Source organism: Haliotis rubra, unplaced genomic scaffold (assembly GCF_003918875.1).
Source record: "Haliotis rubra isolate DU_JTF1 unplaced genomic scaffold, ASM391887v1 Scf38, whole genome shotgun sequence".
In the NCBI taxonomy this organism is placed as follows: domain Eukaryota; kingdom Metazoa; phylum Mollusca; class Gastropoda; order Lepetellida; family Haliotidae; genus Haliotis; species Haliotis rubra.
Window position 1 is genome coordinate 2,443,756 of NW_025767057.1, and position 63,029 is coordinate 2,506,784.

At 39.5% G+C, this 63,029-nt stretch overlaps 1 protein-coding gene across 1 annotated transcript; it reads left to right on the top strand.

Annotated features, from left to right (window-relative positions):
• The first annotated feature begins 18,890 nt into the window (after positions 1–18,890).
• LOC124286253 (MFS-type transporter SLC18B1-like) lies at positions 18,891–51,602 on the top strand. Its single transcript, XM_046722598.1, has 14 exons — positions 18,891–19,020; positions 27,624–27,945; positions 31,572–31,667; positions 33,135–33,208; positions 34,799–34,946; positions 35,879–35,947; positions 37,089–37,179; positions 38,599–38,735; positions 39,093–39,191; positions 40,465–40,553; positions 41,763–41,858; positions 47,216–47,290; positions 47,523–47,616; positions 49,736–51,602. The coding sequence occupies exons 2-14, from the start codon at positions 27,709–27,711 to the stop codon at positions 49,871–49,873; spliced, it is 1,443 nt and encodes a 480-aa protein (XP_046578554.1). The 5' UTR covers positions 18,891–19,020; positions 27,624–27,708; the 3' UTR covers positions 49,874–51,602.
• Positions 51,603–63,029: the final 11,427 nt, after the last annotated feature.

The following is a 63,029-nucleotide window of genomic DNA, read 5'->3' on the forward strand; positions in this document are numbered from 1 at the left end:
AACACATGAAAGTACAAGTGTTCTTTTATTCCCTTCCAGGTTTCTTCACAAGGCATACATTGCACTGTTGGTGAAATTCTATAAATAAATAAAGGAACACTTGTACTTTCATGTGTTCCCTTATTCGTTTCCAAGAGTATATTGTAGCTGGACTGCCTGGTTTGTATGCGGTTACTAACGTACACTTGATCGTCTCCCGCAAATGTCGGTTTCCTGGATTCTATCAGACCGGAATCCCAGTGTCACGAAGTACGAGTATGAAAATTAAGATGTGTTTCCTGTATATCCTGATTATGGCTGGCTATCTCAATTACATGCCACATGCCACATGCCACAAACCCCACCTGTAACACACAGCCCTGTGTGAAATATATACACATGGAAACCTGTAACACACAGCCCTGTGTGAAATATATACACATGGAAACCTGTAACACACAGCCCTGTGTGAAATATATACACATGGAAACCTGTAACACACAGCCCTGTGTGAAATATATACACATGGAAACCTGTAACACACAGCCCACAGTTGTTTCCATCGTGGTCACCACGAGAAGTTTTATGTACGTGTTGAAAAATAATCATTGAATGTGCTTAATTAAATTCTTTGTGCATATATAATTTTGATAGCAGCAATGACCTCCATTTCATTTAATTGTGTGGGACTAAATATTGATGCTGCCAAGCTCCATTTCGTACGTCGGATGCCGAGCCACGTTCCTAGTGTTCCGGTTGTTGGATGCCATTAAGAATTTAGCTTGAAGGCGGATGAGAAAGTATCAAGGATGAATATATTCCGTATTTTTTTCCAGCACAGAGTGATGAATAAATGAACAAAATGTTTAGGTCTTATGGTCATGTGAAATGTAAGTCTAGTATACTCATGTCAGGTATGTACATAGACATGACCCCTGTGTTCCTAGTTACATGCCAAGATGAATTTGGTGGGCCTCCGGATGCCAACTGGAGCTGGTACCTCAGTGTTCGATGTTGGAGACAGTCAAGCGAGTTTGTATTAACTCTGCTTTGTGACGTCTATACCACAGCGTGTCGACTTAATACTTTAGGATATGTTAGATACAAGTGTATATATAATCAGATGTTGATATGAAACCAATCTAATCAAAATCAGATCTACCGCTGTACAAGGACTTTGGAAATCACTATTCAACTCACGTCAGAAACACGTTCGAAGACTTTGACCGGCTAATGAAACGAAACACAGCTTTCTCAAATTTACACGACCCTGGTTTCTGAATGAAAACTTAAATTTCAGGCAATGTTTCGAAAGAATATTTTGACAAAGTTCACAGTTCACAATTTGAAACGTTAACGGAACATTCTGGAATGTTGGTTAATGGTCCAAAATGTATGGCTGAAGTAATTAGAAGTCTCTCCCGTTTCAAACGTTTATTGCATATGCAATATCAGAAAACACATTCCGACTTTCATCTTCCCGAACTGGAAAGCGACGCTCTGATTGGTGCCCCGATCTTTGTTCAGCAGTAACGAGATCTAAGCTCGGTTTTTAGAACACGTTGGTCGGGTTGTTTTGTCTGGTTTGCAGTGTAAGATGAGAATAAATGTCTGTGATTTCAATGAGTGAGTGAATATGGCTTTTTCTGACCTTTTCGCGAAAGTGCGATTTGATCCGTGCTCACTATCTCGGAACAATATTTTCCTCTGAACGCAATGATTAAACGGTTTTTCCTTCCCCAATCTCATCCATATATTATTGATGAAATGGAATTTGAACTAACCACTGAAAAAGCGATCAAAGCAGGTATCTTTATAGCCGTTAGATGGGGATTTATATTTCAGTCTGTTCAGAAAAGATCACCTTTGAAATTAAGGAAAATATTCCATCAGTTTCAAATGACCACAGATGACTGATCTCGCGTAATATTAACTAACCACTCTCGGGTTAGTTTGTTGCATGGGATCTTCTGTTTCTAAACTGAAAAGATAAAATGCTGCAAATCCTACATACTTAAAATGACATGTAATCCTCACTCAAAGATGTATTTTTTGCATCTAAACTGAGAGAACGGTCAACCCGAGAACCCGGTCGACCTGTGAAAATACCAACACTCGTATGGTCAAAGGGAGATAACTCTATATATCTTAACAGTTTCGCGTCAGTCTTGCAAATCACTGTAGACAATAAGTTTGTCTATAACAAGCATACTTGTACTTTGTCTTGATTAATAACCTATTTCCGAAACAGATATGTCAACACATATTAAAAGTCATGAAAAGAACATTTGATTTTATGTAAGCTTTGGGGGAATAATTATGAAGTCAAAGGTATTTTTCTACAAACACTACAAAAGCTATAATCAGAGACCATACAATATTATATTGTCTCTGCTATAATGTAGAATTTTGACTGCACGCTAGTAACACGGAAACAGAAAGTACGCGGTGTTGGAGTGGTTGCCTTGGCTACACGACTACTGGAGACCATATTGTAGGTAGTCTGTCATACAGACCCTGAAGCAAATACATTCAAGAAAACCCACGCAAGTCTAGAAAATGTGGCAGGTCTAGATTTCCACAGCTTCTGAAAATGAAAAGGCGATCAAGCATAGCACTTGGTATATATGTACGATAATGTGTACATACAGTTACACAAACCCCTGTCTTGTATATTTGTACGATAGTGTGTACATACAGTTAAACAAACCCCTGTCTTGTATATTTGTACGATAATGTGTACATACAGTTAAACAAACCCCTGTCTTGTATATTAGTACGATAGTGTGTACATACAGTTAAACAAACCCCTGTCTTGTATATTTGTACGATAGTGTGTACATACAGTTAAACAAACCCCTGTCTTGTATATTTGTACGATAGTGTGTACATACAGTTAAACAAACCCCTGTCTTGTATATTTGTACGATAGATAATGTGTACATACAGTTACACAAACCCCTGTCTTGTATGGTTGTACGAGGTTAATGTGTACATACAGTTACAACAAATCCCTTGAGAAACTTAATATATGCATTAAACTTTCTAATAATGAATACTGAACACGATACATCCAGCCTCCATGTAAATACATCCTATGTCCTTTACATGCCTGTACACAATATAATACATTGGGACACTCTTTTAACGGTTACGGTAATCCATGAATTAATTAATATATTGAAATGTGGCTTTACCGGCTACAGCCATGTAATTGAAATGTGGCTTTCGCGGCAATAGTCATTTTTTAAATGTGGCTTTCCCGGCCTGTCACCGTTGGTTATATGCCTTGCGGGAGAAGACGATGTAGTGGTTATCTGCATGTGTTTCGGTCTTCACTACACCTCACGTGGTGTGTTTGGAGCTGGCGTGGATTTTACGGGTGTTTGGAGAAGGTGTTCTCAGATCAATGACTGCTCCAACGTTGCTTATGTATCTTCATATCGACAGAAATAATACTGTGGCCTTCTTGGAACAGCATCTTCGTGATCGTCCGTGACACGGGTCATCAACCAACGTTGTGCCCAACTCGCCTCGCCATCCGTCTCTCTGAATCCGGTGAAGCCGAGAACCCTTCAGTGTTGACAGCAGTAGTTCGTGGAATGTAGCCCTCTTTGGTTTACGTCGCGTCCAGGATCATAACAAATTTACCAACCATGCACATGCAGGTGTCTGTGTGCGCGCGCGTGCGTGTGCTCGTGTGTGTCCAAACTGAAACAGTATGCATTATGTACAAGTATGTAATATGGTTTTACGCTGATTTGGCATTATCACGGTGGGGACACTAGAAATGGGTTTCACGCATTGTACCCATGTGGGAAATCGAACCCGGGTCTTCAGCGTGACGAGCGGACGCTTTAACCACTAGGCTACCCCACCGCCCCGACCAAACTAAAACAACTGTTACTACACCGAAATACAACGCTCCAGTTTAACCTGAATATCTCACTTAGACACAGTGTACGGACTCAGAGACGGCCATTCTTTGTGTGGAGCGCCAGACAGGGTCACAAAAAGTACCATTCATATTTTGGTACGACGACACCAGGGATCGAACCAACGACCTTGTGGTCTCCGGAGGTCGCCGTCTCTGAGAAACCCCTCTCTGTTTTTAACCGAATTAAAATGGGGGCTGCTAAATATGTATCAGTAAGGGATTCCTACACCCCGCATGTATTTGAGCCCAAGCCTCTATGTTCTAATTTCATTTCTGGCAGGTCTGTTGGAGGTGAGCAGCCGCTATGGCTTGACACTAAGTATGATACAATCGGTAATTTGACAACGTCTAAGCGTTTGGTGACAAATCAAGTCGTGGCAGGTAAACATGTCCGGGCCGACCTCTGCTAGTCCAGTCTGAGAGGGAAGTTTTAGAACCTGACATCTTGTAATTCTTCCTGCCGGAAACACTGGTTCACGTGGCCACGGAAATGAAACAGGGAGATTGTGTGTAAGAAATAGAACACATGTCGGGGGTCCTCGGGAAGACGAGACAAGCCATGGGGTAAATCATCTTGAGAGGATGGGGGCTCGGGAGGGTGGATGCGGGCGGGCACAAATGTGCAAGAGAACATGTGCAGGGAACTGGACAATTTTGGACGTATGTTCAAGTTTTACGTTTCCAGTACTCAACAGAATAGACGCATTGTGGGAGAGAGCAGGGGCGGATACAGCTTTTTGAGAAAGAGGGGTGCACACTATTGAGAAAAGGGAGGGTGCACACTTCATTTTCACCCGAGTTTCAATTGTCATTTAATAAACTTTCAGGAGAAAAGGGGGGGTGCGCATCCCTGCACCCCAACTCTGGATCCGCCTATGGAGAGTAGGTATGGTTAAAACGAGTCGTAAGAGGCGACTAACGGGATCGGGTGGTCAGGTTCGCTGACTTTGCTTGACACATGTCATCGTATCCCAGTTTCGTAGATCGATGTTCATGCTGTTGATCACTGGATTGTCTGCTCCAGACTCGATTATTTACAGCTATATTGCTGGAATATTGCCGACTGGGGCGTTAAACAAACAAACCGGCCAACCGAAGTTGAAAAGGGAGATGGGAGATCTAAACTTGCTTCAACTGAGGCTTTTGCGTTTCAGCATAAGAGCTGTGCGGAACGGAAAACAATATGTTGTTCAGGCACTGTGAGACAGACTAATTGTACCCATGAGGCCAATTTCACCCTGACCTGCGGCTTTGACCACTAGGCCACCCATCTACTCCAGTGGCATTCTTCCACGTAGGCTCGGTGGGATAGCCTAGTGGTTAAAGCGCTCGCTCGTCACGCCGAAGACCCGGGTTCGATTCCCACATGGGCGCAATGTGTGAAGCCCATTTCTAGTCACACTCCGGCACAGCGATGACTTAACATAACATCACTGCCACAGGCTAATTTGCATATCACGTGACCGGACTTTTCTCTTGTTTGTAATCAAACGCGCATATTCATAAGAAGAAGAGACTGGACTCACGAAAGCTTTTCGGCGCTCTCTTCATAATGTTTTACATTGTTACATATATATTCTTTCACAACTGCGACAGTTAGGTCTATGACAGTACATATTTAGATATCAAACTGGCTGCATCGTTTGCTCTCCGTCGGCTTCGATGACAGCACGTGGAGCCGTACAACCTATGTAAACAAAGGATCGCTACGCAAATCGAAATAGTGTTACATGTTTTAGGATATTTTCTCAATGAAACTAAACCATTCTATCAAAGATGTTTAGTTAGATGTGTAGACTCGTCAAAAATAAAAGAGTAAAAGAAATCTGTACATTATATTGAATGGACATTGCAAGATGTGACGAATCGTCACATTTTTGTGGCCTGTGGCAGAGGTACTATGCTGGCTTGCCGCATGGAACTCTGGGTAGGCGAGTGATTTCTAGTGTCTCCCAAAGTGAGTGATTTCTAGTGTCTCCCAAAGTGATATTACTGGAATCATGCAGCTGATAAAGTTCTGCAAGCTCTATGCCAAAAGTATTTAAGAAAACGTAGACATCGGTTTTACGCAGCTTTCATTGACTTTCGGAAGGCCTTTGATTATATAGACAGAAACAAGCTTTTATATGCTCTTATCTCCAAAGGTATGCATGGGAAAATAATACGAATCCTCAAAAACATGTATGATAAGGTATCTGCTTGTGTGAAAATATCTAGTGTACGAACAGAAGTATTCTCGACAACATCTGGACTACGACAAGGATGTATTCTCAGTCCTGTTCTGTTCATTTTCTTTATCAACGAATTAGTAGATGAAATGAATGCATGTGGCCTACGTGGAATATTTGTGAAAAATGGTATGAATGATATACTTTTATTGTTATTCGCAGATGACGTCACTCTCATTGATGACACAGTAATAGGTTTACAAAAAAAGCTGGATACATTAAAATCATTTTGTATCAAATGGGGTCTAGAAGTTAACTTAGATAAATCCTGCATTATTGTTTTCAGGAATGGTGGCTATCTTCGAAATAACGAAAAATGGCTTTATGATGGTACAAACATGAAGGTTTTATCTCATTATAAATATCTTGGCATTGTTTTCACATCAAAACTGTACTGGTCTAAAGCATGTGAAACATTAGCTTTACAAGCTAGGAAGGCTTCATTTCCGATATTTTCTCTTTTCAGAACTTATCAAAATATCTCTTTGAATGTGGCATCTACTATATTTGATAGCAAAATTGCACCGATTCTGCTTTATGGTGCAGAAATATGGGGGTTTACCTATCGTGCAAACATTGAAAAAATACAAAGTTATTATTTCAAAAGATATCTTCGTGTTAGCAAAACTGTATCTTCAAATATTGTACTCGGTGAAACAGGTAGAAGCCATCTTTGTGTACAGTATTTCACCCGTTGTATAAAGTACTGGTGTAGACTCCTGAATATGGAAAGTTATCGTATTCCAAAGGCATGTTATGAAATGTTAAAAACATACGACGACAATGGTGGTCGCAACTGGGTATCCCATGTACGTTTACTTTTATTTCACTCTGGGTTTTCTTTTGTGTGGTTATCGCAAGATTGTGGCGATGTAACAAGTTTTATAAGTGTTTTTAAACAGAGATGTAAAGATATAGATATACAGAATTGGTATGCAAAAATCACTTCTTCATCATTCTTAAATCATTACTCATCATATAAATCTGTACTTGAACCGGAAAAATATATATCAGAGTTTTGCTATGATAAAGATCTCTTACGAGTTTTATTTAAATTCAGATGCATGAGTCATAAACTTAAAATTCAACACAACCGTTTTAATAAGGTAAATGCTGATTCCATTAAATGTGATAAATGTAATTGTAATTTGATACAAGATGAGTATCATTTCTTACTCGTATGTCCATTTTATTCACAACAACGCTCTTTGTACATTCCTGACTTTTATATTATATCTCCAACCAGATCAAAGTTTACCCAGCTGCTTGCAACAAAGAATGTAAAACTCCTAAAAAATATTGCAATTTATCTTAAACTATATTTACCTGTATAAATTGTAAATTGTTCTCCTGACCATGTGCTATATTTTGGCATTATTGAATTGTACTTTTGGTCATGAATGGCCATAAATACTGAATAAAGCTCTTCTTCAAAGTGATATTACTGGAATATTGCTAAAAGCGGTGTAAAACTAAATTCACTCACTCCTCCTAGTACTAGGCTAGTAGTGTCCATGTATATATTGACCTTTACTGTGTATAGTGCATAAGCAGCCTGTATAAGATCATACCAAAATTTCATTTTATAACGTGTACAGAATTTATTTCTATTTCTTAAACTTTAAGATGAGGTGAGGTGAAAATGGGGTTTAACGTGGTACTTAAGACTATTTTGCTCATATGACGACGTGCATGCGTGTTTACGTGTGGCTGCTTTTACTAGCCCAAACTTACGCTGGTTTTATAGTGCTAGCCCACTGAAATACCATGCCACAGTTAAGCATGAATACCCCATTCAGACATATTATACTTACTCCGAGCCGACCAGTCCTTGTTGTACCCATTAATGCCGAGGGCCAGGCAGGGACCAACAAGTACTATATTTTAATGTCTTTTGGTATGACGCAGCCGGGGATCGAACCCGCGACCTTCCGCTCTCCGGGCGGACGCTCTAACCATTACACCACGGAAGCGGTCCTTAAACTTTAAGAGGGGAGGTAACATTTTAAGAGGAACTATATCCTTGAAATAAAGAAGTGCCAATTAAATAGCTTCCTTATTGCATTCACATGTAAATTCTCATTTCTAGTTGTAATATCTATACAGTATTGTCTGGCTATAGTTTCACGCAGGTAACATCGTGGACCTACATGCGCAGATGTTTCCTAAACTGTGTGTGTCAAGAATATTCTTTCCTGAAAATAATTTGAAAGCCAAACTAATTTAAGAGTCCTTAACTGAGTATTCGAAAAATATTTAAGGTTTTCGTACATCTGTTCTCTGTATTCTGGTTTAAAGTAACCCGACACATATTTACATCAGTATTTCTGTTTTAATGGAATACTCACTGACGAAATAACGTTGAGAATTAATATAAGGGCACAGTCCAGTTTGGGTTTGCCTAAAGTGTAGTGGATTAAAACAAATTATGAAACACCTTCAAGCATCATTTTCTATAGGTGAAAGCAGGTATAATATCAGCCTTATGTCAGATCTTGACATAAGGACACTTTACGTTGAATCAGGTGAGATTATTAAGTAGCAAAGAATATATTTTGACAATTGACTTTTGCAAAAGTTTTTTTAATCCATCATCAAAAATAGGCCTTTGTCATATGATCTCAGTGATAAAATGGGAAAAGTTGTATTAAGTTTGTAAATAACAGTACTCGATCCGAGAAATTTGATTATTGTTTCAATTGATTGAAGTGTATGTTTGATAACGATACATTTATACCCGTCCTTTTCTTGTTTTCCTTCTGTACAAATTCAGCACGATCGACATTCAACAACATCCGGAAATTGTTAAATCATTTTGACTTCTATATTTGCTGACGATTGAGTAAGTAATGCTTTTTATCTTATCGCTGGATATCAAATAACGATAAAAGAATGAGTTTGACTTTGAAAACAGGAAACACACTTTTGATTTGAAACAGATCAAGAAGCAGCACTGTTAACATAATATGGTTCGCGAAGTTGAAGTAATGGTTTTATAGAGGGCATCCCTCGAAAAAGATTTCTCATGCAATAAGTACACTGGCCATACAGATTATCAAGAGACAGGTGCTCATAAAGGATAATATATAAGGCAATATTATATAAGTTAGGTATACAAATGGCAATTTGCGGTTACACCTGATACACCTTATACAATGGTCTATATACCCTGTGTATATTATTTGTATATGGTTAATAAAATATTGAATAAAATTACGGCACGTGGCATCTTCGAGACGCCCATGGAAATGCTATAAATTATGCTTCAGTATGATCGACCAGAAAATCGTAACATGTCGTCGGAATACAACAGAAGGTTGATACCAAAGATCGCTAATACATTTTTTGTAAAGATCTTAAAAAACTACTTCTTTGAATCGTTATGTATCCAAAAGGCATTGATAATGTAGTATTTGTTCCGATAATATTTGCTAGAATCACTTAAGTATTAGATTTCAGTAAATTCCGAAAATCTGGTGATTATTCAATAGTTTCCATGATCCACTGAAATGTCGAAATTTGAAACAAAATTTGTACTGCGTGTGAAAGAAACAATTGATATCACTATTTAATATATTGCCCACTATATTATGCCATGAAGAAAACAAAATTCTCTAAATATATCTTTATCTTGATCTTCACATAAAAATATTTCACTCATAAACGACCACTGACAGTATATAGAAAATCTATCCGCGTGCATCCTTCTGCCAGTACTGGATAACGCTTCAGCCGTGTCACCAGCATTCATTTAATACAAATAGACACCCACTAAAAAAAGTAACAAATGTAGACCGACTGACCGTCGGATGGACGACTAAAATACACGTGTATGGTCAGCTCTGTCCCAGGATGCTGGAGAGACGAGCTACATCAGTTAGCACTGGTATATAGGGATGCTGTCAGACAAGCACCTGTGTTCGCGATGACAAACGGCAGTCTGGGTAGCTTCCCACACCATTATCCCCAACACCCTTATGTCTATATGTAGATAGTATAACCTCCGCTGTGTGATCAATGCCGGTTATGTGGGGCAGCTATATGTGTGATCAAATGTGTTGAAGTTATCACGCCAGAGTACTTTTTGTCTGTATTAGAAATATACTTAGCATATCGAAATATTCAGGGCTCTTTTTTTTTTTATCTATTCTTTATCTAGGCATATATAAGTAACACTTTTAAATAAGATAATTATATTTGGGGGACTAAAGTGAGTGAGTGAGTGAGTTTAGTGTTTTACGCCGCACTCAGCAATATTCCAGCTATATATGGCGGTAGTCTGTAAATAATCGAGTCTGGACAAGACAATCCAGTGATCAACAGCATGAGCATTGATCTACGCAATTGGGATACGATGACATGTGTCAACCAAGTCAGCGAGCCTGACCACCCGATCCCGTTAGTCGCCTCTTACGACAAGCATGGCCATGGGTTACTGGAGATCAATTCTAACCCAGACCTTCACAGGTGTGAGGGACTAAAGTCTGTCCAGTATGTATACGCTAGTTTAAGTATGTGCTCGAACCTATACTCCATCGCATCCTGGCACGAGGATGGGAACTAACTCTTCACAGCGAATTGAGATGCTGCGCACCTGAAAGTCGATACATGGTCAGCGGATTCGGTCAAGGAACGGGACACTGCAGTATGAACAAAATGGTGTAAAACAATGCCTCTACGCCACCTGTGCGATTATTGTAGATGAAAACCTTCGTATTAGCGTATTACATATTCCAACCATTCCGCTGTGAAAGATGGCAATCTTCAAACACTTTCTGGTATGGCCCATTTAGTCACCAACTTTCAGGTCACGTGCTCTTATTTACATCGTTAAACGTATATAGCAAAACTTGGCGAAACATAAACCGTAATAGACAAAACATTGCAAAACATTTGATAAACTGAAATTAGACACAGTTGCGGGTATTTTTGAAAGTCCATGTACCCCTAATCAGAACAGATTCACCAGATATTAATACCGAAATACAAAATATACGGAATACAAATATAACGTAAGAATTAGCAGTTGGGGGATATACGGTCACAAGCAGTATCAGGACTTTATAGAAGCTTCTGACACTGTTTGTGACAACATAACCTGCAGCTGTTAACCTTTAGATACAGACTGTATCCCAGTTACAGACGGGGCGGTGGGGTAGTCTAGTGGTTAAAGCCTTCTCTCGTCACGCCAAAGTCCCGGGTTCGATCCCCCACATGAGTACAATGTGTGAAGCCCATTTCTGGTGGCCCCCGCCGTGATGGTGTTGGTTGCTAAAAGCGGCGTAAAATCACACTCACTCACCAGATTACAGACAGGTTGCTGTCCGTCTAATCGCCTCCGGTGACATTTACCTCGCTGCTTTACTGTACTGCAGTACTTGTTTCCACGCTACATTACATATTTCTGACGGGATGGTATATTTATTTTAACTCACACATACTAAGGGACGGCGGGGTAGTCTCCCACGTGACACCCCACGTGTGACATGGTACTACAAGCGGCGTAAAAATATACTGACTGATTGACACTTAAAACACATTTCCATTAATACTAGAAAAACAACACATGTGGATGTATTGCATATGCATTTGTTGGTGGCGATCACCAAAGTGTTTGCTACTTCGCAATACAATCAATGTATTCATTGTGTTCTTGTCGGTGAACATGTTGCGAATTCATCAAGGGTTGGCGGCTGGGGTGAAGCAGACATAAAATCCCCGCTCGGTATGTTTGTCCATTTTGTCCAGTATGTAGGTGATCATTTTTTGCAGGACCATACTGATAACTCCCCCACTGTCGGGATACAATGACAGCCGCCGGGTACAAGCCTACAAGTTGTTTACAGACAGACAGATTTTATTACAAGTACGCTGGACTCTAGCCAGTATGGATAAGGCGGGCCTAAATAGTTCATCTATGTCACGGCGGATTGTAAGTAGCCGTGACGAGGCTGGAGAAGCGCAGTGACAGCATGACATACCACGCCATTGTGGGTACAGTGGAACGTGAGCAACCAAGTGCGACGGCCTGACTATCACATACACTTTAGTCGGTATGCATTGAGCACCCGTTACTCCGAATCTAATCTTCACAGGAATTCCACGAGCAGTCTGAGAACGTACGTGAAAACAAATATTCATACAATATATATAGGGCGGCGGGGTAGCCTAGTGGTTAAAGCCTTCGCTCATCACGCCGAAGACCCAGGTTCGATTCCCCACATGGGTACAATGTGTAAAGCCAATTTCTGGTGTCCCCCGCCGTGATATTGCTGGAATATTGCTAAAAGCGGCGTAAAACCAAACTCAGTCAGTCAGTCAGTACAATATATATACAGATAGAAACAAATAAGGCAACACAGGACAATTCTAGCCTTCCTTTAATATCTTCCAGATTTCATCACCAGCTTTGAATAGCGTTGTGGGAGGAAATCAGAGAATAAATAAAGGAACACTGCATTGAGGTGGTGTTCCCTAATTTGTTTCCCTCAGTATATAATTGTTTGGTGGCGAGGAAAGCTATATATATAATATTTCCCTGTAAAATGCCCATATCTATCGGGGGTGGACATTTAACAATCTGCACACGGGAACATCTCACGCCATCAAACGTCGTCGTATTTTTACAAACAGTATAAAGCATGTCTCATAATCGACAAACATACTTACACATCTATAAAGTTGATATGAACGTGTGGTGATTCTCTATTGCGTTATTAGATGGAGTTAATCATTAAAGATAACAGTAATACTATGTACATGTATTGATAAAATAACAATGGTATGTAATGACACCATGTCTATTTTCATTTTGTAAAATGGAGTTACTTCTGCACGTTCATGTCCCTGCATAGTCTGGATTCCTAGAGGTCATCGACCTCCAAAATGCCCAAACTATGTAAATACTGTGGGTAGCTGTGCGTTGCGCTGCGACAAGTTGGTACCAACATTGTTCTTAGAGAGAGCATCACGGGACAAAGCATTGCAGAATAACAGCGTACCGTATTTCCACTAATAAGCGCCGGTTCTATAATAAGCGCTGGGTCTGTAATAAGCGCCGGGGGTAAAGCAGCTCACTAACAATTAATTACGGTAATTAGACCCAGTAAGCTCAAAAGCGCCGGGCCTCGAATAAGCGCTGAGAGTGGAACTCCGTTGAAAAAATAAGCGGCCGGACGCTTATCAGAGGAAATACGGTAGGTCTCCCAAACTGTATGAAGTCATCAACATCTAGAATGGTGTCTTCCCACCTGTACAGGTGACCAAGTACGGAGGTTCATCACTGTGCTTCAGAGGAGAACATTCCAAATAGCATTTTGAACACCATCCATATTATGCAAAGCATATCGGTTTCTTTGTGGCTTACACGAAAAGCAGGCGACTGGATTTTTGCATTACGCGTTACTCGTACTGCTAAGATTGCTTCGTGAAACCGGACCCTGGGGTACACCAAGATTGTTGGCGCGAAACATGTTATCTCTGGATCAGTGCCCCTTTAAGTCCCCAAATGACTTAGAACACTCTACGCGGAGACAAATGCCATCCAAACCAACAATATCCGTTGTCTCCAATATCTCACAATGAAATACCATTGCCCTGATGTACGTTAACTAGTCCACTTTCCCATTCAGTATATATGTTCCTCATTTACTCAATGCGGGCGTATGTCGAGGAGATTGAAATTTAAAGGGACAGTGACATAGAGCAATTCCTCAGGACTGGTTGTTGCTTTTGTTATTGTTTTTGACCTGGATGATATCCCAGAATTCTTGACTGGGTTGCGATCTCTGCTGCGCGACCCGCAAGCGCAATTGGTACTGTAAGTACAAGTATACATTGATCAACAAAGATGAAATCTTTTCACTCATTAATATTTTCATTATGATAACAAATGAACACAATTTGAAGTTTAAACTTCATATGATACAAAATGTTAGGACAGAAAAATACCAAATCAGTGATACTTTATAAATGAATTTGGGACGGTGGGGTAGCCTAGTGGTTAAAGCGTTGGCTCGTCACGCCGAAACCCAGTGTCCCCACATGGGCACGATCTTTATATTTTTGGTGTCCACCGTGATATTCTTGGAATATTGCTAAAAGCGGCGTAAAGCTAAATCATTATATCTTCATGAATTTATTTGGAATCTTTATGCAGTTTGGAACTTTATAGAAAAACTTTATAGATAACAACTTCTTTATTTGTGAGTGCAAGAAGAAGTTGTTATCCATAACGTTCGTTCCATATTGTACTTCCCAACTTCTAAAATGCCACTCAAAGAAATTTGGAACTTTATAAAAACAATACACGATGTGTTTTAGTAAGTAATAACATGACTGTAATATCTTGACATGTTATAGATTGCCAGCGTGATTCATATTCAAACACACGCCCTCAGTACCACCATGCAAGTGTTTGTTGTCCGTCACATCGAAGAACTTGACGGCGAAATAAAATGAAGTGGAATTATTCTGCTGAATACTACAACAAGTGAATAAAAACAAAATGCAAATATTGAAATTAAAACCTACTAAAGTAATAGCAATAATATCAGGCTATTACCTTGTTCAAAGAAATCTATCCCATGTCGTGTGTCATTTTGCAGTCTAATATGCAAATATGTATATATCATTATAACAAGTGACAGTTACTCAACTGGTAACGTGACTTTCAGGTTTTTCACATTGGTGAATAGCTCCATTGATCGCCCAAGATAGCACACCTGACAACTTTCTGCATGATGTCCACCATTCTTTAAAAAAGTAATTTAGCTAGACAACAATGAGGAATAATCCTTTGAAGGAAGGACGCTGTTTTTACGACAGAATGTAGGTGTATTCAGTGTGCTTTAGTAAGTAACACACTATCTGTTGACAAATCCGCCGTGCAAGATAAATGTAATCAATAAATCAGCGTGGTATCGCTCAACCCTATGATCGATGTTTGTTGTTTTTAACTCAGCTAGCAATTCTTCTTGCTGCACTTCCATACGCATATTACATAATACATTGCTACATCCAATACATTTGCCGTAATACATTTGCCACATCAACCCTTAATTTGTAATATTGAGCATTTACTCCAGACACGAGAAATGCTAAATGTTAAAAAGTGTATAAACCTATTTACGTAAGTAAATTTTCAGATTTTTTACAGCAATGGCAATGTGGGGTTTGATTTAGTTGACGGATTCAAATAAACCCAACCCAGATTTTCTGATGCGTGGATGGTATGATGACTGAAGCAATTTGATCCTATTTTTTACCTCGATATTTAATCATGTGACAATGTGATGTCTATTACCTATGATATTAAAAAATTTAATATCACAGTCAATAGACATCACATTGCTACATGACATGATTAAATATCGAGGTAAAAAATAGGATCAAATTGGTTCAGTCATCATACCATCCACGTGTTAAAACGCGAGAGTGTTGGGGAATTAGCTCGCTTGGCCAGAGGTATGACTATACCAACCCACACACAACACAAGACCTGAGTAAAATAAACAAGGAGTTTATTACACAGCAGTCACGGGATGATTTCGCATAATCAATCAATAATGGTATGGTTTATAATTAATTATTAGAACATGTTAACAATGTAATCAGCTATCAAAGTAAATAAACATCACATGTAGATTCGTTACACACGACACATACTACATTAATCGCGACACATATTCCAATGTACACAACAATAGTTCAGTACACTACACATCACCCCAGTGGGGTTCATACAATCTACATCCTGCAACGGTCCCAAACAGCATAGTATTCACAACGTAATACAATAGTTAAAATATCCGACACACTCTATACATTCTATAATAGTCAGAAAACAGTGTAGTGTCAATCAGTATTAAATAAACAATCCTTAACTGTAATACCGAAGATATGAGACACATACTAAGGGATGCCTCGTTCCACATAAACCTGAAGGTACTGCCAAGGGTGGTAGCATATAGTTAAGGTATTTACAATAGATTAAAGTTGACATAGAATAGCAATGGTAAAGATTTATCGAACTTGAAGAAGTAAAGTTACATACCTAAGTGAATTTACTAGACAGCCACCCCCTCATTTGTGACTGTCATCCGTATTATATACCTATTCTAGCTTTCGCAGATAATCGCGTTTACAGATAAAACTTACGATAACGTTGTTATTGTGAACTTCAGATTATGTCATTTAGTTGGACCGAAGCATTGATGGCCAGTCGCGAGTATGCCACGAAGGTATATGTGGAAGTGACGGATCCAAGGGGGTGGGGAGTGGTGGTTTCGAACCCCCCTTTTGAAAATGACTTAACACCACATTGAAATTTTTTGGGGGCGTTGGCGGAGTCAAGGGGGGTTCAGGGTTTTTAAACCCCCTGAACACCCCCCACCCCCACCCCTTTCAAAATTCCTGGATCTGCCCATGTGTGGCACGCACGTGATTTGACCAACGTGGAATACAAACAGCCGTAAAGACAGATAAACGTAATGCACCTTGGTTCTGTTAGCTTTAGAGATACTAGTCCCGGATTAAGTCCGATGCTCGTTATCAATGTGACCCTTGGCAGGTTTAAGATTGAGGAACGTAGTCAGTTCGTCTGTAATATTTCCAGTTTTCAATAACACATATCGGTATAAAATATTGGTAAAACTTTGTCCAGTTTTTCCGTGTTAATACGCGCATTAGAAAATCTGAAAAAGCCTACACTGCGGGTATACATTTTAACCATTAGACTAAAAATAAAGAGGGTATTTTCAAATAACGGCATCTGATGGGCATCCACCGTTCTTATTGTCCCATTGTTTAGGCTGAAGAAATTCTGTCAAGGTGGACAGCTGACCAGTTCCCATGTCCATCACGGTCGAGGGAGCAGGGGCTGACCACTTGACGTAATTAGTTTGTAAGCGCTAAACCTTAATCGCTCTGGGTCGGTGCCCCTTAACTCTGAAGAGAAGATCAAGGTAACATTCCCGTAAATTGCGACTGCATTTTAGAAATTCTCCATGTTTACTGGCCAGTGGAAGCAACATGGGGTCATGTTGATACAGGCCCTCGTATCGTATCAAAGACACGAGGGCCTGTGCATGTCGATACATTGTCGCAATCATCTACCATCTTTGTGACGAGAACATTAAAATCTGACTTCAGCGACTTTCATGAGTTACATGACTCTCGGATCCTCGAAGGCCGTAGGTTATTTCTGTGTACATATAATAAACGTTAACGGTTAACAAATATCCCCATCGCTTAAAAATGCTGAAAAAAATTATACAATACCTGCTGACAAACTGAGAACACCCTACAAACGTTATTGGGCGTTGGTATATTTTAAAAAATCATCGCCGAATTTTATAAACAGATCATGCTAAAATCTTCAACTGTATCGTGTTGACCGTAGTTGGGTTTTTCTGATCGCTATTCAACCATTAAATATGCGGGGTCCTTGGCGCAAAGCACACTGTCACATTATAACATAAAGCTCCTTTTCTGTTTTATTTAGGAAATAATTACAATTCCTGGAAGCCGTGGCAATTCCGGGTAAGAAGGTGTTCCTCACCAGCATGGGCTGGTCGTGGGAGGCAAAGAGGGTGATCGGGTGATTAGGCTTGCCGACTTGCTTGTCATCGTATCCCTGTCAGTGTGTCAATCAATTGTTTGTTTGGTTCAAATTCGTTTATTTACCGGTCATCTTATAATTAGAATACTGCTGGGTGAGGAATAAAACACAACAAGCATTCTTTGATTCAGGTTGTTTGATAGGCGTGAAAAAAAAGGGTTTGCTATAATTAGCAAACAGTACCGGTTTAGGACTATCGTTGAAGGGGTGCCAGTCAAAGCGCCCAAGTTACAAAACGCCCCAGCAAAACTCAAGGGCATTTTGACCAAATTTGCTGGGGCATTTTGTAGTTTGGGCGATTTGACTGGCACCCTCGTTGAAGTAGTTGTGCTTCACGGGCGACGGAACTCGGGTCGTTAATTCACCAGTTGTTCGCATATCAACCAAACGTTGGTACGTATGAAAACAAGATGACAGTCGAAAATGAGTATTTGATAAAATAAAAAAAATTAAAAAACCAACAACCTGTAATGTTTGATTTATATATTTGAATATAATGATATAAGTCTGCTGAAATATAATGCCAAATTAAATACAAGAGTGTTGTTTGTTGTGCTAATTGGCCCACACTGCGGCCAGAAACAACCATGGGAAATGTTATTTACAAGATAATGTAAGAATGAGACAACAAACCTTAGCATAACCACTGGCCAGATATCATAACTGGTAGGGCTGGGGCTGGTAACCCGTTACCCGGGACGGGTGGGTAATGAGTAGGACCCGGGTATCCGTCTCAATACCCGGACCCGTTATGATCGTGTGACTAATAGATTAAACAATGTAATATGTTATTCTTTCATGATTAAAAGGCTGGAATTGTCATTGTAGATTTAGACATTACAGTGACTTCTTTTGAATATAATGTATGGTAAAGATATTGCAAATCTCAGCCTCGGAGCTGAAGAATAAAATTGCCATTTCTTACAAATTTGATGTCAGGGATTAACATAACGGCTATCCAGGTAGGGTAGGATAATAGTGGGTGGGGTATCCAGGTAGAAAATTTGGACCCGTCCAAGCACTAAAAACCGGTTATAAATATGGTCTCTGGCACAGCTATTTCACAATAAGGGAACATCGCAAGGGGGGTAACTCTAGATTCCAAACTAGCCCAGATTCAGAAGGCATTTCGGCTCCTCTTGCTCGTGTGTTGTGCAATTTTCTGGAGGTGCAGTGATGTGTGTATGTGACATGTATAAATCCCTTGCAAGATAGCAGCCTTGCACAGTGGCCATGTGACGTTATGGAAAGCTCAGGTGAGTTTGTGTTGACATCGCAACCAACCCGGGTGTTCGTTGGTCAGGCGTTATTGACTTGCTATGAGGCTGACAGACACCTGATAACTGTTTGGCACGGGTGCAAAAACTGGTTGTAGCTCTGTCGTCAGCTATAAGTAAGACGACCCGTCACGTGTTTTATCATTAGTCTATATCTAGGTTGGCGACTTATTGAGGGGCATGTAGAAGTTGTAGTACTAAGCAAGCACAAGATAGAATGAGTGATAGCCAGTATTCAATTGGTTGGTTTTTTTATTAATTTGTCCGACTTTAGTTGATAAAGAGAGAGTTTGTCAACTTGTGTGCATTCTATCTTGCCAAGTGCACTTCCTAATGATTAACTAATGAATTTTACACTTTAATATACAGACATTGTTACACGAGTGTGTCAAGTGTAATAATTTCTTTATTATCCATTTTATTCATCTACATTTGTGCAGTAGAACACGGTGAGCAAGTGTGACGGCCCTCATCATTGACGTCACGTTCAATTGTTTAATGACGTCACAGACAATGAAATACAGAAACATTGATTGCTAGGCAAAAGTGATGTGTGTACATGTGATATATATGACACTGGTTATGTTTCACCATATGGGTAATAAAGAGATTATTATTATTATTGTATTTACCACAAAAAGCACCCTGGGATTTTATTTAAAAAACACTGACATTGAGCAGGGCGCTTATAACATTTACAACCATAAAAACATATGAATTCTATTTTCAGGAAGTAAGAAGTAGTGAGCGAACAGTGAAAATGTTGATCTGTTTAAAAAAAGGATTTATGTTTCCACCATTAGGGGTACTTACACACTGGTCACCTAAGAAGCTCAACATTAGAATTGGTTTATCAGCCTCAAGTTCTTTTCATGAGCAATTGGGCGGTGGGGTAGCCTAGTGGTTAAAGCGTTGGCTCGTCACGCCGAAGACCCGGGTTCGAATCCCCACATGGGTACAATGTGTGAAGCCCATTTCTGGTGTCCCCCGCCGTGATGTTGCTGGAATATTGCTAAAAGCGGCGTAAAACCAAACTCAGTCAGTCAGTTTCATGAGCAATTAGTAACATGTTAGGGTGGTCAATCTCAGTGACTTTGTTGATACATGTCCCACCTTAGGCAAGTGAGTTTGTTCAAAATTGCGTCTGTTCACCCAGCAGAAAATGGGTACCCGTTGGGATAAGTGATATGACTATTAACCTTCTAGCGCCTCACAGGCAGCTTGGGTTTTCCGGGGTAATATTACTAGTAATAATCAGATTGGGTACCCGTTGGGATAAGTGATGTGACTATTAACCTTCTAGCAGCTTGGGTTTTCTGGGGTAATATTACTAGTAATAATCAGATTGGGTACCCCTTGGGATAAGTGATGTGACTATTAACCCTCTAGCAACTTGGTGGTTATCCGGGTAATATTACTAATAATAATCAGACTGTTAGTGATATAAGCTTACAGTAAATGGAGTTTAGTGCTTGATAAATGAACTTATTATTACCATCATTATTATTATGTCCCAAATGTAGAGATCAATGCTGATGATGTCAATCACTAGATTATCCTGATTAATTATCTATAGACTGCCATCATGAAGCTTGAATAGTGAATATACAAACTGAAGGGTCTAGGAGTTGGTCGAAGATGTATATTGAAGCAGGATGCTTAATATAGCAAGTATGGTATTCAGTGAAAACACTTACCTAGTGAACAGTTTGATATAAAAAGTTTGTTTACTTAACAAATCACATGTTGGGATTGTTTGTACTGATCCATGAGATTGCAGTATTTCTAAAGATGAGCTTCCCTGGATATCAGCTGGGTTGATGTCAAACCCACTGAAATCAAATGTAAATTTTCGTGCTGGCTGGAGCAAGTTTATATTTGTTTTAGACAAATGGTGTGTTTGTATTTAGTATTTCAGGGGTAATACTATCTATTCAGAGGTATATAATCACGTTATATACCTTGATTTTCCAACAGGGTAATGGAGATAACTATATGGAACATTATCTCTAGCAATTAAAAGTAGAAACTTATCATCATCCAAAGTATGTTTCATTATAACTGTCCCCATCTTTCGGATCATATGTATATATAACAAAAACATTTTCCAAAACTTTTCAATATTGGCATGTTACCTAGTTCTGGACAGACCTTAACTGTTGTTCATATTGGCATGGATTATAGACATTATGTGTGTTTCAAACACTGCTTCTTTTCAGATTTATGGCATGTATTAAAAGAGATTCTCAAATGACTACAAAAAGACCACATTTAAGAGAATTCCTTGTTGGTAAACATTATGAAACAATATATATATATTGGATAAAATTCTGATAACGGGAAGGTACAGAATCGGTAAGGTGTTATTGACCACTTTTTCAAAAATATAAAACACCCTCAAAATATGAATGGTGAAATTTGTCTCACTGCTTCTTTTCCAGGTATAGATTTAGTGTATAATAAAGGGGCCAGTATTAACTGTGTATTACTGACAGAAAGACAATTTACAAAAGAAAATTGTTTTGATTGTTTTTTTACCCATATACACTTTATAAATTGCCAAAAATAATTAGTTTTAGTATATAAAAGGAATATTACTTTGACTGGTGTTTTTATTTTTTAATTTTTTCCCTCCTGCCGTTAGGTTTTCTGAGGACAAAAATCCGTAAAACAAGAAATAAAATTGGTCTGGCCTAAAGTTCAAAACTGTTAAATGTGTAGAGATTTTCGCAAGTACACTAGTTGTCAGCTTCCTCCTCATCCCCGTCTTCACTATCAGCATAAACCTCCACATCAGCAAGGATTTCAAGCGACTTACTCCCATTGTTAATACAGGTGCACTGGGTTGGAACGCATGCTCATAGGCATGAACACAAGAGGGGTTGTCGGACTGCTTCTGGAGCTGGGAGTCCATTCATCCAGTGAACAATCAGATCTCCTTCATCCCTTGTTTTCCAGCCTTGACCAATTAGGCTTGGAATATGTTACAAAGACTCCACTTCCAGATGAATGACTGGTAGCTGGAATGAGATATGTGTTTCTGAAGAGGGTCACGACAAGAAAGAAATGTGCCATATTACATTCTCACCAGGGACCTGTTTTGAACCATAGAGAACACAAGTAAAGGCTTTAAGCGTAGAAAACTTGAAACATTCAACTGTTTACAAAATGTATTCTGCAATTGTGAACATCCCTTCATGATTTTCAAGGAATGCAATTTGTAATGACCAGCAAAAGCACTAACAGTATCGCAGCCAGTGAAAGCATGGAGGCCTGGCAAAGCTTTAAGAAACTGAGTGAAGTTTGCAGAATATGCATAATGGCTGAAGCTGAGATAGCAGAAACTGTTTTCGCAATTAAGATATAAATAATAATAGTTTTGCATAAAAAATTTGGGTACATGTTTCTGATGACTTAATCTTTAACCCAGTCAGTTAGTTCAGTTTTTCAGTATTCCCCGGTGGGACCTGACCTCTGTAAGTGCTCACTCTATCACATACAGGACAATGTCAGCAAGTCATGGTTGTGTGGTGCCCCAGAGCACCTATTCTCTTTTGGGACCAAATCAGATAGTCATAAATGTGGTGGTGGCCCAGAGCACCTAGTCTGTCTCAGCTTGGCTAAGACTTCCATATTTTCTGTAAGAGACCTTGAAATGTATTATTTTAGTAAGTGTAGGTAAATCCATGAATAAGTCATGACCACGAACAGTCATAGTGACATAGTTACCAAGCTCGCCAAACTTATTTAATATGGCTGACAGCAAAGGTAGAACATGTTGGCCATGTTGTCATGGTACTTGTGTACTTGTGTGCCTGGAAACGTCTTCCATGATGTCTGTCAGAACATCTCGTATCATGTTGACTCAGAGAAATGGAACAGTGGAGATGTAACAGTTGAAGCATATACAAACTGGTCAACAATCTGTTTTAACAGTGCAGCCCCAGTGAGGTGAGGTGAAATTGGGTTTAACGTCATGCTTGAGAATATTTCGCTCATATGACGACATGCATGCGTGTGTATGTGTATGTGCGGCTGCTTGTACTAGCCCAGACTTACGCTGGTTTTATAGTGCTAGCCCACTGACATACCATGCCGCAGTGAAGCATGAATACCCCACTCAGACACATTATACTGACTCCGAGCCGACCAGTCCTTGTTATACCCATTAATGTCGAGCGCCAGGTAGGAACCAACAAGTACCATATTTAAACGTCTTTTGGTATGACGCGGTCGGGGATCGAACCTGCGACCTTCCACTCTCCAGGCGGACGCTCAAACCACTACACCATGGAGGCGGTCGCAGCCCCTGTGAACTCCAGCATGGGGAGCAGACAACACACGTACAGGGACGTCTAACACAGACACTGCACAAACACAACATACAACTGATATTCCCTCTGTGCATTTGTAGACCGAAACTTGCAGATTACCAAGCTCATTTGAAAATTGCTATTAATGGTTATTATTTTGATGAAGTGTGACTTGTTTGTAGACATCCACGTAATATGGCTTAACATTACAAACTGCCACACTGAACAGGGGTTGTCATGTGTTGGTTACCATGGTTACATAGTGAAAGATGTTGTTGCCATCAGACAGTCACACAAGACACATAACCAGTAACTGTAGGAGGAAAGCTTAGAGGGAGGCAGGTCTTAGGCCTTTAACCACCAAGGGACGTTGGGGTAACCTAGTGGTTAAAGCGTTCGCCGCTCACGCCAAAGGCCTGGGTTCGATTCCCCACATGGTTACAATGTGTGAAGCCCATTTCTGGTACCCCCGCCATGATATTGCTGGAATATTGCTAAAAGCGGTGTAAAACTAAATTCACTCCAAAAATTAACCAGCGCGATGAAATGCTAGAAATTATTACAAACTAAAAAACACAATCAGGGAATTCCATCATTCTCAGCTGTCATTATTTAGTAATTGAAGTAAGGTGTTTGCTCATCCTGTTGGAAGTCCAGGTTCGAATATCCACCTATGTACAATATGTGAAGCCCATTTCTGGAGTCCACAACTTCTATGTTCATTGAAGTGGCATTAAACCTTTATCGAGTATGTACATGAGGAAATGCGCAGTCTTGAACACTGGTGTTTGCTCATTTGCATCCCTTGGTTGCTAAGCTACACTGGTGGTTAATTTGAATCTGGGTCAAAATGTACTCATGGGTTTGACAAACATTTTCAAAATCAGGTCTGCTTCATGTTCGAAACTACAATTATAGTGTCGAAAAGAGGCTTCAAGATTAATTCATGCACCCATTTAAATATGTATACCTGTGTTACAAAATACTATATTCAGAATCAATGACGCCCAACTTGCCCCATTGTCAGTGATACCAGAAACACTGTTTGGTCCATGAGAGTTGACAACATCCAGTTGATCTACATAGCACTGCACTGAACTCAAAGAGCAATTATATCCTGGCGGAAATGAGAAATGTATATAACACGTCATTTGTTCCGCTGTGTTGCGTTATGTCAACACAGTTTGATATAGTATCACACCTGCTCACATATTGATGTTACCTGTGTAAGTATACCTGTGAAAAAATCATGACTCATGTTTACATGACCAAGCCATCAACATGTTTGTCTGAAACGGTTATTCAAGATAAACATTGGCCACAATTCTTTTTGTTTCAAGAATTACCCGTGAAGGTCCAGGTTAGAATTGATCTTCAGTAACCCATGCTTGTCTCTACCTGTGAAGGTCCAGGTTAGAATTGATCTTCAGTAACCCATGCTTGTCTCTACCTGTGAAGGTCCAGGTTAGAATTGATCTTCAGTAACCAATGCTTGTCGTAAGAGGTGACTAACGGGATCGAGTGGTCAGGCTCGCTGACTGGGTTGACACATGTCATCGTATCGCAATTTCGCAAATCGATGCTCATGCTGTTGATCCCTGGGTTGTCTGGTCCAGACTTGATTATTTACAGACCGCTGGAATATTGCTGAGTGCGGCGTAAAACTAAACTCACTCACCCTGACACATAAACTGACTTGCCCTGTTAGTTACATAATGAGCATGATTAATACATAATTACAAAGTGCCATTAAGATAGTGGTCAAATGTAACATATCGTGGTGGCTGAGCAGGTTAGGCAGCTGACTTTGTGTGCTGGCCATTAGGTGCCTGACTCTGAGGGTGTGGGTTCGAATCCCGGATGGGACTCAACCCAACAAAAGTACTAGAATCTGTACTTTACGAAGAAAGTGTAATCCCAAATATAACATGTTACTTGATTAATACAATATGTAGGATGGTGGAATAGGAGCGTTAAGTAGTTTCAGCAATATATTCATCGCGTCCACTGATGCATAACTTTAACTGCTCTAATTTAACACTGAAAGTATGAATACACTCTGTATTCTGCATTGTAGCTTCCCTTCCCAATAGAACCTCATAACTGCCAGGTATCACACGAGAGACCTATATTGTTGCAGTTTTGTACAGATGACGCTGCTGTGTTCAATTACATATTCACAAACAATCACTAGTCTCAAAGCCATGGATGTATTTAATTAATACATTATATTAGATTTCTGCTGTATATTACACCTGTGTAGATATTTCAAATGTTTGTAACATGACCATCGCTACAATGATATAAATGTTTATTACCTGTCAGAGATAGTCACAGGGCTTGGTTATGGGACATATATTGACTATCAATTCAGATATTGAAAGGAAATATTGTTTTGACATTTTGCTTTACCTGTAGATGTCAGTTTCAATTATGCTGTGAGTGTGTCCGCATGTACCGTTGAGACCAGATACTGACCCCTGTAATAACAGTGGTAGCCTGAACTGGAAGATACGAGTGGTTATGTCATCGTGACCTAGATTAACAGTACACTGTGGGATATCAAGACACCTATTATCTTGTTACTCATGGTATACAGTGTTCAATGCTGCGCTATCATCAGGATGATGTCTGGTAATACTTTCAAAGGATAATGTGACATTTTTATAGTGTAATGGTGGGGTAAGTTTCAAGTCACCATCTTTTCTACGAGATTTCAGGTGGGTTGGTCGTAAAACCCTCCCATTGGATGCCACATTAGCCCAACCAGGTGAGAATCTGTTATCAATATTAAGGCCCATTGAGAAAGATAGCTTGAACTTTTGACCATGTCATTCAAATGTCCTTTCTCCAATGCAGTAAGACATTTTACTACCTGCTGGCTTCAGAGTAGTGGTTTGAGTAGCCGACTATTTAATGGGTTGTAATTAAAGCCATAAGAATTGTCACCATCATAGCTGTGTATGTTGCTGTTTAGTGTTTACTCACGTTTCATTTACTTTGAGATTGATTGTTTTCTTTGGGTATTATATAGTGTTATTGTCCATTGACTTTGCAGACCAATGAAGGAAAACTGTTTTAGATGTAACTGCTCACAATGCTGTGTCAGGTGCAGTGTGCGAAAGAGTTTCCAAATTTTGTGAGCCAGTTGGGCTAGGTATGCCTGAATGTTACTGGCCAACAAAATAATTCACTAGCCCGAAATTTGAATGTAGACATGGGTTTCATCATTAAGCTGCTAATATGATGAACATTTTTATCAGATTATAATCTTGCATGATGACTTATCAGGATGGAGAGAGTGATATATTTACAAAATGACCCCATGAAAATTCACTAGATTTACTGGCCCGACTGGATTTTTACTAGCCACGGGTTGGCGGGCCAGTGACTATTTCCCACACTGGTCAGGTGACTACTATTTGTATCTATCCATGTGTTGTCATAATTACGTCACACACAGTTTCATACATGCCCAGAGCTGCAATACAATGAAGGAAAAGTGTTTTATAATAGATATAATTACTCACAATGCCGTGTCAGGTGATTTTTATTTGTATCTGTCCATGTGTTGCTATAATGACGTTACGCATGAGTGTTACGCATGACAGGTACACTGTAATATCTGTCTATGTTGCAGTACATGCAACAGCGCTGTGTTGGCACTGTGAGCTGACATAGAGTTTATGCGTGTGTGATGGATGCATTCCAGATTGATGGATATGACGAACTGCTTTATTTGGCCCAGGACATTTGCAGTATCTTGTATCATCTATAAGTTGAAATGCATGTATTAACTGAAGACATTAGTAGCTATAGCAACAAAAACATCTAGTCTCCATGTGTACCGCTGAGCAGTTATGATCGCCTGGAAATAATCATTTTATGAATATATGTTCATGTTGATATCGTTATAATATATTGATGATGATGATGATGATGTAATGAAGACAAACAGAATATTCCCCAATGACCTGATACTACAGTGTCCACAGAACATAGCTGTATAGATGTGAAGCACGTGAAATGATGCAATTAGATCTCGCCATTTCTTCATATTTGGTTATCATGTTTGGCATGCTGTTTGTGTCTCTCCCAAAGGTTTCTTAAATCGCTTTCCATAACGAAAAAAATAATTAGGGTTTCTGATTATTGGGGAATTTTTTAGGTAGCGAAGAGTGAGCCAAATGTTCATGGTCTCTAACCAGTGTTTTGCTTCATTGTTTTTGGTTGTTAAACAATATGATTCTATATGTATTATCTTTGCAGGTGCATCTAGATTTTCATCAAGGTAGTTCAAGAGGCTGATACTTCAACTGAAATTCTTCAACCATCTTCAGTAGATTCATAAATCATGGAAAAGGATTTGGAAGTGAATGAAAGGACCCCCATCCTCGCTGACTCAGTCACCTGCAATCTTGCCATTGTGGAAAAAAAGATTGCAAATCATGATGAAAACAGCAATGAAAAAGTAGACTTTTCATTTAAAAAATTGGATCATAAGAAGAAGTTGACATTTGTGACATTAGCGTTTGTAAACTTCTGTGCGTGCACTTGTTTCTCGCTACTGGCGCCATTCTTCCCAAGAGAGGTGAGTTCTAGTTCTACAAGGATATTATTTTCATATTTAATAAATATTAGTGAGTGATATTCAGGTAAATATCCAATCACAGTGATACAGTGATGGTTAAAATCAGTTTGGGATATTAATGCAATAGTTGCACCTGTCTCGTTATTACCTGTCCGCTCATACAGAACAGACTACCATGCACTCATTTTGATATTGTCACAAAGATGAACAAGTCAATCCCCAGTTACTGCAGCGTGCCTATGCTCTTGTAAGGAAGGTGCCTCTAATATACAATCAAACATATTTTCAGGAAAGACATCCGCATGTCTGTTGAAGCAAGTTGTATTTTGAATCAGAAAGTAAAGAATTATATTATAAACAGATGTGTGTTTTCAGTGTATATTCTCGGCCCAACAAAGTTTGCAGGGAATGTAGAACTGGGAGCTGTTTGTGACAACTCATTTCTAGAGCAGTTCTTGTACAATAGAACTGTGCAATGTTTCTTCACCAAATTTATCACATGCATAGATCTAGTGATAAACTTGTGCCTTATTATGATTTGGGATTTTTTATATCTGTCGTTTTTGAGGCCATGTGTCAACAACTTCAACTAGAAATGCTGACAATCTTGTTTGCAATGCTGATCTTGGAAAATGTACAATATTTCTTCTTCATAACTGGCACATGGATAGGTCTGTCGGTAAACTGGTGCCTTTTGATAAATAGTTTATTTTTCACAGACTCATGGCACCAACTTTTAAGCAGGCTTGAAAATCATACAGTATTTACTTACCAAAATTGATAAATTGATGGGTCTTATTGTTAATTATGTTCAGTAAGCTATAGTTTCTTGTTAGTACATAGGGGTGGTGGGGTAGCCTAGTGGTTAAAGCGTTGGCTCGTCACGCCGAAGACCCGGGTTCGATTCCCCACATGGGCACAATGTGTTAAGCCCATTTCTGGTGTCCCCGGCCGTGATATTGCTGGAATATTGCTAAAAGCGGCGTAAAACTAAACTCAGTCAGTCAGTCAGTGTTAGTACATACTTACAGCCCAGAGAAACACAGTTGTTCATCTTTAATATACACAAGAACATAGTGTCAAGTATGACTTCAGTATAAAGTTACTGCATGTTGTAGAAGGTGGTCAGATGCCACTTATTGTAGTGAGATTCTTTATATTGGAAATACAGTATTCTGAAGCTTTTGTCACAATTCAATAATTTGTTGCATCTGTTCATGTTTCATATACTCAATAATCTTCAATGAGAAACTATGCCTCACCACACAGAATGATAATATCAGCAGTAATATTGCAATGTTAGATTTTAACGAAACGATTCACCCAGGCTTTACATCAAATTCACCAATATTTGTCATGACACAACAGAGATCAGGTATTAAAAAGTGATGCTGCTCAGATTGTAATTATTCACAAACTGGGTCCATTGGCATTGATCAGTATTTTCATTTTCTGTGTGGGGAATTGTCCGAGTGGGGAATTGTCGGTGTGGGGAATTGTCTGTGTGGGGAATTGTCCGAGTGGGGAATTGTCGTGTGGGGAAATGTCTGTGTGGGGAATTGTCCGAGTGGGGAATTGTCGTGTGGGGAAATGTCTGTGTGGGGAATTGTCAGGACCCCCATTTTTTAAGTGTACTTCATCATTCAGTGTGTCCAGTATTTAAGCTGAAACATCTTACGGCCTTTAGTCAGACATTTTTGTTCCAAGTACAATGTGGGGTGGTGGGGTAGTCTAGTGGTTAAAGCATTGGCTCGTCACGCCGAAGACCCAGGTTTGAATCCCCACATGGGCACAATGAGTGAAGCCCATTTCTGGTGTCCCCCGCCGTGATATTGCTGGAGAAAGGCTAAAAGCGGCATAAAACCAAAGTCAGTCAGTCAGTCCAAGTACAATGAAAATTGCTACATGAACAGTTCATACTGAGTTTGACCTCAATCTAACAATCAGAACTTGCTCATGAAATTAGATAAAACTTTCAATATGGCCTCCATGGCAGACATACTGTAAAACAGGTTATTTTTTTAGTGTTTCTCATGTTTAGGGACCATTCATAATTTATGATTAGAGGGGTGGTGGTGGTGATGATTTTTATGAAGTTTCATGTATAATGGGAATACCCCCCACTAAAATTTATGTTCAAAGTAAGTGACCCCCCTACATGTCATGTACAAAATTAATGACCCTCCCCGTAGTGCATGTGTACATAATTGATGACCCACCCCCTACCTCCCCAGAACACAATGGGTGACACCCCTAGGTGTGCCTTTGTTAAAATAACTGTGCCCATGCCTTTGATGTTACAATTAAACCTAAAACATCACAACAATGCCAATTTATTTTTTTTAAATCAATAAATATCAAGTAAACCTGTAAACTTGACATTTTTCATTTAAAAATTATGGTGAGTATTGTTTGTTTAATTTTAGTCGTGCCACCAGGGCACTTTGAAAATATTTCATCCGTGCCATTTGAGCATTTATCATGCCACTGCATGCAAATTAAGCACAGTTTCGATCCCTGTATATGTATGTGTAATTCATAGTGGGGCCAAACACATGTTAGTGCTTGTCACTGCTTACCTACAGTAATGTATGGTATATTTCAACCCTTTTTTGCACTTTGCACTTTGATACCCAAGACGAAGACTCGAGTTCAATTCCCCACATGGATACAATGTGTGAAGCCCATTTCTGGTGCCCCTCGCCATGATATTGCTGGAATATTGCTAAAAGCAGCGTAAAACTAAACTCACTCACTCACTCACTCACTCACTCACTCACTCACTCACTCACTCAAGCTGTTCCAATCTGATTATGTATTGCTCTATGGCAACTATGAGTGAGTGAGTTCATATACAATAGTACATTTATTCTCACAGATTTTTGTTTAAATTTAATTACCTATTTAATTTGTGTTAACACATTTGTCCTCGTATTTATGCAGACAATATTTGACAACATTTTAAAGTCACCATGTTTAAAGTCAGCACTCAGACCTCCTTCTGAAACCTCCTTTCTTATTGTTTCAAAATGGGCATGTCATGCTGTTTAAAAAGTGTTAAATATTTTTTTCACTTTCTTACCACATGAAAAAACAACAATATCCAACAACTGAATAATAACCATTTGTCCTGTCCTTGTTTCTTTAAGTCTTTGAAGTGATGGAAGTCGGATGTTATTCCCCAGTTTGCTGATGCTGGTTAAATTTTCAAAGGCAATACTTATATGTCATCGTTTTGCAGAGGAGTCAATGACAAGAAAGGGAAAAAAGGGAAACCAAATCTGAGCAGGACTATTTTTTCATTCCCAAACACACAAAAAATATGCATAGATTGCATGAAACATCAAGGCAGACAGAATCGTTTCCAAGAACTCTGCACAAATTTCTAAAGATTTAAGTTTGAGGAGTATAATATAAATCTGAAATGTTTTTTTGGGTGTGTTTTTGTAACTACCAATCTGTCTACAGACCAGGATATAACAAAATCAGTGCTTGTAACCAATCAGGATTGAGTATTTCTAGTAGTTCCGCCTGTCACTCATATGCTCTGTGTAATGTTTCCTATGTTGTTTCTTCAGGTTCATGCCCAGGGGGCATCTCAAATGTTGTTATATTGTCTCTTGCAGGCTGAGTCCAAGGGGGCATCTCAAACTGTCGTTGGATTCATTTTCGGCTGCTTTGAATTTGTCATATTTGTGTCATCACCAATATTTGGAACATTTGTAAGTAGTACTTTGTTTTCATATCATCACAATTAGATATTAATTTATTCATAGACTGTTTTCCTGCACATGATAGAGTATTTTGGTTTGTAAAACTACAATGCAATCTAGAATAAGCGATAAGGGTTTTGTTTCACACAGTCTGCATTACTGATAATTTGCCTCATCTACCAGGATTACCTTCCACATGTTTATGTAATGCTACTTCTGTCTGAATGTTCAACAATCATTTCTCAGTAGGTAGGTAATATGATCGATTGTTCCAAGACTAATCAATAATTGTGAACATTGGTGTAGTTAGTGTTGTCGTGGACAACGGGGAGACTTCCATTGATATACAAATGCTTTATTATCAATATGAGCTCATTAATTTATAATCAAGAAGTTGTATATCCATAGAACTCTCAGCGATGTTCATTACACCAACTTGATAGGTTGATTGTACAGGGCATCTGATTAAATTATAAGAATTGTTACTGGTCAAAGGGAAATAACTCTGTGTTGAACAACCATGTACAGCTTGTTCAGCTTGACCTGAGCTACTCTACATATGCATGACCCGGGAGGTCAAACGGCACAAACGGCAGGTCGAGTTAACTTCATTAAATATGGGGAGCAGAGAATGTTATTAATGTTGCTGCTTGCTGCCGGATAGGAAACATTAAACCATCTGAAGCTTCTTTTTTAAGTTTAAAGAAAGTTAGGACATTGCTGGCGATTTCTCGACACTGAGATGTCAAAAGGCGACTTTGTCTCGGCTGTTTGGACATGTTGACAATCAACTGACAAAGATGCACCCCTTCACAATAATAGACCCAACCAGTTGTGACACGTAATGCATTAGTATTCACTTGATCAGGTCAAGCTGAACAAGCTGTAGATGGGGTGTGTTTTATATCAATGATCAAAGCCTCTCTTGTTATTGATGAAGTGCCTATTTTATCATTTATATCATATAAGGTGCTAAAATAGACTACTTAACATATTTTAGAAAACAAATTCTTTCATAATATTATTGCTACAGTAAATCTGTAATGCTATGACAGTACCTGAAGCAAGGGAAAGGATCAAGTGTTTCTTACTTCTTTTGAGTACTATATTTTGCCAATGTATTAAATTGGAAATAAAACTTTTAAATTTGTGTTATGTTGTAGTGAAAGATTGGGGTGAGAATTTGAATTGCAAATTACATTTAAATTTCAAATTTGATAGCTGTATTGGACAACCATGACATTTTTCATCTGTATTATATTTAGTTTATTTACTTTTTTCAGGATATACAAAATATTTTGACTGCTGCCTTTTATGGTTAAGAAATGACATTGACATTTTCTGAAACAATACATATTGTGATATTGTTTTGTGTTAATGCATCTTCAATTAAAAACTTAACTTAAACTTTTTACTGTATATAAGACGAACATTTCATCAATGCATATCCATTCTTTAATTGTTTTTGGTTTTCAGTTAACAAGATTAGGACCTAAGTTTGTGTTCATATCTGGAGTGTTTGTGTGCGGATCATGCAGTGTTCTATTTGGGTACGTCATTGTTTGAACTAACCAAGATCACGTGATAGCAGGTTTCCAAGGGGAGATAACTTTTGAGGTTTATATTCAGTTTGATAAATTGAGATCACTATTTTTTGTGAAATTCACTTCAAATTATCAGGTTAGTTCAAAAGCATGCTATCTATTTCAGTGTGATCTAAATCATTTGTTGTGGGTATTCTCAGCCCACTGTAGACAGTGTTCAGTTCCCCACATGGGTTCAGAATACAACCTGTAAACCCATATATAAAGTACTGTCAGAAATAGAAAAAAACTGGGTTTATATCTACAATTTAGGTAGTTAATATGTGAAAGTGTGAAATATCTGTTAAACTAAGTTCGGCCTAACTACAGTCTCAGTGGGAGGGAGATAGGAAGCGTAAAAGAAGGATTTTACTGAGGAGAGATGAGTCCAATGCGACTTATTTAGAACAGACCATGGCTTTGTGCAAATTAGTGTGCGATGATATTGTATTACAAAGGACACTTTTTAAATGATCATTTTGAAATTAGACTTAGCTTCATTATAAACAATAGCAGACGTAAAAAATAATAACTTTAATACTGAAACTATTAAGGATGTAGCTACCATGACGTCTCACTATCACTATAAAAAGAAACAGGTAGGAGGGGTCGTCTCAAAAGCAAAACCAGGACGGGTGTCGCAGATGGTGGTTGGGGTCGGGCTGGGGTACTGAGATATCAGCTAAGATAATCAATAGAGACATATTCAATACACATGAAAAAGCATAAAATATCTTTGAGATGACCCCTTGTACCGATGGGCAGCATGTGCATTTCATGCCAAGTGAGTCGACGGTCCGTCTTCATACCTGGCTGGGCGACCTAAGGGCGATGGAAATACAAATTGGTCCAGTCACTCCATGTGATAAACATTTCACAAGAAAAGCCTCAGATGTCTTTAATGATCAGGGGGCAGTGGGGTAGCCTAGTGGTTAAAGTGTTCACTCGTCTCGCCGAAGACCAGGGTTTGATTCCCCACATGAGTACAATGTGTGAAGCCCATTGCAGGAATATTGTTAAAAGTGGCGTAAAGCTAAACTCCTTCACTCACCTTAATGATCAGACCGCCTCCGTGGTGTAGTGGTTAAGGGTCCGCCCGGAGAGCGGAAGGTCGCGGGTTCGATCCCCTACCGCGTCATACCAAAAGACGTTAAAATATGGTACTTGTTGGTCCCTGCCTGGCGTTCGGCATTAATGAGTACAGCAAGGACTGGTTGGCTCGAAATCAGTATAATGTGTCTGAGTGGGGTATTCATGCTTCACTGCAGCATGGTATCTCAGTGGGCTAGCACTATAAAACCAGCTTCAGTCTGGGCTAGTACAAGCAGCCGCACACACACATACACACGCATGCACGTCGTCATATGAGCGAAATATTCTCAAGTACGACGTTAAACCCAATTTCACCTCACCTCACCTTAATGATCAGTGTAACTATTATTCTATGTGCCTGAGGGTGAAGAAAGGTTGTCATTGCTCCTGTTCCTTTCATACAAATATTTTGGTGTGACCCGTTACAATTATGACTCCTCAGTTGACTTACGTTCTGTGTTACAGGCTATTAGATCGATCACCCTCAGGAACCATCTTCATCGTCATGTGCTTCTTGTGCCGATCTGTAGAAGCCCTGGGTTGTTCCGCGTTTATCACAGCCAGCTTTGCAATAGTGGCCTACTCATTTCCTGACCATGTCACCACAGTTTTTGTAAGTATGCTGATATTATATGTAATGTACTTTTCAACAATTTTGTAATTGTATTACATAGCTTCTGTTAAGGTGCAGTAGAAGTACATAACATTTTGCTTCAACAGAAATTAGTTGTAAGGAATATATTACTGCCAAATGAAAGCAGTACTATGGAAGTCTCTATATTCAGATGCTTTTCAAGTCAGGTGTTATTTGGAATCTTCTTGTACAGCTATGAATGAATGCAGCATAGTACGCAGCCATCTGTAGGGCATTTAGACTACATATCTCAACACATGTTATATTTGGGATTACAGTTTCTCTGCAAAGTACAGATTCTAGTACTTTTGATGGGTTGAGTCCCATCCAGAGTTTGAACTCACAAGTCAATCGCCTAACCCACTCAGCCACTGAGAGGGTTAGGCGTGACTTTGTGTGCTGGTGATTTGGTGCCTGACTTAAAGCATATGGGTTCAAATCCCTGATGGACTCAACTCAACAAATTTACTAGAGCCTGTACTTTACTGAGAAAGTGTTGTCCCAGATATAACATGCAGGTGAAGATCATACCATTATTTGGATTGATTTTCGAGCCCAGTTAATTAATAATACAATTATTAATTGTATATCATTTCCTTTTTATTTGTTGGCTTCGCATTGAATTCATTTACATATTGATGTCTGGGATAGATTGTTGTTTCAATTTGCAAGTTAAAGTGTAAGGATACCATGGTTGCCATTAGCTACAGGGGGGGGCAGGAGGAGCAAGGCGAGTTTGGTTTTACGCAGCTTTTAGCAATAGTCCAGCAATATCACGGCAGGGGACACCAGACAGACTTCACATGCTGTACTGATGTGGGGAATCTGTTATGTGATAACAATCCCATAACAAGCATGCTGCATTTATTCAGTAATACCTGAAGACATGTTGTTGTTCTGTGTTGTTTCAGGGAACCTTGGAAACGTTTAGTGGGCTGGGCCTCATGGTGGGACCTCCAATAGGGGGCGCTCTGTATGAGGTGAGTAGTGCATTTAATGGGGACCAAAAGGCTGTTTTTCCCTGTACGAGGTGAGTAGTGCCCCTGTGGGGCCCAAATACGCCCCAAAATAGGGGCTGCCCTTCTCTGTAAGAGGTGAGTAGTGCACTTAATGGGGCCCAAAATAGGGGCTGCTCTTCTCTGTAAGAGGTGAGTAGTGCACTTAATGGGGCCCAAAATAGGGGCTGCCCTTCTCTGTAAGAGGTGAGTAGTGCACTTAATGGGGCCCAAAATAGGGGCTGCTCTTCTCTGTAAGAGGTGAGTAGTGCACTTAATGGGGCCCAAAATAGGGGCTGCTCTTCTCTGTACAAGGTGAGTAGTGCACCTAATGGGGCCCAAAATAGGGGATGCTCTTCCCTGTACGAGGTGAGTAGTGCACCTAATGGGGCCCAAAATAGGGGATGCTCTTCCCTGTACGAGGTGAGTAGTGTACTTAGTTGAGCCCAAAATAGGGGGTGCTCTTCCCTGTACGAGGTGAGTAGTGCACCAAATGGGGCCCAATATAGGGGCTGCTCTTCTCTGTACGAGGTGAGTAGTGCACTTAATGGGGCCCAAAATAGGGGGTGCTCTTCTCTGTACAAGGTGAGAGTTTCCCTCGATGGAGCCCAAAATGGAGAGTGCTCTTCTCTGTAGGTGAGTAGTGCACTTGAATGATTGAGCACTTATAGAGGGTGCCCTTCTCTGTCCAAGGTGAGAGTTTCCCTTGATGGAGCCCAAAATGGAGGGTCTCTTCTCTGTACAAGGTGAGTAGGGCACTTGAATGATGGAGCACGTATAGAGGGTGCCCTTCTCTGTCCAAGGTGAGAGTTTCCCTTGATGGAGCCCAAAATGGAGGGTTCTCTTCTCTGTAGGAGGTGAGTGGTGCACCTAATGGGGCCCAAAATAGGGGCTACTCTTCTCTGTAGGAGGTGAGAGGTTCCCTCTCTTTTATAAAGTTATATTGCCTGGTCACTCAGTTGCAAGTTCACCAGACCTGACATTCTGTGGAGGTGTCATCTAAATGCAGTGAGAAATTGTGTCAGAGTAAAAGGTATATAATATACAGCTCAAACAAAGTTTATCAACACTAATTCTTTCATGCTACTGTACTTAATTTGTCATGGAATGTTTGTATACTTTTCAGCTTGGTGGTTACGGTCTGCCATTCTGGACACTAGGTGGCCTTTGTCTGATGTGTGCCATGTCATCATTCTTCTTCATGCCATCTAATGACGGTAGGAACACTGACCTGGTTATACTTATGTCATACCTTTGTCAAAACATTGCTGTATCATTACCATTGTCATACCTTTTGTCAAACCATTGCTATATCATTATCATAAAATTGTCATACCTTCGTCAAATCATTGCTATATCATTATCATACCATTGTCATACCTTCGTCAAATCATTGCTACATCATTATCATACCATTGTCATACCTTCGTCAAATCATTGCTATATCATTATCATACCATTGTCATAAGCCGCCTCCATGGTGTAGTGGTTAGAGCGTCCGCCCAGAGAGTGGAAGGTCGCAGGTTCGATCCCCGACCGCGTGATACCAAAAGACGTTAAAATATGGTACTTGTTGGTCCCTGCCTGGCGCTCGGCATTAATGAGTACAGCAAGGACTGGTTGGCTCGAAGTCAGTATAATGTGTCTGAGTAGGGTATTCATGCTTCACTGCAGCATGGTATCTCAGTGGGCTAGCACTATAAAACCAGCTTCAGTCTGGGCTAGTACAAGCAGCCGCACACACACATACACACGCATGCACGTCGTCATATGAGCGAAATATTCTCAGTACGTCGTTAAACCCAATTTCACCTCACCTCACCTTAATGAGAGTGGAAGGTCGCGGGTTCGATCCCCGACCGCGTCATACCAAAAGACGTTAAAATATGGTACTTGTTGGTCCCTGCCTGGCGTTCGGCATTAATGGGTACAGCAAGGACTGGTCGGCTCGAAGTCAGTATAATGTGTCTGAGTAGGGTATTCATGCTTCACTGCAGCATGGTATCTCAGTGGGCTAGCACTATAAAACCAGCTTCAGTCTGGGCTAGTACAAGCAGCCGCACATACACATACACACGCATGCACGTCGTCATATGAGCGAAATATTCTCAAGCACGACGATAAACCCAATTTCACCTCACCATTGTCATACCTTCGTCAAATCATTGCTATATCATTATCATACCATTGTCATACCTTCGACAAATCATTGCTAAATCATTATCATACCATTGTCATACTTTAACCATACTATTGTACCTTTGTCAAACCGTTGCTTTATCATTGTAATCGGGGGTCACCCTTTTTGTTCTATGGAGATGGAGGAGGGGCCATCAATTTTGTACACATGTACTAGGGGGGTCAGTAAGTTTGTACATAAATTTATCAAAATATTGTGCTTAAAAATTATGGGAAGGGTTGCAGGGGGTAATTGATTTTGTACATGACATGCTGGAGGGTGGGGAGGGCACTTAATTTGTACATAAATGTTTAGGGGGGTCATTCACATTGTACATGCTTCTCCATAAAAATCATCATCACCCCTCTAGCCATAAATTATGAACGGTCCCTAATTCAGTATTCCACTGTGTATGTGATATTCTAGTTGAATGTAATGATTGATACACTTATTGCAGAGGCACGCCAGCCCTACAAGGGCTCTGTATTTACCCTGCTGACGAGTATGGAGGTGTGGGTCACGTGCTTCTCTATATTCTGTGGATCTTTTTCCCTGGGGTTCCTGGACCCCACTCTGGCCTCTCATCTCCAGGAGGTGAGTAGAGCCTGCACCCCGCCAGGCTCGGTGAATCCCATACCATCATCAGCTGGGGGATCTGAGTTTGCTGTATGGCATTCTGAGTGAACAGTCCTAGTTTTGTCATCTGATTCCACATTGATTCTACAATATTATTTTTCGACTAATACTCAAACTTATGTGGGGAAGTATAAAATTGGTCTGTTCTCAAGCATCCCTAGACCATGTTTATTAGTAAAGTGAAACCAACTAATAATACTTGAAATCATTTAAATTATGTTTTTCAACTTTTCTGGTAGTTTATGTGTTTTGAAAATAAAATCTGTATACCAGGTAAATCAATGGCCATTTTCTGAGTGCATTTTTCTGTTGTAGTTCAACCTGAGTACCTTGGTCGTCGGATTCATCTTCCTGGCGGCTCCAGCAGTGTACGGTTTCACAGCCCCCATCTGGGGCTGGGTCGGCGATGCCAAGGTAATACTACTCACCAACCACTGTCAAGGCCTAGTGACGTAATTCACTCGGCAGAGTTGTCTCCCTTAGTTGTTCCATGATGGCTGATCAGTGGGATTCAAATCTCTTATTTCAATCTTTGGTCTGTCAGAGACATCAACTTGGGTGTGACGTTTGCTGTAAACATCTGACATGTGGGACTTCCTCCTACATTAAGTTGGTATGATGAATGTAATACCTTTCAAAATAATATTCATAAATAGAACTATCCTAAATAGCGTCATTGAAATAGTTCCTGAATGAGTGTGGTTTTATGCCACGTTTTGCAATATTTCAGAAATATTATATCAGTGGGATTGTCTGGTCCAGACTCAATTAGTTACAGACCACTGCCATATAGCTGGAAAATTGCTGAGTGCGACGTAAAACTCAACTCACTCACTCACTATATCTGTCGACCCTAGAAATGGCTCCACACCTTGTCTCCATGTTGGGAATTGAACCCTGGTCTTAAGAGTGGAAAGGGAAAGCTATAATCACTGGGCCACCCCACATGAATACATAAACAAGAACTCAGCTGCTAATGTTAAAGTCCAGTTAATGAGAACCTGTGTGGGAATACGTCACCAGCATTCTGTTGTTTTAACATAACAGGTCGCTTAACTGTATGTTGTGGTCAAACTTGGTGGATTGTGTGTCATCATACCCTGACTGCATGTAATGGTGCTCATTATATCAACCACTGGTTTATCTGGTCACAGTTTGAAAAGCCACTGTGGTATGGATGAAATATAGCTGACTGTGATATTAAATATAAATAACATTCAGTCTTCATTATATTTAGTGAGTGTGTTTAGTTTCATGCTACTTTTAGCAATATTTCAGCACCCATGTGGGGAATCGAACCCGGTTCTTCAGTGTGATGAGCAGACCCTTTAACCACTGGGCTACCCCACTGCCCTTTCATTATATTTAAGAACATAAAAGATATTTTTTCAGGATATTTTGACAAATCTACTTGCCCCAGTTCATCCTGACAAAACAATAGGGAAAGAAATATGTACGTTTTTGTCTTATCTGTACATTAGACTGTTGTATTATCACATGTTGAGGACCATGGGCACTATCTGATTTCTATGATGTATATTTGATGAAAGTACAGACTGCCACACCAGCACAAAACCTTTGCTAAAGTGATTATCATTTTGGAAAAAAACCAAATTCCATGCTTGTCCATGATATTCCTACTGATCTTGAGGTTGGTAGCCAACTAACAGTACCTGTTTGATGCCAGGGTCAGATCAAGTCTCTGATGGTGGTGGGGAACTTCATGTCCTGCGTTGCCTTCCTCCTGATGGGCCCCTGCCCGCTGCTGCCCCCGCTGTGAGTACATACCCTTCCTGCCATCAGAAAACTGACGCATGCAACATGTCCTTACATAAATCATTGTGACTATACAGAAAACTGTTAAACATGCAACTAGACACCCAATGTACATAAATCATTGAGACTATACGCAGTATGCATCAGTCTGTTAGTATGTCTCATTTCACAAATGTTTACATCAAATACCATCACATGGTTTTTAAAATTCTTCAAATCTACAATTTTGTTAAACTTGAAATTAGATAGAAAAACATTTTTGACAAAATATGTTTTTCACCTGAATCAATAATCTTTTGATATCTTAAAATGTAAATCCTGGTATGTTTTTTTCAATTATACTTAGTAGTATGCAATTGAATCTGGAATTTTGAAAATGTTACCTGCACCAAGTGCAACTTGGCTTATTAGTTTTGCTGCACCATCAAAAGTTTGGTAGCGCTATGAAATAATGTCACTGGTTCTAAAAAGTAACATAAATACTTGCTTGTATCAGATACATTCAACAGAACCAAACCACATAATGATAAATGATGAATAATTCTGTAAACTTTCAGTTTAGCATAACGTTTATCAAAGCTCAGATTATATGATCATGTGTTAGACTGACTCTATCACTGGAGATTTGCTTACGCTTATCGCCACTGGATTTATTAGGCACCAACATTATCGGCAGATGTCTGACTGTAAGGTGCTTCCTAAGTTAGATCTATTTATCACCTTATCATTCATGTAGTTGAAAAGTCAGGGAACATTTTTGATGACTTAAAGCACTGCCCCCTGCCATTAAACATCACTTCATTGTGTGCTCATAACACCACCTCCGCATTTACTACCATGAAGACAAGCAGACACCAAAATGTGTGGACTGATTTTTCAGTACATAAATGTTTCTGCTTGTAACAAGTCATGCGGAGAGAAACATATTATTCCTGTCACTTACTTCCCAATTAAAACACGATGACAGCAATAAGATGTTACCTGCATCGAGTGCAACCTGTTACTAAAGATAACCTGCACCAACCATTTCTAACATGCACCAGTGCAGGTTGTATATATCGCACCCTGAAAGTCCTTTATAACATTCACTATTTCTAAGTAGGAGGGTGGTCCGATTTTGTTTCATCTTTTCTGTCAGAGTTAAATAAATTCAAACAAACTAACTCCATAACATATATTATGTTTCTACACACATTTGTTTCTCTGCAGTACATTGTGGCTAAATGTGATCAGCTTGATGATGGTTGGGCTCTTTGTTGGTTGTGCCCTCATACCTACCATAACCTGCCTTCTCGTTGCTGCCAGGTGAGTAGATCAGCTGTTATTAGGGTTATAACCCACCTTCTGGGTGACCAGTAAGTAAATAACTGTCATTGGGGTTATAACCTACCTTCTGGGTGACCAGTAAGTAGATAACTGTCATTGGGGTTATACCCTACCTTCTGGGTGACCAGTAAGTAGATAACTGTCATTGGGGATATAACCTACCTTGTGGGTGACCAGTAAGTACACAACTGTCATTGGGGTAATAACTCACCTTGTGGGTGACCAGTAAGTAGATAACTATCATTGGGGATATAACCTACCTTGTGGGTGACCAGTAAGTAGATAACTGTCATTGGGGATATAACCTACCTTGTGGGTGACCAGTAAGTAGATAACTGTCATTGGGGATATAACCTACCTTGTGGGTGACCAGTAAGTAGATAACTGTCATTGGGGATATAACCTACCTTGTGGGTGACCAGTAAGTAGATAACTGTCATTGGGGATATAACCTACCTTGTGGGTGACCAGTAAAGTAGACAACTCTCATTGGGGATATAACCCACCTTGTGGGTGACCAGTAAGTAGACAACTGTCATTGGGGATATAATCACCTTGGGTGACCAGGGGATATAATATAACATTACCACCTTGTGTGGGTGACCAGTAAGTAGATAACATTGGGGATATCATTGGGGATATAACCTACCTTGTGGGTGACCAGTAAGTAGATAACTGTCATTGGGGATATAACCTACCTTGTGGGTGACCAGTAAGTAGATAACTGTCATTGGGGATATAACCTACCTTGTGGGTGACCAGTAAGTAGACAACTCTCATTGGGGATATAACTTACCTTGTGGGTGACCAGTAAGTAGACAACTCTCATTGGGGATATAACCTACCTTGTGGGTGACCAGTAAGTAGATAACTGTCATTGGGGATATACCCTACCTTGTGGGTGACCAGTAAGTAGACAACTCTCATTCAGGTTATGACCTACCTTGTGGATGACCACTAAGTAGACAACTCTCATTGGGGATATAACCTACCTTGTGGGTGACCAGTAAGTAGATAACTGTCATTGGGGATATAACCTACCTTGTGGGTGACCAGTAAGTACACAACTGTCATTGGGGTAATAACTCACCTTGTGGGTGACCAGTAAGTAGACAACTATCATTGGGGATATAACCTACCTTCTGGGTGACCAGTAAGTAGATAACTGTCATTGGGGATATACCCTACCTTGTGGGTGACCAGTAAGTAGATAACTGTCATTGGGGATATAACCTACCTTGTGGGTGACCAGTAAGTAGATAACTGTCATTGGGGATATAACCTACCTTGTGGGTGACCAGTAAGTAGATAACTGTCATTGGGGATATAACCTACCTTGTGGGTGACCAGTAAGTAGACAACTCTCATTGGGGATATAACCTACCTTGTGGGTGACCAGTAAGTAGATAACTGTCATTGGGGATATAACCTACCTTGTGGGTGACCAGTAAGTAGATAACTGTCATTGGGGATATACCCTACCTTGTGGGTGACCAGTAAGTAGACAACTCTCATTGGGGATATAACCTACCTTGTGGGTGACCAGTAAGTAGATAACTGTCATTGGGGATATAACCTACCTTGTGGGTGACCAGTAAGTAGATAACTGTCATTGGGGATATAACCCACCTTGTGGGTGACCAGTAAGTAGACAACTCTCATTGGGGATATAACCCATCTTCTGGGTGACCAGTAAGTAAATAACTGTCATTGGGGATATACCCTACCTTGTGGGTGATCAGTAAGTAGATAACTGTCATTGGGGATATACCCTACCTTGTGGGTGACCAGTAAGTAGATAACTGTCATTGGGGATATAACCTACCTTGTGGGTGACCAGTAAGTAGATAACTGTCATTGGGGTTATAACCTACCTTGTGGGTGACCAGTAAGTACACAACTGTCATTGGGGATATAACCTACCTTGTGGGTGACCAGTAAGTAGATAACTCTCATTTGGGATATAACCTACCTTGTGGGTGACCAGTAAGTAGATAACTGTCATTGGGGATATAACCTACCTTGTGGGTGACCAGTAAGTAGATAACTCTCATTGGGGATATAACCTTGTGGGTACCTTGTGGGTGACCAGTAAGTAGATAACTGTCATTGGGGATATAACCTACCTTGTGGGTGACCAGTAAGTAGATAACTCTCATTGGGGATATAACCTACCTTGTGGGTGACCAGTAAGTAGACAACTCTCATTCAGGTTATGACCTACCTTGTGGATGACCACTAAGTAGACAACTCTCATTGGGGATATAACCTACCTTGTGGGTGACCAGTAAGTAGATAACTGTCATTGGGGATATAACCTACCTTGTGGGTGACCAGTAAGTAGACAACTGTCATTGGGGATATAACTTACCTTGTGGGTGACCAGTAAGTAGATATAACTACCTTCATTGGGGATATAAACCTACCTTGTGGGTGACCAGTAAGTAGATAACTGTCATTGGGGATATACCCTACCTTGTGGGTGACCAGTAAGTAGATAACTGTCATTGGGGATATAACCTACCTTGTGGGTGACCAGTAAGTAGATAACTGTCATTGGGGATATACCCTACCTTGTGGGTGACCAGTAAGTAGACAAGTCTCATTGGGGATATAACCTACCTTGTGGGTGACCAGTAAGTAGATAACTCTCATTGGGGATATAACCTACCTTGTGGGTGACCAGTAAGTAGATAACTGTCATTGGGGATATACCCTACCTTGTGGGTGACCAGTAAGTAGACAACTCTCATTGGGGATATAACCTACCTTGTGGGTGACCAGTAAGTAGATAACTGTCATTGGGGATATAACCTACCTTGTGGGTGACCAGTAAGTAGATAACTGTCATTGGGGATATAACCCACCTTGTGGGTGACTAGTAAGTAGACAACTCTCATTGGGGATATAACCCATCTTCTGGGTGACCAGTAAGTAAATAACTGTCATTGGGGATATACCCTACCTTGTGGGTGATCAGTAAGTAGATAACTGTCATTGGGGATATACCCTACCTTGTGGGTGACCAGTAAGTAGATAACTGTCATTGGGGATATAACCTACCTTGTGGGTGACCAGTAAGTAGATAACTGTCATTGGGGTTATAACCTACCTTGTGGGTGACCAGTAAGTACACAACTGTCATTGGGGATATAACCTACCTTGTGGGTGACCAGTAAGTAGATAACTCTCATTTGGGATATAACCTACCTTGTGGGTGACCAGTAAGGACAACTCTCATTAACTGTCATTGGGGATATAACCTACCTTGTGGGTGACCAGTAAGTAGATAACTGTCATTGGGGATATAACCTACCTTGTGGGTGACCAGTAAGTAGATAACTGTCATTGGGGATATAACCTACCTTGTGGGTGACCAGTAAGTAGATAACTGTCATTGGGGATATAACCTACCTTGTGGGTGACCAGTAAGTAGTCAACTATAACCTATTGTGGGGGGTATAACTCATTGGGGATATAACCTACCTTTGTGGGTGACCAGTAAGTAGATAACAACTCTCATTGGGGATATAACCTACCTTGTGGGTGACCAGTAAGTAGATAACTGTCATTGGGGATATAACCTACCTTGTGGGTGACCAGTAAGTAGACAACTCTCATTCAGGTTATGACCTACCTTGTGGATGACCACTAAGTAGACAACTCTCATTGGGGATATAACCTACCTTGTGGGTGACCAGTAAGTAGATAACTGTCATTGGGGATATAACCTACCTTGTGGGTGACCAGTAAGTAGATAACTGTCATTGGGGATATAACCTACCTTGTGGGTGACCAGTAAGTAGATAACTGTCATTGGGGATATAACCTACCCTACCTTGTGGGTGACCAGTAAGTAGATAACTGTCATTGGGGATATAACCTACCTTGTGGGTGACCAGGTGACCAGTAAGTAGATAACTCTCATTGGGATATAACCACCTTGTGGGTGACCAGTAAGTAGATAACTGTCATTGGGGATATAACCTACCTTGTGGGTGACCAGTAAGTAGACAACTCTCATTGGGGATATAACCTACCTTGTGGGTGACCAGTAAGTAGATAACTGTCATTGGGGATATAACCTACCTTGTGGGTGACCAGTAAGTAGACAACTCTCATTGGGGATATAACCTACCTTGTGGGTGACCAGTAAGTAGATAACTGTCATTGGGGATATACCCTACCTTGTGGGTGACCAGTAAGTAGATAACTGTCATTGGGGATATAACCTACCTTGTGGGTGACCAGTAAGTAGATAACTCTCATTGGGGATATAACCTACCTTGTGGGTGACCAGTAAGTAGATAACTGTCATTGGGGATATAACCTACCTTGTGGGTGACCAGTAAGTAGACAACTGTCATTGGGGATATAACTTACCTTGTGGGTGACCAGTAAGTAGATAACTGTCATTGGGGATATACCCTACCTTGTGGGTGACCAGTAAGTAGATAACTGTCATTGGGGATATAACCTACCTTGTGGGTGACCAGTAAGTAGATAACTGTCATTGGGGATATAACCTACCTTGTGGGTGACCAGTAAGTAGACAACAACTCTCATTGGGTGGTAATATAACCTACCTTGTGTGGGTGACCAGTAAGTCAGATAACTGTCATTGGGGATATAACCTACCTTGTGGGTGACCAGTAAGTAGATAACTGTCATTGGGGATATAACCTACCTTGTGGGTGACCAGTAAGTAGACAACTGACCAGTAAGTCATTGGGGATATAACCTACCTTGTGGGTGACCAGTAAGTAGATAACTGTCATTGGGGATATACCCTACCTTGTGGGTGACCAGTAAGTAGATAACTGTCATTGGGGATATAACCTACCTTGTGGGTGACCAGTAAGTAGACAACTCTCATTGGGGATATAACCTACCTTGTGGGTGACCAGTAAGTAGATAACTGTCATTGGGGATATAACCTACCTTGTGGGTGACCAGTAAGTAGATAACTGTCATTGGGGATATAACCTACCTTGTGGGTGACCAGTAAGTAGACAACTCTCATTGGGGATATAACCAATCTTCTGGGTGACCAGTAAGTAAATAACTGTCATTGGGGTTATACCCTACCTTGTGGGTGACCAGTAAGTAGATAACATTGGGGTTATACCCTCATTGGGGATATAAGATAACCTTGTGGGGCCAGGTATATACATCACCTGTTATTGGGCATATAACCTGACTCCTTAACGGTACCAAGTAAGTAGACAAGCTATTATTGAGGTTATCACCTACCTTCTGGGTGACCAGTAAGTAGATTAGCTGTTTTTCATTTGTAACGGTGAATGCTAAAATAATATTAATATATATTTTTTCAGGAGACTTGGATTTAAAGAAAATTTAGACACTTATGCTCTAGTCTCTGGGCTTTTCAATTCAGCGTACTGTTTGGGGTGAGTATTAATGTAAGCTTTTTCACTAATATATGTATCACAGTAATAACTATCCTTATTTTAGGCAGTTAATGGAAAATGTCTTAATATATTGTATCAATTACATGCTATCTTCATGTTTTGTTTGCATATTTTTTTTACCCTTTTAGTTAAATATTTCAGGAAACATCTCAGGTGAGCTGCAGAGTCTGGTTCTATGTATTTTATTGTAACATCCGTTGTTGTATTTCAGGACATTTGTAGGCCCCACACTTGGTGGAGTGTTAAAGGAACACTTCGGCTTTGGCTGGGCATCCTCATTAGTAGCTGCTATGTTTCTGTTGGCCGTAAGTATACCTTGTTACCTTGAGTTACCTTGTACAGCACAATGTGCTGTGTGTTTTGTTGGCCGTAAGTATACCTTGTTACCTTGAGTTACCTTGTACAGCACAATGTGCTGTGTGTTTCTGTTGGCCGTAAGTATACCTTGTTACCTTGAGTTACCTTGTACAGCACAATGTGCTGTGTGTTGGCCCGTAGCATACCTTGTTACCTTGAGTTACCTTGTACAGCACAATGTGCTGTGTGTTTTGTTGGCCGTAAGTATACCTTGTTACCTTGAGTTACCTTGTACAGCACAATGTGCTGTGTGTTTTGTTGGCCGTAAGTATACCTTGTTACCTTGAGTTACCTTGTACAGCACAATGTGCTGTGTGTTTTAATTGTGCCGTAAGTATACCTTGTTACCTTGAGTTACCTTGTACAGCACAATGTGCTGTGTGTTTTGTTGGCCGTAAGTATACCTTGTTACCTTGAGTTACCTTGTACAGCACAATGTGCTGTGTGTTTTGTTGGCCGTAAGTATACCTTGTTACCTTGAGTTACCTTGTACAGCACAATGTGCTGTGTGTTTTGTTGGCCGTAAGTATACCTTGTTACCTTGAGTTACCTTGTACAGCACAATGTGCTGTGTGTTTTATTGGCCGTAAGTATACCTTGTTACCTTGAGTTACCTTGTACAGCACAATGTGCTGTGTGTTTTTGTTGGCGTAAGTATACCTTGTTACCTTGAGTTACCTTGTACAGCACAATGTGCTGTGTGTTTTGTTGGCCGTAAGTATACCTTGTTACCTTGAGTTACCTTGTACAGCACAATGTGCTGTGTGTTTTGTTGGCCGTAAGTATACCTTGTTACCTTGAGTTACCTTGTACAGCACAATGTGCTGTGTGTTTTGTTGGTCGTAAGTATACCTTGTTACCTTGAGTTACCTTGTACAGCACAATGTGCTGTGTGTTTTGTTGGCCGTAAGTATACCTTGTTACCTTGAGTTACCTTGTACAGCACAATGTGCTGTGTGTTTTGTTGGCCGTAAGTATACCTTGTTACCTTGAGTTACCTTGTACAGCACAATGTGCTGTGTGTTTTGTTGGCCGTAAGTATACCTTGTTACCTTGAGTTACCTTGTACAGCACAATGTGCTGTGTGTTTTGTTGCCTTGTGGGACCGTGAGGTAGCCTAGTGGTTAAAGCGTTTGCTTGTGACGCCAAAGACCCAGGTTCGATTCCACACATGGGTACAATGTGTGGAGCACATTTCTGGTATTCCGCATGTGATATTGCTGGAATATTGTTAAATGCGACGTAAAAGTATAGTCACTCAATTTTGTTACCTTGCACAGCACATTGTATATATTTTTGTTTAATGCTGAACTAATATTCAACTAAATGATAGTGGCATGTAAATAGCCAAGACTGGATCAGACAACTGCCAGTTAATATTTTTAGGCATATGCCATGCTGTACAATGGCAAGTAGAAGACCAAGCCGTAATGTCTCAACACCTGATCGATCTTGCCACAGTGCCCTACAAGAATATGTTTCTTTCCAAGTGGGGATTATGAATCCTTGTCTGTCAGCACCAAATCTGTGCTTGTTGGTTTCACCAGACCTGTGCCAGTGGGTTTCACTAAACCTGTGCCAGTGGGTTTCACCAAACCTGTGCCAGTGGGTTTCACTAAACCTGTGCCAGTGGGTTTCACTAAACCTGTGCCAGTGGGTTTCACCAAACCTGTGCCAGTGGGTTTCACTAAACCTGTGCCAGTGGGTTTCACTAAACCTGTGCCAGTGGGTTTCACCAAACATGTGCCAGTGGGTTTCACAAAACATGTGCCAGTGGGTTTGTGTGTTATCAACCAAACCTTTGGATATGTATTTCACCACAGTTCTGCTTTTATAAACCTGTGCTTCTGGGATATTAACCAAACCTGTGGTTATGGATTTCACCAAGCATGTGCTTGTGGCTTCACAAACCTGGGTTTGTTTTCTTTATTCAACCTCTAACAACCACAGGCACACTCATGGAGATATGCTCATTAAACACAGTGTACACAAAGTATTGAAGTCAGTTATAATATTACATCAAAAGTAGGATATAACATCATTGCCAGGTTGCCATGTTTGTTTCAGGGTATAAATCTGTCGCTGTTTATATGCTGCACAAAGCCCTGCTGTTGCCGTGGTGACAAAAGAAGTGAATACACAATATTAGAAGGGTCCAATGACTCGACACCCATAGGAGGGTCACTGGAGGAAACTAGAGCATGATATTGGACTGGTTTTCACAAGTCTAAAAGCCAGACCAATTGGTTGATTGTATTAAGGGCAAATCTGCTCAAACAATTAAAAGTCTATCAAACAATTAAATCTGCTCTTACTTAAAGTAGTACCCAAACTGTAAATATTTATATTTCAACGGTCTGTTGTTTTTTGTTCCCAGGTACATCAAATGAGACATCTGTATAAAATACATATACACATCTTCTAACCCTGTGAATTTGAAAGTGAAAATATAATCTGAAAAATCTTCTTTTCACTTGGGGAAATTTTCTTCTTCATCTCTACAATAACACTGCCTGCACACACAACAAATTCATTAACCAATCAGATGATGGCCTTCATCCAACATGTGGGATGCTACGGAAAGCTCTGACCAATGAGGGAACAGATTGAAACAAGACAACATTCACTACTACACAGCATGTGTATATATGTCTGGCAGTATGTATTGAGTGTATGCAAGCCATTATGTACTGATGATGACTGGAAAGTAGACTTAAGGTAGCTGAGTGCACTGGCATATATATATATTTATATAAACATTTATTCATGAGACACAGATGAGCTGTAATTCTTTGTTCATTATTGTGCTCATTAATTAGTTTTCTTCTTTGTCTTCTATACACTAGTAATGAAAACAAGTCATGTTGAACATACACTGAAGTCCCTGTATTGTTCAGCTAATCTGTTTTTGATGTCATAAACAATAGATGAAGCGGTGGAAATCCATGATGCTTCAACTGACCAATCAGAATTGGCAATCACTTCACACATGCACATATCAGACTGTAATTACAGATCCTGGTGGCCAGTACTAACATATATCGTCTGACTAAACTATCCTACATACAGCACTCACCAAAATTTCACTCAGAGGTGGATGTGTTTGTGACATTTTTATACACACAACAACCCCATTTCTGTGACATAGCAATATTGACATACTGTCATATAACATATTATCCCCTGCAAGCATATCATCTTGATGTGTCTCTTATGACGCCCAAGATGAGCAACAGTGCCTCTGTGCTAATCATTCCTTGATGGTGAAATACACTTTATTATAGGATACACATAAAATTGATGGACAAAAGGGAAACAGCCAATGAAATGTCTCAAATGTATATTGCAAGGCAGTTAATTTGTTTAATGTGTTCAACAATTCTAGTTATACAGAGACCACAAATATATATATATATATATCTTATATTTATATTACCAAAATATACTCAGAATATTGTATTTTTTCAGATGTCTTTTTTTTCATTATCCATGTAACTCTGTCGATAATTACTGGTAGTAATTTCAATACATTTATGTTGTGTTATATATCTGTTATGTGTATATGTGAGATGTGTTTAACTCAGACAAATGTTTTGAAACAATTTTAATGTCTGTAGGTTTTCTAATAGTCGTGTTCTCCTGTATTTATCTGCTACACCATTTTTACCAAGTTGTTTTTTACCAGTATTCTTTTAACAGGCTGCTCATTAGGGCTGGGGCGGGTAATCCGGATAACCGAGGACGGTAGGGTAATGAGTTGGACCCGGGTACCCGTCTCAATACCCAGACCCGTTATGATGATGTGACTAATATAGATTAAACAATGTAATATATTATTCTTTCATGATTAAGATGGTGAATACCATCTTTAGATTTAGACATAATTTACAGTCACTTCTTTTGAATATTATACATGGTTAAGATATTGAAAAACGTGAAATTTTAGCCTCAGAGCTGAAGAATATATTGCCATTTCTTGCAAATTTGATGTCAGGAATTAACATAACGGGTATGCGGGTAGGGTAATTGGGGGTGGGGTACCCGGGTAGAAAATTTGGACCCATCCCAGCCCTACTGCTCATGTCCCAATTCTGACATTTTACCTTGATTGATCTCGAAGACAGCCAGTCCAAGCAGCATTCTTCTGTATATATTGACATGACTTCTGGGTGTTTAGGGGCATTAAACAAGATAGGTAGTTCTTCCAGGTAGATGTCCAAAGGGAAGATGGAAGAAATGTCCCTGGTCCAACAAGAGTTGTTGAGACATGGCTCAGTGGGTGGCATGTTGCAATTACTGGATCAATGCCCATGTGTTCAGCTGTTTGTCTTGTCCAGACTTGATAATTTACAGGATGCAGTGATGTAGCTGGAATACTGCTGACTGCAACAGCATTCATTTAACCAGATTGTACTTATTTACACTTATTGAGATAATTTCTGTCTTGAAATTTGAGTGCGGCGTAAAACTAAACTCACTCACTCACTCACTGTCTTGAAATTCTGCGCATTTTGAGAGCATGGTCTAGGAAAATACTCAGCCACACACCTATTGTCTCCAACTGTTGAGGTAATATGTGAACACACACCTATTGTCTCTAACTGTTGAGGTAATATGTGAACACATACCTATTGTCTCTAACTGTTGAGGTAATATGTGAACACATACCTATTGTCTCTAACTGTTGAGGTAATATGTGAACACATACCTATTGTCTCTAACTGTTGAGGTAATATGTGAACACATACCTATTGTCTCCAACTGTTGAGGTAATATGTGAACACATACCTATTGTCTCCAACTGTTGAGGTAATATGTGAACACATACCTATTGTCTCCAACTGTTGAGGTAATATGTGAACACATACCTATTGTCTCCAACTGTTGAGGTAATATGTGAACACACACTTATTGTCTCCAACTGTTGAGGTAATATGTGAACACATACCTATTGTCTCTAACTGTTGAGGTAATATGTGAACACATACCTATTGTCTCTAACTGTTGAGGTAATATGTGAACACATACCTATTGTCTCTAACTGTTGAGGTAATATGTGAACACATACCTATTGTCTGTTGAGGTAACTGTTTGCCTCCAGTTGTATGTAATATGTGAACACATACCTATTGTCTCTAACTGTTGAGGTAATATGTGAACACATACCAATTGTCTCTAACTGTTGAGGTAATATGTGAACACATACCTATTGTCTCCAACTGTTGAGGTAATATGTGAACACATACCTATTGTCTCTAACTGTTGAGGTAATATGTGAACACACACTTATTGTCTCCAACTGTTGAGGTAATATGTGAACACATACCTATTGTCTCTAACTGTTGAGGTAATATGTGAACACATACCTATTGTCTCTAACTGTTGAGGTAATATGTGAACACATACCTATTGTCTCCAACTGTTGAGGTAATATGTGAACACATACCTATTGTCTCCAACTGTTGAGGTAATATGTGAACACATACCTATTGTCTCCAACTGTTGAGGTAATATGTGAACACACACCTATTGTCTCCAACTGTTGAGGTAATATGTGAACACACACCTATTGTCTCCAACTGTTGAGGTAATATGTGAACACATACCTATTGTCTCCAACTGTTGAGGTAATATGTGAACACATACCTATTGTCTCTAACTGTTGAGGTAATATGTGAACACATACCTATTGTCTCTAACTGTTGAGGTAATATGTGAACACATACCTATTGTCTCCAACTGTTGAGGTAATATGTGAACACATACCTATTGTCTCTAACTGTTGAGGTAATATGTGAACACATACCTATTGTCTCCAACTGTTGAGGTAATATGTGAACACATACCTATTGTCTCCAACTGTTGAGGTAATATGTGAACACACACCTATTGTCTCCAACTGTTGAGGTAATATGTGAACACACACCTATTGTCTCCAACTGTTGAGGTAATATGTGAACACATACCTATTGTCTCTAACTGTTGAGGTAATATGTGAACACATACCTATTGTCTCCAACTGTTGAGGTAATCTGTGAACTCATACCTATTGTCTCCAACTGTTGAGGTAATATGTGAACACACCAACACTTAATTGTCTCTAACTGTTGAGGTAGGTAATATGTGAACACATACCTATTGTATCCAACTGTTGAGGTAATATGTGAACACATACCTATTGTCTCTAACTGTTGAGGTAATATGTGAACACATACCTATTGTCTCCAACTGTTGAGGTAATCTGTGAACTCATACCTATTGTCTCCAACCGTTGAAATAATATGTGAACACACACCAACTGTTTCCAACTGTTGAGGTAATATGTGAACACACACCTATTGTCTCCAACTGTTGAGGTAATATGTGAACACATACCTATTGTTTCTAACTGTTGAGGTAATATGTGAACACATACCTATTGTCTCCAACCGTTGAGGTAATATGTGAACTCATACCTATTGTCTCCAATTGTTGAAATAATATGTGAACACACACCAATTGTTTCAACTTGTGGGGTAATATGTGAACACACACCTATTGTTTGCAACTGTTTTGTTGATATGTGAATGTCTCCAACTTTGATATTTATCCCATGTATTTGTTATTGTTGCACGACATTGTTTTGTTTTAGGTTGTGCAATGTGTATCATCTTCTGGGATCCAGGGTATAATGTATCCATGTAATGATTTAAGACACCCTGCATCTACTCACAACCATAACTTACTAACAGTAACACCCTATTTGTTTGGCCTTGATTGTTTACATGGTGTAAGTGTATGCCTTGGTTAGTGATGATTTCAAAGTCTGATGAAGAGGTAATGTATTTAAAATATTTTTTGATCTGATTATAATAAAACAATTTTCTGGTGCTGATGCTCTTAAGTCATGTCTCCATATTTCCTAGTTCATAAAATTAAGGGTAGAATTAAATATGATGTACTGCCAATTAAGCATCCAATTAAATGTTTTATCTTCAACATATAATGTTTTCTGTTGTTTTAAATATACCAATAAATCAATTTATGTAAATGGAATACTCTATGAATAAAGGTACATGTATTATGTTCCATTAATCAAAGAATCGTAATCAGAACTTATAATTTAACTAAAAAGCATTTATGTCTTTTCATATTTGCGTATTCTTGCCTCTGTCATATCCTTGGTCATATGGTATGTGTGGTGCAAATACAGATGTTTAAATAATTGTTTATTTGTAATTATGATAAATAATACAGCCATTATCTCTTTAAGTCTGTGTAAATCCAAAAGTCTTTCACTATATGAACCACTTTTGCCTTCTTCATGCATATAATTTGACTGTCTGAAATTGCAAACCGAATAGATTTTGTTTCAGTGTATGATGTTGCATAATTTGTTGTTGTGTTAAACTTGTTTCCTGTTTTTTACCTCTCAGGAGCAGTCCAATGTGATAATTATTTTTCATGGAAATCCTTCCTCGACATATTTTCAGTCTACAGACCCACCAAGCAAAGAGTGAAAGACTAATATTTTAAGAATTCAGAGACAAGAAAGACATGATTTATGGAAACTGTATACTGCTTTACTCTGTGTGAAATGAAGGATGAAAGCCATAATTGGTCGTTTATATATTATACTTATGTATAAAGGTTAGATTTATAATGCTGTATCTGAAACATCCTTCAGACACTTGTTAATCACTTGATTCACATTTTTTATGAAAAGCATTAGGACTGGAGGTCAGATTATACCAAACATAATCATGCAAGCATCATTGATGGTGTGAAAGTAGGAACAACTGTAAAGTATAATTTGGACAAATCGTAGGGTTACTTCCCATCCTCTTTGCCTCTCTACCCATGATGGTCCGGGTTAGAATATTGGCCTTCAGTAACCCATGCTTGTCGTAAGAGGCGACTAACGTGATCGGGTCAGGCTCGCTGACTTGGTTGACACGTACACGGTTCCCAATTGCGTAGATCGATGCTCATGCTGTTGATCACTGGATTGTCTGATCCAGACTCAATTATTTACAGACCACCGCCATATAGCTGGAATATTGATGAGTGTGGTGTAAAACTAAACTCGCTCACTAAGTTCCTCTTTAGAATAATAAACAGACATTGAGACCACATGTCATTCCTTTGATAATACCTACAAGCACTACCTCAAACCTGTCTGATGATAGTTTTAGACCTTGTAGTGATACCAGTTATGGTAGTACAAGCTGTAGGTGATAGTGATAGTAAAGTACTGTCAGAAATAGAAAAAGACTGTATTTTCTCATTTATCTCTACAATTTATGTAGTTGATATGTGAAAGTGTGATATATCTGTTAAACTAAGTTCGGCCTAACTACAGTCTCAGTGGTAGGGAGAAAGGAAACGTAGAAAAAGGACTTTACTGAGGAGAGATTATAGTTTGGCATGAAATGCATGTGGACCCGTTTTTTTGTAAATATCTCTTCATCCAATGACCCAATCGATCTCAAACTGTGCAAGTGGGTGTTTTGTCAGACAACCTAATCACATTGTAAATCACCGATTTTATGCATTTGTATTAAAGAATCTGTCTATGTAACTGTCAACAAAATAAACAGCAGAACGCAGAAGGCTTGCAGAGGGAGGGAGCCAATGACCTGTAACAGCGGTAGTGTTGGGTCATAAAGGTAAATGCACGTGCAGTTCATGATAGTTACCTGTGCACTGCGCAGTGATCGACCGTCTGGATCATTCACATTGACTACTTCTAGCTGTCATCATGAAAGCTTATTCAGATGATGCTAAACGTTTAATTAGCAATGTGTTTAATTTTTTTTTAAAAGAGAGCAAACGTAGCAAACCGATTTATAAGGTGTCGGATTACATGAAACGTACAACTTTTGCTCTTGGCATGAAAAAGAACATCGTGCTAACAACTGTGAAAAATAAACCAACAACCAATCAACAAAACCTTGTACAAAAAGGTAGGCATCCAAAGTTAGATTCTTTTCACATCAGGGTTATCAGCATAGCTGACCTACATTGACGAACGTTGACCTTCATGACACAACACTGCTGCTGTTACAGGTCATTGGCTCCCTCCCTCTGCAAGCCTTCTGCGTTCTGCTGTTTATTTTGTTGACAGTTACATAGACAGATTCTTTAATACAAATGCATAAAATCGGTGATTTACAATGTGATTAGGTTGTCTGACAAAACACCCACTTGCACAGTTTGAGATCGATTGGGTCATTGGATGAAGAGATATTTACAAAAAAACGGGTCCACATGCATTTCATGCCAAACTATAGTGGAGAAATGAGCAATGAGGTCCAAAACTACTTTTTTGGAAGAGAACATGGCTTTATGCAAATTAGTGTGCGATGATATTGTATTACAAAGGACACTTTTTAAATGGCCAATTTGAAATTAGACGTAGCTTCATTATAAACGATAGCCGACGTAAAAAAATAATAACTTTCATGCTGAAAATCATCGGCTCGAGCAGTAGATGCATCCAGGGTATAGTGGAGATTTATCGGAACGTATACCCAGGAGATGATCGAGGATGTTAGCTACCATGGAGTCTCACTGTCACTATAAAAGAAACAGATAGGAGGGGTCGTCTCAAAAGCATAACCTGGACGGGTGCTGCAGACGATTGTTGGGGTCGGGCTGAGGGATAGAGATATCAGCTAAGATAAGATAATCCTTTAGGGCAATTATACCGGGGAAGTACACGGCATGTCATAACAATTTACAAATAATATCCTGTCCTGTCGATCTTCAGGTGGTCATGCCACCTATATATTTTGAGACATTTCATACGATGTGTTTCTATGGTTATCAGGTATCATACTCTTTATCATATCTCAACATCAACTTTATGAAAGAAAGACACGTAAGATGTTAATCAATAGATAAGACATAGTCAACACACATGAAAAAAAACAAAATATCTTTGAGATGACCCCTTGTGCCTGTAGGCAGCACATGCATTTCATGCCAGGTGAGTCGACGGTCCGTCGTCATACCTGGCTGAGCGACCTAACATCTATAGTCTGTTCTATTGTTTTCAGCAGCTATTCGTATTTTTTCTAAGTTTTGCCTGATTTTACAAGTAAACATGCTTTTCTGGATATCGTATTAGGCATCCCACTGAATGCCAAGTTAGGCAGAAGTGGGTTATTTCGACATATGCTATTTGCAGTTGTGTAAATTTAAGGAATACAGAGTAACAGCCAAAAAACAGTTTTTTCTATTTCCGACAGTACTTTAGTAGTAGTAGTAGTAGTAGTAGTAGTAGTAGTAGTAGTAGTAGTAGTAGTGACAATAGTAGGAAGCATTACTGAGATGGACCAGTTTGTTATTGTATGCATGTATCATGGAAACATTCCAAATCATTTCATTGTTATCATGAGTGTGAAAGATTCCAATAATGGCATCTGGTCTTTAGTATAGATGTCCTGATGAGAAGAAAAAATAGTACCGGTACATTAAATATACAACTTATAAATCCAGTGATGAATTTTGAAAGTTTTCCAATAGTGCATTGGTAGTGAAAACACAACATTGGGCTATGTTTTTACTTCAGTGGGTTTGTTATCGATGTTGAGAGCTTACAACACAGGTAAACAACACTATGTGTATTACTTGATTTCTTTTACTATTTTGACAGTAACTTAAGTAGTTTTTATCAACAAAAAACTTGTTCATGTTTTCAAAAACCTTAATGTTATTTATTGTCATAGGTAAATGAATGAGTATCTAAGGCAAGTGTTTTATTTTTTAGCTATTTTTTAATTAAGAAGGTAGGGGCACGTAGAAAACATGTATGAATATTAATGTGATTGAATAGTTTTCTACCTCATGCTGGTGTGTATGGTTTGATACCTACTGAAGCATGTAATATATGTAGAGAAACAAATATACGAACACAGGAAAATTCAAGTGTTCCTTTCATATTTTCTAGTTTTCATCACCAGCTTTGAATAGCGCTGTGGTGATGAAAACTGGAAAATAATAAAGGAACACTTGAATTTTCTGTGTTCCTTAATTTGTTTCTCTACGTATATATACTACTCAAAATATGTTAAGGAACACCTGATTCTGTCATAATACTGTAGTTAATTTGTCATGCCATGACAGATTACTGTTAATTACAGTAATATGAAAGAATCATGCATTGTCTAACTTGTTTTGAGTAGTATACATCATCCAGGTTGTTCTATTTTTGTGCTGTTCTTACAAACATGGATGATTATTTGTTGTTTGTTGATTTTTTTCTTGCAGTATAACAAGTTTTGTTATGTTTTCTTATTATGAACTTTTTTGACAGCTGGTGAAATAAATATGATGTGAATAATCCAAGAATGTTATGATTTGTGGGTTTCACTCTGTAGGCATGTTCATTATGGGACAATAATGATGTCCGTCTCTTTCAGTGTAAAGATATGATTGTGTAAACTGGTATTTACTGGCTACAGAAAACAACTGAAATGTTCATTTTCAACAGATGAACACCACACAGAAATTTGATAACTTTTCAACTGGTCACTGATTTCAAAATACTGTAATATAAGTTATGGAAACAAACTATATATTTGTGACTCAATGAGTCATGTCACTACATCAGAAGTTTTCAAGCTGTTTACTGCCACCTTCTGCATTGAGCATACAGGCTTGGAGAGAATATGGGTGTGAAGAAGAGAGATTTTTGGCCTGTGATATGGGTTTCAGTTTGACCACTGAAGTCGTGACTTAAGTGAGAGGAAAATCAAAGTTTGATGACTAATGTCTGCTCATGTGAGAGGAAAATCCAAGTTTGATCACTGCAGTCCGACTTGGGCCAGTCACTGCTGGGCCACAATTAATTTGGTTCATTCCCATTATGACTACTCCCAGTTTGACTACCCATCCAATACACAACCTGTTCCAGTCGAGTGGTTTTTAATTACTAGCTCTCTCCCCTCCATCAGGTAGACTGTTCCACCAACACTTATAAACAATTATAGCTGTACCGGGTTTATGCAATATTTATTCAGCTAATTACATAGGTAAGGTCCTGTCCCATTAGTCCTACTCCCACTAGTCATACAGCAAATGAGGGAGTAATTAAAACAACAACAGGCATATACCCTTTGCGCAAAATGGACTAGCCTGCTAATTAGAGAGCTTGAGTTTAATATCTAACACTGAGAATGCCACAGTCTTTGTTAATGAAAACATAGAAACGAATGTTATAAAAGTAAATTACACTGAAGTTATATGAACATAATACACCACAACCGTTGATAATCAAAACATGTAAATCAATGTTAAACTCTACTGAGTTTTATTGAGTTTACTCAATCTCGTAAAAAAAAATTAAACTAGTGCATAAAAGTTCCATGTTATAGACTCTAGCATATCACTCTTGTTATCGTGGCAGGATTGATTGAAGTGAAATTTGTTACCTCTAGGCAAGGTTACACAACAGTTATTGTTCCAAGGTCATAAAGGAAAAATTCTACAAAGGAACAGGAAGTGTTGTGAGGACTTGCCGGGGTAGAGTCACTACAGTTGGAAACCATGTCAGGAACTCCACTCCTCACAACCATGGCCCACAAGAACCTGACACGGTGAGATTCACCAGCAACATGAGGAAGAGGGCCAGAGAAGAGATTACCCCAATGCCAACCCTGTATCAGGAAGCAGTTGCCAAAGGAGATCCTGACGTGGTTCCTCATCTACCATCATATGCAACCTTAGCAGTGCCCTATACCGACAGGAGACACACCATACCAGCACTCCCCCAGACAAGAGGTGATGTAGACCGAGAGAGCTGATGGCCAACCTTACATGTTGTTTGCAGATGGTGAAGACGACGAAAAGATGTTAGTCTTTTCGCCTTTGGATCAGCTGGTTGTTTTGCAGTCAGCAGATAACCTGTACATGGATGGTACATTTTCATCATGTCCAGACCTGTGGAATCAGGTTTATATCATTGATGCCAGAAGAAGTTCGAAGACATACCCCTTGGTGTTTGCCCTTCTTCCCGATCGCCAGAGAACAACCTACTGCCGGGTTTTCCACAGGCTGAAGGAAGAAGTACAGCAGAAACTGTGCCATCCAGGGAAGGAAGCGAGTGTATCGCGAGAAGGAAAACAAACTCGTCCGATTGTGGGACCAAGTTGAAGCAGGCCAGAAAAACTCAGTTGAATTTGAACTGACCATTAATTGCCAAACTGTGAATCTAAGTTATTGAAGTTATTTAAATAAAGAATAATGTGTTAATGATACCGTTAATGATACTATGCTCAAGATCAGATTATGTATGTATGCTATGTTCAGGATCAGATTATGTATGTATACTATGCTCAAGATCAGATTATGTATGTATGCTATGTTCAGGATCAGATTATGTATGTATACTATGCTCAAGATCAGATTATGTATGTATGCTATGTTCAGGATCAGATTATGTATGTATACTATGCTGGAGACAGATTATGTATGTATGCTATGTTCAGGATCAGATTAGGTATGTATACTATTCTTAAGATCAAATTATGTATGTATGCAATGTTCAGGATCAGATTATGTATGTATGCTATGTTCAGGATCAGATTATGTATGTATGCTATGTTCAGGATCAGATTATGTATGTATACTATTCTTAAGATCGGATTATGCATGCATACCATGCTGAAAACAGATTATGACAGATTTCTTGGATCATTCCACTCTATTTTTACAAAGGTATTACAAAGGTAGTTGTTGGTGCAGTCAACCATAACATATGTTGTTTTAACCCGTATGACTAATGGGACGTATGACTAATGGGAGGACACCATAGGTAATTATCATACATATATCATATACACTACATAGTAAGTGAATTAAGAAGTATAACTGACACCTCAATGAAACTCTGGTACTTTACTATCGGGAGTCAACATTTCTTCTTCAGTATATTTACAAAATTTGTTTTGTCACCCAGTCTGCTGCACGAACAAATTCAATGGGCGACTTCTGTTGTCTCCGGAGCTGATCCTGCAAACGGCAGGGGCGAGCATCTATCTCTCTGTACATCCTTTTCCTGGGTGGTGCAGGAGCTCCATGATCTAGCTGGGCAATCCGTCTCCTGTTCATTGCCACGATGCTCTTGATCGCCTCGATGAATTCAAAGATGTTAGGGTGACTGTGTCTGATGCTCTGGTTGAGTGAGTGATGAAACCTTCAAGATGGTTGAGCAACAGCAGCAACAGGCAGTTGGTGGAACCCTTCATTGTAGATCTAGGGCATTGGAGTTGACTCATCCCTAGCTCTTTCTCTCAGTGTGCTCATGAATCTTATTGTGGCTGGATTGTAGGCCCGTGATTGTGCTCTCCAGTTGCTTCTACATCTTGAAACAACACACTTCCAGTAGTCATCCACATTACCAGACTTGTTCAGCTCATACCGAAATCCTGCATGCAGCACTTGTCGGGCTGCTCTCTGTGATACAACAAACTCTGCTCTCTGAACACCAGCCATAGCTAACACAAAATCTCTGTGACTGGGATTTATATACTAGTACTTGTTGATAAATGTGACAGTTAAAATGAGACTGATGTTATCTTAGCTTGGGTTCTAATGTGGAGGGATTATGTCCAATTTTCAACACAAACACCCTGTACTATACCTGTACTCGCAGTGGCTGAGTGGGTTAGGCGGCTGACTTTGTGTGCTGGTGAATAGGTGCCTGACTCTGAGGGTGGGCGTTTGAATCCGGGATGTTTATGTTTATGAGTAGTCAAACTGGGAGTAGTCATAATGGGAAGATACCATTAATCCCGGATGGGATTCAACCCAAAAAAGTACAAAAATTTGTACCTTACTAAGAAAGTGTAATCCCAAATATAACATATGTTAAACCTGTTCTATATGTTTACAAAGTTTTAATCGGAGTAGAGGAGTTCTCTCCAAATATCAAAACAAACAAAGAATGATCACAAGATCCCAGATTCACTTGGCTTGTAATCATTATAGGTAGGCCCTGAGAGTCTCCCTTACAGGTATATTTCAAAGAGTAGACAAACTGGGAGTAATCAGCTATACAGGTACAGTACATTATTAAATGTAGGGGTGTTCCACTATATGTTTATGTTTATGAGTAGTTAAACTGGGAGTAGTCATAATCGGAAGATACCGTTAATTTGGACTCCTAAGATGAATAGGACATCTATGATGTCTGCCAAGAGAAACGGGGATCTGGTAATCAGCTCTGTGACTGAAAGACTATAAGCTTAGTCTCTGAAAATGCACAATTTGAGTGGAAAATTCCAGTTAAATTGAAAAGAAGCCCTTGAGAGATGGAAGATTCACCCCGGGAAAATCTAGACTTGCTTCATTTAGGGCTTTTGCATTACAGAAAGGG

What these genes read in the sequence shown, in the direction of transcription:
- LOC124286253 (XM_046722598.1), top strand. Translation starts at nt 27,709, where the DNA reads ATGGAAAAGGATTTGGAAGTGAATGAAAGGACCCCCATCCTCGCTGAC. An exon ending in CACCAATATTTGGAACATTT is followed by an intron (nt 31,668 to 33,134) that starts GTAAGTAGTACT and finishes TTTGGTTTTCAG; the next exon opens with TTAACAAGATTAGGACCTAA. An exon ending in GCTGGGTCGGCGATGCCAAG is followed by an intron (nt 39,192 to 40,464) that starts GTAATACTACTC and finishes GTTTGATGCCAG; the next exon opens with GGTCAGATCAAGTCTCTGAT.